The sequence below is a fragment of the Rutidosis leptorrhynchoides genome, chromosome 8 (genome assembly GCF_046630445.1).
Source record: "Rutidosis leptorrhynchoides isolate AG116_Rl617_1_P2 chromosome 8, CSIRO_AGI_Rlap_v1, whole genome shotgun sequence".
Lineage (NCBI taxonomy): Eukaryota > Viridiplantae > Streptophyta > Magnoliopsida > Asterales > Asteraceae > Rutidosis > Rutidosis leptorrhynchoides.
In genome coordinates this window covers 268401173-268473261 of record NC_092340.1, presented here as the reverse complement: position 1 = coordinate 268473261, position 72089 = coordinate 268401173, and the positions used below count along the sequence as shown (strand labels likewise).

Sequence of the window (72089 nt, the reverse complement as noted above, 5' to 3'; positions counted from 1 at the left end):
AATCATTTATAAAACCTGCATGTATTCTCATCCCAAAAATATTAGATTTTAAAAGTGGGACTATAACTCACTTTCACAGATTTTTACTTCGTCGGGGAGTAAGACTTGGCCACTGGTTGATTCACGAACCTATAACAATATATACATATATATCAAAGTATGTTCAAAATATATTACAACACTTTTAATATATTTTGATGTTTTAAGTTTATTAAGTCAGCTGTCCTCGTTAGTAACCTACAACTAGTTGTCCACAGTTAGATGTACAGAAATAAATCGATAAATATTATCTTGAATCAATCCACAACCCAGTGTATACGTATCTCAGTATTGATCACAACTCAAACTATATATATTTTGGAATCAACTTCAACCCTGTATAGCTAACTCCAACATTCACATATAGAGTGTCTATGGTTGTTCCGAAATATATATAGATGTGTCGACATGATAGGTCGAAACATTGTATACGTGTCTATGGTATCTCAAGATTACATAATATACAATACAAGTTGATTAAGTTATGGTTGGAATAGATTTGTTACCAATTTTCACGTAGCTAAAATGAGAAAAATTATCCAATCTTGTTTTACCCATAACTTCTTCATTTTAAATCCGTTTTGAGTGAATCAAATTGCTATGGTTTCATATTGAACTCTATTTTATGAATCTAAACAGAAAAGGTATAGGTTTATAGTCAGAAAAATAAGTTACAAGTCGTTTTTGTAAAGGTAGTCATTTCAGTCGAAAGAACGACGTCTAGATGACCATTTTAGAAAACATACTTCCACTTTGAGTTTAACCATAATTTTTGGATATAGTTTCATGTTCATAATAAAAATCATTTTCTCAGAATAACAACTTTTAAATCAAAGTTTATCATAGTTTTTAATTAATTAACCCAAAACAGCCCGTGGTGTTACTACGACGGCGTAAATCCGGTTTTACAGTATTTTTCGTGTTTCCAGGTTTTAAATCATTAAGTTAGCATATCATATAGATATAGAACATGTGTTTAGTTGATTTTAAAAGTCAAGTTAGAAGGATTAACTTTTGTTTGCGAACAAGTTTAGAATTAACTAAACTATGTTATAGTGATTACAAGTTTAAACCTTCGAATAAGATAGCTTTATATGTATGAATCGAATGATGTTATGAACATCATTACTACCTTAAGTTCCTTGGATAAACCTACTGGAAAAGAGAAAAATGGATCTAGCTTCAACGGATCCTTGGATGGCTCGAAGTTCTTGAAGCAGAATCATGACACGAAAACAAGTTCAAATAAGATCATCACTTGAAATAAGATTGTTATAGTTATAGAAATTGAACCAAAGTTTGAATATGATTATTACCTTGTATTAGAATGATAACCTACTGTAAGAAACAAAGATTTCTTGAGGTTGGATGATCACCTTACAAGATTGGAAGTGAGCTAGCAAACTTGAAAGTATTCTTGATTTTATGTAACTAGAACTTGTAGAATATATGAAGAACACTTAGAACTTGAAGATAGAACTTGAGAGAGATCAATTAGATGAATAAAATTGAAGAATGAAAGTGTTTGTAGGTGTTTTTGGTCGTTGGTGTATGGATTAGATATAAAGGATATGTAATTTTGTTTTCATGTAAATAAGTCATGAATGATTACTCATATTTTTGTAATTTTATGAGATATTTCATGCTAGTTGCCAAATGATGGTTCCCACATGTGTTAGGTGACTCACATGGGCTGCTAAGAGCTGATCATTGGAGTGTATATAACAATAGTACATACATCTAAAAGCTGTGTATTGTACGAGTACGAATACGGGTGCATACGAGTAGAATTGTTGATGAAACTGAACGAGGATGTAATTGTAAGTATTTTTGTTAAGTAGAAGTATTTTGATAAGTGTATTGAAGTCTTTCAAAAGTGTATAAATACATATTAAAATACTACATGTACATACATTTTAACTGAGTCGTTAAGTCATCGTTAGTCGTTACATGTAAGTGTTGTTTTGAAACCTTTAGGTTAACGATCTTGTTAAATGTTGTTAACCCAATGTTTATAATATCAAATGAGATTTTAAATTATTATATTATCATGATATTATCATGTATGAATATCTCTTAATATGATATATATACATTAAATGTCTTTACAACGATAATCGTTACATATTTGTCTCGTTTAAAAATCATTAAGTTAGTAGTCTTGTTTTTACATATGTAGTTCATTGTTAATATACTTAATGATATGTTTACTTATCATAGTATCATGTTAACTATATATATATCCATATATATGTCATCATATAGTTTTTACAAGTTTTAACGTTCGTGAATCACCGGTCAACTTGGGTGGTCAATTGTCTATATGAAACATATTTCAATTAATCAAGTCTTAACAAGTTTGATTGCTTAACATGTTGGAAACATTTAATCATGTAAATATCAATCTCAATTAATATATATAAACATGGAAAAGTTCGGGTCACTACAGTACCTACCCGTTAAATAAATTTCGTCCCGAAATTTTAAGCTGTTGAAGGTGTTGACGAATCTTCTGGAAATAGATGCGGGTATTTCTTCTTCATCTGATCTTCACGTTCCCAGGTGAACTCAGGTCCTCTACGAGCATTCCATCGAACCTTAACAATTGGTATCTTGTTTTGCTTAAGTCTTTTAACCTCGCGATCCATTATTCCGACGGGTTCTTCGATGAATTGAAGTTTTTCGTTGATTTGGATTTCATCTAACGGAATAGTGAGATCGTCTTTAGCAAAAAAATTTTTCAAATTCGAGATATGGAAAGTGTTATGTACAGCCGCGAGTTGTTGAGGTAACTCAAGTCGGTAACCTACTGGTCCGACACGATCAATAATCTTGAATGGTCCAATATACCTTGGATTTAATTTCCCTCGTTTACCAAATCGAACAACGCCTTTCCAAGGTGCAACTTTAAGCATGACCATCTCTCCAATTTCAAATTCTATATCTTTTCTTTTAATGTCAGCGTAGCTCTTTTGTCGACTTTGGGCGGTTTTCAACCGTTGTTGAATTTGGATGATCTTCTCGGTAGTTTCTTGTATAATCTCCGGACCCGTAATCTGTCTATCCCCCACTTCACTCTAACAAATCGGAGACCTGCACTTTCTACCATAAAGTGCTTCAAACGGCGCCATCTCAATGCTTGAATGGTAGCTGTTGTTGTAGGAAAATTCTGCTAACGGTAGATGTCGATCCCAACTGTTTCCGAAATCAATAACACATGCTCGTAGCATGTCTTTAAGCGTTTGTATCGTCCTTTCGCTCTGCCCATCATTTTGTGGATGATAGGCAGTACTCATGTCTAGACGAGTTCCTAATGCTTGCTGTAATGTCTGCCAGAATCTTGAAATAAATCTGCCATCCCTATCAGAGATAATAGAGATTGGTATTCCATGTCTGGAAACGACTTCCTTCAAATACAGTCTTGCTAACTTCTCCATCTTGTCATCTTCTCTTATTGGTAGGAAGTGTGCTGATTTGGTGAGACGATCAACTATTACCCAAATAGTATCAAAACCACTTGCAGTCCTTGGCAATTTAGTGATAAAATCTATGGTAATGTTTTCCCATTTCCATTCCGGGATTTCGGGTTGTTGAAGTAGACCTGATGGTTTCTGATGCTCAGCTTTGACCTTAGAACACGTCAAACATTCTCCTACGTATTTAGCAACATCGGCTTTCATACCCGGCCACCAAAAATGTTTCTTGAGATCCTTGTACATCTTCCCCGTTCCAGGATGTATTGAGTATCTGGTTTTATGAGCTTCTCTAAGTACCATTTCTCTCATATCTCCAAATTTTGGTACCCAAATCCTTTCAGCCCTATACCGGGTTCCGTCTTCCCGAATATTAAGATGCTTCTCCGATCCTTTGGGTATTTCATCCTTTAAATTTCCCTCTTTTAAAACTCCTTGTTGCGCCTCCTTTATTTGAGTAGTAAGGCTATTATGAATCATTATATTCATAGATTTTACTCGAATGGGTTCTCTGTCCTTCCTGCTCAAGACATCGGCTACCACATTTGCCTTCCCTGGGTGGTAACGAATCTCAAAGTCGTAATCATTCAATAATTCAATCCACCTACGCTGCCTCATATTCAGTTGTTTCTGATTAAATATGTATTGAAGACTTTTGTGGTCGGTATATATAAAACTTTTGACCCCATATAAGTAGTGCCTCCAAGTCTTTAATGAAAAAACAACCGCGCCTAATTCCAAATCATGCGTCGTATAATTTTGTTCGTGAATCTTCAATTGTCTAGACGCATAAGCAATCACCTTCGTTCGTTGCATTAATACACAACCGAGACCTTGCTTTGATGCGTCACAATAAATCACAAAATCATCATTCCCTTTAGGCAATGACAATATAGGTGCCGTAGTTAGCTTTTTCTTCAATAACTGAAACACTTTCTCTTGTTCATCATTCCATTCAAATTTCTTCCCTTTATGCGTTAATGCAGTCAAGGGTTTTGCTATTCTGGAAAAGTCTTGGATGAACCTTCTGTAGTAACCAGCTAGTCCTAAAAACTGGCGTATGTGTTTCGGAGTTTTTGGGGTTTCCCACTTTTCAACAGTTTCTATCTTTGCCGGATCCACCTTAATACCTTCTTTGTTCACTATGTGACCGAGGAATTGAACTTCTTCCAACCAAAATGCACACTTTGAAAACTTAGCGTACAATTCTTCCTTCCGCAATACTTCTAACACCGTTCTCAAATGTTCACAGTGTTCTTGGTCATTCTTTGAGTAAATAAGTATGTCATCAATGAAAATAATGACAAACTTGTCAAGGTATGGGTCCACACACTCGGTTCATAAGGTCCATGAACACAGCTGGTGCATTAGTTAAACCAAATGGCATGACCATAAACTCGTAGTGACCGTAACGTGTTCTGAAAGCAGTCTTTGGAATATCATCTTCTTTCACCCGCATTTGATGATACCCGGAACCTAAGTCAATCTTTGAATAAACAGACGAGCCTTGTAGTTGATCAAATAAGTCGTCGATTCTCGGTAGTGGGTAGCGGTTCTTGATGGTAAGTTTGTTCAACTCTTGGTAGTCGATACACAACCTGAATGTACCATCTTTCTTCTTGACAAACAAAACAGGAGCTCCCCACGGTGATGTGCTTGGTCGAATGAAACCACGCTCTAAAAGTTCTTGTAATTGGCTTTGCAGTTCTTTCATCTCGCTGGGTGCGAGTCTGTAAGGAGCACGAGCTATTGGTGCAGCTCCTGGTACAAGATCTATTTGAAATTCAACGGATCGATGTGGGGGTAATCCCGGTAATTCTTTCGGAAATACATCGGGAAATTCTTTTGTAATGGGAACATCATTGATGCTCTTTTCTTCAGTTTGTACTTTCTCGACATGTGCTAGAACAGCATAGCAACCTTTTCTTATTAGTTTTTGTGCCTTCAAATTACTAATAAGATGTAGCTTCGTGTTGCCCTTTTCTCCGTACACCATTAAGGGTTTTCCTTTTTCTCGTATAATGCGAATTGCATTTTTGTAACAAACGATCTCTGCTTTCACTTCTTTCAACCAGTCCATACCGATTATCACATCAAAACTCCCTAACTCTACTGGTATCAAATCAATCTTAAATGTTTCGCTAACCAGTTTAATTTCTCGATTCCGACATATATTATCTGCTGAAATTAATTTACCATTTGCTAATTCGAGTAAAAATTTACTATCCAAAGGCGTCAATGGACAACTTAATTTAGCACAAAAATCTCTACTCATATAGCTTCTATCCGCACCCGAATCAAATAAAACGTAAGCAGATTTATTGTCAATAAGAAACGTACCCGTAACAAGCTCCGGCTCTTCCTGTGCCTCTGCCGCATTAATATTTAAAACTCTTCCGCGGCCTTGTCCATTCGTGTTCTCCTGGTTCGGGCAATTTCTAATAATGTGGCCCGGTTTTCCACATTTATAACAAACTACATTGGCATAACTTGCTCCGACACTACTTGCTCCGCCATTACTCGTTTCGACACCATTTGTTCCTTTCGTTCTATTAACCCCTGGTCCGTAGACCTCACACTTCGCCGCGCTATGACCATTTCTTTTACACTTGTTGCAAAATTTGGTGCAGAACCCCGAGTGATACTTTTCACACCTTTGGCATAGCTGCTTCTGATTGTTGTTGTTGTTGAGGTTATTATTGTTGTTGGGATGATTGTTGTAGTTGTTGTTGTTGTTGTTGGGCCGTTTGTTGTAGTTGCGATTGATGTTGCGATTGTTAGGATAATTGTTGCGATTATTGTTGTAATTGCTGTTGTTGTTGTTTTGGTGATTCTTATCACCGTTTTCCTCCCACTTTCTTTTGACTTGCTTCACATTGGCCTCTTCAGCAGTCTGTTCTTTAATTCTTTCTTCAATCTGGTTCACTAGTTTGTGAGCCATTCTACATGCCTGTTGTATGGAGGCGGGCTCGTATGAACTTATATCTTCTTGGATTCTTTCCGGTAATCCTTTCACAAACGCGTCGATCTTCTCTTCCTCATCTTCGAATGCTCCCGGACACAATAGGCACAATTCTGTGAATCGTCTTTCGTACGTGGTAATATCAAATCCTTGGGTTCGTAACCCTCTAAGTTCTGTCTTGAGCTTATTGACCTCGGTTCTGGGACGGTACTTCTCGTTCATCAAGTGCTTGAATGCTGACCACGGTAGTGCGTACGCATCGTCTTGTCCCACTTGCTCTAGATAGGTATTCCACCATGTTAACGCAGAACCTGTGAAGGTATGCGTAGCGTACTTCACTTTGTCCTCTTCAGTACACTTACTTATGGCAAACACCGATTCGACCTTCTCGGTCCACCGTTTCAATCCGATCGGTCCTTCGGTTCCATCAAATTCCAAAGGTTTGCAGGCAGTGAATTCTTTGTAGGTGCATCCTACACGATTTCCTGTACTGCTAGATCCAAGGTTATTGTTGGTATGTAGCGCAGCCTGTACTGCGGCTATGTTTGAAGCTAGAAAAGTACGAAATTCCTCTTCATTCATATTCACGGTGTGTCGAGTAGTCGGTGCCATTTCCTTCAAAATAGTCAAATGGAACAAGTTAATCATACAGAATATTAAGAGTAGTTAATAGTATTTCGTAGCATAATATGAACTCATTTATAAAAGCTTTTTCTTCATATTAGCGTTTTATAAGTTTAAATTGGGGTAGTACCTACCCATTAAGTTCATACTTAGTAGCTAATATACAATTCAACTACTACAATTCTATATGAAAAACTGATTATAATAATATTTCGCGTTCAAACTTTTACACAATATTTTACAAACTTACAATACCGCTTATTTTACATATAGCATGAAATATAGAACACAATAAATTTGATACAAGATGGTTGTGAAGATAATTCTAGCTAGTACACAAGTCGTTCAGCAAAGGCAATAAAGACACGTAATTCATACGTCCAGAAACAAGTCATGCATTCTGGTTTTACTAGGATTACTTCCCATCCTTGGTCTTGTGGAACATAACCGTTATGGCCATTGATAAGACAGCGTGTTGTAACGTCGTCAAAGGGACGAGGGTTACGTAATGTCCAACAGTCCCGTAACAATCTAAAAACCTCATTTCTTACCCCAATTACCGACTCCGTCACTTGTGGAAACGTTTTGTTTAATAGTTGTAGCCCGATGTTCTTGTTCTCATTTTGGTGAGAAGCGAACATTACTAATCCGTAAGTATAACATGCTTCTTTATGTTGCATGTTAGCCGCTTTTTCTAAATCACGAAGTCCAATATTCGGATATATTGAGTCAAAATAATTTCTTAACCCATTGCGTAAAATAACATTTGGGTTCCCCGCAATATATGCGTTAAAGTAAACACATCGTAACTTATGGATTTCCCAATGTGATATCCCCCATCTTTCGAACGAAAGCCTTTTATAAACCAAGGCATTCTTGGAACGTTCTTCGAATGTCTTACAAACTGATCTTGTGATGACCCGGGAATTTCCGACCAAATTTAAACATAATCTTATATGATTCGACTCGATAAGCAAAGTCTATTAAACCGAATCTCATTATGTTTGAACTATTTCATGATAACATTTGACCTTTAACTATTTCCGACGATTCACGAACCTTTAATTGTAACTAAGAATGTAAATATAAATAATTATATATAAAACTAATTATATTAGTATTAATGAACTATTAAGTAATTTTGTTATTATAAAAGATAACATTTAATAACTAAAGATTTTCATTTTGAATATATATAGTATATTGTATATAAATGATTCAAACATATTTTACCAACGTTATCAAAATATTAAATGTACAATGTTATACTTTGTAGTTAATTGTTTAATATACATAATTAATCATCTACTCAACATTTAAAACATGATTTTATATATATGGTAGTATACATATATACATAAATATAACTATATATATATGATTTTATACATAATTATTATATTATGTATATGTAGAAATTTATAATATATCTATGATGAAATAATGTACTATTTTAATAAATATATATAATACTTACATATATAAAACATTTATATTTTTCATAATTACATACATAAGTATAATATAATTAGTATGTAAATAAATATTATAATATATTTATATTAAAATGCATAAATATATAATATTCAGTATATGTTACAATACATATTACATAATTATTAAATATTACATAATAATAGATGATATTAATAAATTAAATTTAAATACAAATATAGTTGTTGTAGTAATGTTATTTGTATCGTCAAATATCAATATTTGTATTCATAATATCACTTTATATCATATAAAGATGAAATTGGATGTATAAATTAGATTATTATTACTAATATTATTATTATCGATAAAATATTAATATTATCATAATTAGTATGGTATTATTATTATTATTATTATTATTATTATTATTATTATTATTATCATTTTTACAATTATTATTATCATTAATATTATATTTATCATTATTATTAATTTTATTAATATTATTAAATATTAATAGTATTGTTATTATATATTATTATTATTAATTAAAAAAAACAGTAGGGATCTATATTATACGCTTGACCTCTGTATCCTTTATCTCTATTATTATTATTATTATTTTTGTTTCTTTCCTGCTCCAAACTCGTGAACCTGTGTTGACATTTTCTCCATTTTTTATCAACCGATCTCTATTATTACAAAATGATTATGTATAATTGCAAATCAAATAAAAAGGAAATCCAATGGGATTAAAGAGCACAGCGATATTTTTTTTTTCTTCTTCTCTGCACGCTCCAATTTTTTTTTCTCTTAATTCAATTTCGAATAAAGTTTCAAAATCTAAAAATGCAGAAAGGTTAGAAATCTTTCTTTGAATCTATCTGCAAAATCTCAACTCTCAAATCTTTATATCGATCTTGAATTTTGAAGTCAAAGTTTAGTTTAAAAAAAGTCAACAATTGTTCTTGAGACAAATTCGCGTTCGTGTATATGTTTCTGATCAAATTGACGATTCCAGTAGTTTTTATACATGTTTAGAAAACTATTTCGTGTTATAAACATTATCTATAATGTTATCTATTACGAAATCAATTTTTTTTGTTTTGTTCCAAGAACCGACGCTGCAGTAGGCCTTTAGTGTTTTTTTTTTTATTTTAGAACCCAAATTATTTTTTTTCTGTAATGTTTTGAAGCTTTAAAAGGAACCCTGATTTTTTTTTTTTTTTTTTTTTTTTTTTTTTTAAACTCTTTTCATGTGAGGTAGTTTTCTTTTCTAATTTTATTATTGTTATTATATATTAATTATTATTAGTATTATTATTATTATTGTGATTGTTTTGATTGTTATTGTTATTGTTATTATTAGTATCATACTTGTTATCATATTTGAAAGTATTATAGACATTACTATTATTATTATGATAGGTATTAATAATATTATTATTAGTAATAAACTTATCATTTTAGTATTTTATCATCATTAGGATTATGATTATCATTATTATTATTATGAAGGAAATAAAAATATATTATTATCATCAATATTAGAATTTGTACCGGTTTATAAATAATAGTATCATCAGTACATTTACAATTAATAATATCATATTTATCAGTATCATCATTAATATTTACTAGTATTATTATGATTATCATTTATCATTTTATAAATATTAGAACCCTTATTATTAACATAAGTATGGTATTAGTATTAATATTATTTTAGAGTTATTATTATTAGTATCATTAACAGTTATCATTTTCATTTTTTTTGCTATTAGTATTATCATTATTAATAAAATTATTATTATTATTAGTAAATCATTATTATCTAAATTATTATTTTAACAAATAAATCTTTTGTACACTATATATATACTTATGGTATATACTAGGATTGTATTAATAATTCACATAACAAACTAATAAAATTTCATAAATACAATACTAACCACAAATATATGTATATAAATATATTAATGTCACTATTTATATAAACGTAAATCATTATAGATATATATACATAAAATCGATATATATATATAAAATATAACTTAAAATATAATATAAGTATACGTTTTAAAATAAAGGTTAGAATAAATTCTACAAAACTATAATATATAAACAATACATATTAATAAATGAAATTTTGTAACTTACATTATACGTATTAATATATACACAATTGATATAGGTTCGTGAATCCGAGGCCAACCCTGCATTGTTCAATGACGTCATATGTATTTTTACTACAAAATACAGTATCGTGAGTTTCATTTGCCTTTTTACCCTTTATATTTTTGGGCTGAGAATACATGCGCAACTTTTATAACTGTTTTACGAAATTGACACAAGTACGTGAAACTACATTCTATGGTTGGATTATCGAAGTCGAATATGCCCCTTTTTATTAAGTCTGGTAATCTAAGAATTAGGGAACAGACACCCTAATTGACGCGAATCCTAAAGATAGATCTATCGGGCCCAACAAGCCCCATCCAAAGTACCGGATGTTTTAGTACTTCGAAATTTATATCATGTCCGAAGGAGGATCCCGGAATGATGGGGATATTCTTATATATGAATATTGTTAATGTCGGTTACCAGGTGTTCAATCCATATGAATGATATTTTTGTCTCTATGCATGGGACGTATGTTTATGAGAAATGGAAATCTGAAATCTTGTGGTCTATTAAAATGATGGAAACGATTGTTTAAGTTAAACTAATGAACTCACCAACCTTTTGGTTGACACTTTAAAGCATGTTTATTCTCAGGTACGAAAGAAATCTTCCGCTGTGTATTTGCTCATTTTATAGATATTACTTGGAGTCATTCATGGCATATTTCAAAAGACGTTGCATTCGAGTCGTCGAGTTCATCAAGATTATTATCAAGTCAATTATAGTTGGATATATTATGAAATGGTATGCATGCCTGTCAACTTTCGATGTAATGAAAGTTTGTCTTTTCAAAAACGAATGCAATGTTTGTAAAATGTATCATATAGAGGTCAAGTATCTCGCGATGTAATCAACTGTTGTGAATCGTTTATAATCGATATGGACTTCGTCCGGATGGATTAGGACGGGTCTTCACAGTTGGTATCAGAGCGGTGGTCTTAGCGAACCAGGTCTTGCATTAGTGAGTCTAACTGATAGTCGTTAGAATGCATTAATGAGTCTGGACTTCGACCGTGTTTGCATGTCAAAAGTTTTGCTTATCATTTAGTGTCGAAAAATTATTTGCTTACCATCCTTAAAGTCTAAGACACGTCTTACTGCCTTTATTGCATAGACAGTGTATAGTTAAATTCATATCTTAGCGTATCTGTTATTGTTACCTTTGCCTGACAGCTTCCGTAGATTCCTCCGTAGCTTATGGGATTTTAGTATTATATATGCATATGTAAATTATGTATTGCAGGGTATTAATCTACATCCTATAATCTATTTCTTATCGAAAATCCTTCATCTGATCGTACGAGATGAATCCCTCAACCAGTTCGAGTCCATCTGATTTCGATAGCTATTTCGATAGTTATTCCGACAGCTATTTCGATATGGATTTCCACTCGAGCTCCGAAAGCAGAGTAACCGGAATGAATCGATCAATTAGCCATCATCTATTCTGAATGAATTGGAGATGGGTTCGTAGTCGACTTAATCAATGGAAACGCGAAGAAGGCGATCATTTCCACTAACCAAATTCACCTCTTGACAATGGACCTAAAACGTTTACCGGCGAACCTGTTCGAGACACCATTTTCTCTCTCATTTCCAAAGTATCTCATCACGATCATATACTATCTCAGATTCTAAACCTCATTCATCCGCTCGTCCGAACCGACAATCATCCCGGTGTAATAGAAGAAGTTAACGAACTTCGCGCATAAGTTGTAGTCTTGGAAAATATGGTGCAAAACGTACCAGCTTCATCCAAATCACCGGCACCAACGGTACCACCACCAACCCAAATTTCAATATCACATGCCTCAACATCTCAATCTATACCTCGAGTATAATCATCATTCTACATGACATTCTACATCAGTTATCTTCGTTCGACATGGTGATTATGTAATCTCTAATGTTTTAGAGATTATTTATTCTAGTTCCAACTGAAAACTAAATGAGTTTAATATCATGTTAACTCATTAAATTCATGATTACATCTGAAGAAAATATATATGTATATATGTTTTTATAAAGATTGTAATTAAAAATTCTTTTGTACAAACTGTTAATAATAAAAATATTTTAACGGGTAGGTAATACCCGAGGAATATTTAAATTTCACATTAATAAGTTACACTGTATATTCTTCGAATCTGATTCAACAGTTATTCACTATCCTATTTACAACCACCGGGATACTTATCCGTTCACCAAAGAATAACTATTTTCATTCAAATTCAATTTCATATTTGAATTTTGACCTATCAGAATCCAACAAGTGGCATAATGAAGAAATAATGGACACAATAAAAATTGATTAGAAACAGACTAATTAACAATATTAAATTTTATTAAGAAACCACGCTAACAAAATCCTAGCTAACTGTTCCTAGCTAACTGTTAATTCCGTATTACATTTTATTTATCGCAATTTATTTATCGCAATTTATTTTATCGCAATTTATATTCTCGCAATTTTATTTATTGTCATTTAATTTCTGTTATTTACTTTACGCACTTTATTTATCGTCATTTAATTTCTGTTATTTATTTTACGCACTTTAAATATCGGGACACGTATACAAGGTTTTGACATATCATATCGACACATCTATATATATTATTTGGAATCACCATAGACACTCTATATGCAGTAATGATCGAGTTCTCTATACAGGGTTGAGGTTGATTCTATAATAATATATATACTTTGAGTTGTGATCGAGTCTGAGACATGTACACGGGTCACGATACGTATTAATTAATTCAAATATTATATATTAAACTATATATGAATGATTGCACTGTCAACTGTGGACTATCGACTGTGGACTAATAACATTGGACAATTAAAATGAATTAAAATATTGAATATAACATATGAAACTAAAAAATTCTTCAAGTTTGCCACTTGATTTCGTCTTAAACCTCATTTGTATCTTCACGATTACATTCTGCGTTCAAACCTTTCATGATTCTTGAAAACACCTCAATCGATAGGATGAATCAACCGCACTTCATCTACGGAAGGAAAGATTTATGCATATAGTTATGCACCTGAGAAACTCTCGGCAATTGAGTAAAAGTTCAACACGTAGCCGCGTCAGATCCTTTGGCATTTATTAACAAAAACAACTTTGCGATCCCTTTTCAAAATTAGCCAATTTTGTCACAACTCCAACAAGTCAACTTCGACTTTTCGTACGAAACAACCTTATTATAACGTTTATATATACGCGTGCTCTTTTATTGTTACCAGGTAACCTTTCATATTCCATCATATTACCATCAGCGTTTAATCATCTAAAAACACAATTCTCCTGAAACCACCTCGGATTAATAACCGATGATTCAGATATCATAGCATTAAATGCAGAGGAAACAGAAAAATGGTAGATGGTCTAAACGGACAAAAGTTTGATGATAAAGAAAGGAGTGTTAGGAACGCTCGATAGAAAATTGGGTATTGAAAAACAGATTGAGTTACCCATGAAGGAGACCAAGGACAAATACAAGGACCAAATCCTATATTCAAAGGATTCAGGTAATTCTGGATCCGTTGAAATCTTTAGAGAATATCTTGCTCCGAAGTCATGTTAAAATCTTGCGGAAAATCTTTCTCCATCAACCGTCGAACTTAGAAATTCCAAAATATCATCATCAATATCTTTGATATTTCTGAGGATATTTTCATAAATATTCTCGTCCGAAATTATATACCTCTTCGTGCTTCCTGTGTATCAATATATTGGAAACATTCAATAGAAAATATAGTACCGAAAAGCAGATTATGCGAAACTATGAAGAAAGCCGTGGATAAATCACAAAGAATAAGTTTGACTTCAAAGAATCCAAATAATTCAATGTCTGCTAAAGTCTATAGTGAATAACTTGCTCCTTACTCTAAACCCTTGCAGACAATAGTTTCTATCATCCTCTGATCTTAGATATTCTGAGATATTATCGTACCTTTCATTATAAATATCCTCCATATTTCTGGAGATATTTTTATAACTATTCTTATCTGAAATCATTAATCTTTTCGTGCTATCAGTATTACATCATATAGAAACTGTTAATTTCTATATTCTGTAAATTTTCAAGCTTAAAATATGAATGTTATTGTAGTAATGATGGGAACTGATGCATGAGTTAGTATAATATAATGACACTTGATCAACGTGATTATATTACAGTAAGTCATGCTGAGTTTCTAAATGAAACGTGATGATTCACAGATCATAACGTCATCATGTGCCATGTTACATAACTCTTTCATCCTACTTAACTCCGTAACAAATCAAGAAAATGTATTCTTGATGGTTCTATCTTCCGTGATGTTGATAAATTTGAAAATCAAATCGTGCTATCACGTTCCTTCATGCTTAGAACATTATAATCATTCGAAACTCTATATCTATAAATTCTGGACCATTATTCGCTTGACTTGAAGTCGGGAAGAGAAAACAAAAGCATAGAGCTTTGAAATATAAGGGAGAATATAAAGTCCGATAACAACACATAAATTACAAACCGTGTATATCAATGTTTATCGCAACATAAAGACACGGGAGAATTAAAAACATTATAATCCCGAGGGCGAAGTAGAAGAAAGCAGATTCCTCTGGTGGAAGTTGGAAAAGGAGAATGATTGTTGCGATAGTAAGGATGAGGACAAGGATCAGAACTGGATTAATCATTTTCAGAATCTTTTGGATGTATGAACTAAGAAAGAAAGTATAAGAATGGTGAGAATAATGGAAAGGAAGAGCTTAATTTATACTGGAAATATCAGACGTAGTAATCGGGGCAGATCACCGTATTTAATTAAAGAGATCTTAATTTCCATAAATCCCGAAGAATCAGATTTTATAGATCTTCAAGATTTTCTTTAAATCCCTTAAATTCCGGAATTCAACCAAGGCAATGTCAAAAGTTAAGACGCGCCTTATTTTCTAAATTCAAACCTGACTACGTCAAAAGTTAAAAACAAATCTTTGTTTCTCATTTCATCCTTTTGTGAATAGCTTCATTCGCACTCTTCGAATAATTGAATTATTTTTATCCATATTACTCAATGATGATAAAACTCAAGTTATCAACTCATATTCGTCAGGAAAACATATTTATTGTTAGCTATGACGACCTCACTCAAATTTCGGGACGAAATTTCTTTAACGGGTAGGTACTGTGATGACCCGGGAATTTCCGACCAAATTTAAACATAATCTTATATGATTCGACTCGATAAGCAAAGTCTATTAAACCGAATCTCATTATGTTTGAACTATTTCATGATAACATTTGACCTTTAACTATTTCCGACGATTCACGAACCTTTAATTGTAACTAAGAATGTAAATATAAATAATTATATATAAAACTAATTATATTAGTATTAATGAACTATTAAGTAATTTTGTTATTATAAAAGATAACATTTAATAACTAAAGATTTTCATTTTGAATATATATAGTATATTGTATATAAATGATTCAAACATATTTTACCAACGTTATCAAAATATTAAATGTACAATGTTATACTTTGTAGTTAATTGTTTAATATACATAATTAATCATCTACTCAACATTTAAAACATGATTTTATATATATGGTAGTATACATATATACATAAATATAACTATATATATATGATTTTATACATAATTATTATATTATGTATATGTAGAAATTTATAATATATCTATGATGAAATAATGTACTATTTTAATAAATATATATAATACTTACATATATAAAACATTTATATTTTTCATAATTACATACATAAGTATAATATAATTAGTATGTAAATAAATATTATAATATATTTATATTAAAATGCATAAATATATAATATTCAGTATATGTTACAATACATATTACATAATTATTAAATATTACATAATAATAGATGATATTAATAAATTAAATTTAAATACAAATATAGTTGTTGTAGTAATGTTATTTGTATCGTCAAATATCAATATTTGTATTCATAATATCACTTTATATCATATAAAGATGAAATTGGATGTATAAATTAGATTATTATTACTAATATTATTATTATCGATAAAATATTAATATTATCATAATTAGTATGGTATTATTATTATTATTATTATTATTATTATTATTATTATTATTATTATTATTATCATTTTTACAATTATTATTATCATTAATATTATATTTATCATTATTATTAATTTTATTAATATTATTAAATATTAATAGTATTGTTATTATATATTATTATTATTAATTAAAAAAAACAGTAGGGATCTATATTATACGCTTGACCTCTGTATCCTTTATCTCTATTATTATTATTATTATTTTTGTTTCTTTCCTGCTCCAAACTCGTGAACCTGTGTTGACATTTTCTCCATTTTTTATCAACCGATCTCTATTATTACAAAATGATTATGTATAATTGCAAATCAAATAAAAAGGAAATCCAATGGGATTAAAGAGCACAGCGATATTTTTTTTTTCTTCTTCTCTGCACGCTCCAATTTTTTTTTCTCTTAATTCAATTTCGAATAAAGTTTCAAAATCTAAAAATGCAGAAAGGTTAGAAATCTTTCTTTGAATCTATCTGCAAAATCTCAACTCTCAAATCTTTATATCGATCTTGAATTTTGAAGTCAAAGTTTAGTTTAAAAAAAGTCAACAATTGTTCTTGAGACAAATTCGCGTTCGTGTATATGTTTCTGATCAAATTGACGATTCCAGTAGTTTTTATACATGTTTAGAAAACTATTTCGTGTTATAAACATTATCTATAATGTTATCTATTACGAAATCAATTTTTTTTGTTTTGTTCCAAGAACCGACGCTGCAGTAGGCCTTTAGTGTTTTTTTTTTATTTTAGAACCCAAATTATTTTTTTTCTGTAATGTTTTGAAGCTTTAAAAGGAACCCTGATTTTTTTTTTTTTTTTTTTTTTTTTTTTTTTTTTTTTTTTTTTTTAAACTCTTTTCATGTGAGGTAGTTTTCTTTTCTAATTTTATTATTGTTATTATATATTAATTATTATTAGTATTATTATTATTATTGTGATTGTTTTGATTGTTATTGTTATTGTTATTATTAGTATCATACTTGTTATCATATTTGAAAGTATTATAGACATTACTATTATTATTATGATAGGTATTAATAATATTATTATTAGTAATAAACTTATCATTTTAGTATTTTATCATCATTAGGATTATGATTATCATTATTATTATTATGAAGGAAATAAAAATATATTATTATCATCAATATTAGAATTTGTACCGGTTTATAAATAATAGTATCATCAGTACATTTACAATTAATAATATCATATTTATCAGTATCATCATTAATATTTACTAGTATTATTATGATTATCATTTATCATTTTATAAATATTATAACCCTTATTATTAACATAAGTATGGTATTAGTATTAATATTATTTTAGAGTTATTATTATTAGTATCATTAACAGTTATCATTTTCATTTTTTTTGCTATTAGTATTATCATTATTAATAAAATTATTATTATTATTAGTAAATCATTATTATCTAAATTATTATTTTAACAAATAAATCTTTTGTACACTATATATATACTTATGGTATATACTAGGATTGTATTAATAATTCACATAACAAACTAATAAAATTTCATAAATACAATACTAACCACAAATATATGTATATAAATATATTAATGTCACTATTTATATAAACGTAAATCATTATAGATATATATACATAAAATCGATATATATATATAAAATATAACTTAAAATATAATATAAGTATACGTTTTAAAATAAAGGTTAGAATAAATTCTACAAAACTATAATATATAAACAATACATATTAATAAATGAAATTTTGTAACTTACATTATACGTATTAATATATACACAATTGATATAGGTTCGTGAATCCGAGGCCAACCCTGCATTGTTCAATGACGTCATATGTATTTTTACTACAAAATACAGTATCGTGAGTTTCATTTGCCTTTTTACCCTTTATATTTTTGGGCTGAGAATACATGCGCAACTTTTATAACTGTTTTACGAAATTGACACAAGTACGTGAAACTACATTCTATGGTTGGATTATCGAAGTCGAATATGCCCCTTTTTATTAAGTCTGGTAATCTAAGAATTAGGGAACAGACACCCTAATTGACGCGAATCCTAAAGATAGATCTATCGGGCCCAACAAGCCCCATCCAAAGTACCGGATGTTTTAGTACTTCGAAATTTATATCATGTCCGAAGGAGGATCCCGGAATGATGGGGATATTCTTATATATGAATATTGTTAATGTCGGTTACCAGGTGTTCAATCCATATGAATGATATTTTTGTCTCTATGCATGGGACGTATGTTTATGAGAAATGGAAATCTGAAATCTTGTGGTCTATTAAAATGATGGAAACGATTGTTTAAGTTAAACTAATGAACTCACCAACCTTTTGGTTGACACTTTAAAGCATGTTTATTCTCAGGTACGAAAGAAATCTTCCGCTGTGTATTTGCTCATTTTATAGATATTACTTGGAGTCATTCATGGCATATTTCAAAAGACGTTGCATTCGAGTCGTCGAGTTCATCAAGATTATTATCAAGTCAATTATAGTTGGATATATTATGAAATGGTATGCATGCCTGTCAACTTTCGATGTAATGAAAGTTTGTCTTTTCAAAAACGAATGCAATGTTTGTAAAATGTATCATATAGAGGTCAAGTATCTCGCGATGTAATCAACTGTTGTGAATCGTTTATAATCGATATGGACTTCGTCCGGATGGATTAGGACGGGTCTTCACAGATCTCGCCTTAAATAGTTGTGCCGAAGAATTCTGACCGACTCTAGACAAGATTTCATCAATCATGTCTCCGGGTAGGTCTCTTAAAATATTGGGTTGTCTATCCATTTTGTGTTTTTATACTGTAAAATAGACAAGAGTTAGATTCATAAAAAAAATATTATTAATACAAGCAATTTTTACATATATCATAAAGCATAAGCACACTATATTACATATATTACACCACACGAATACAACTATCTTATTCCGACTCGCTTGTTTCTTCTTCTTCGGTTTTGGTTCGTTTTGCCAAGTTTCTAGGGATATATGATGTTCCCCTAATACGAGCCATCGTTTTCCACATTGGTTTAGAAAAACCTGGTGGTTTAGAGGTTCCCGGGTCATTGTTACAACTTAAGGACTTCGGGGGTGTACGATACATATAAAGTTCATCGGGGTTGGAATTAGATTTCTCTATTTTTATGCCCTTTCCCTTATTATTTTCTTTTGCCTTTTTAAATTCAGTTGGGGTAATTTCTATAACATCATCGAAATTCTCATCGGAATCCGATTCATCGGAGAATTGGTAATCCTCCCAATATTTTGCTTCCTTGGTGGAAACATCATTGACCATAATTAACCTTGGTCGGTTGGTTGAGGATTTTATTTTACTTAACCGTTTTATTATTTCCCCCACCGGTTCTATTTCTTCATCCGGTTCCGATTCTTCTTCCGGTTCTGATTCTTCTTCCGGTTCCGACTCTTCTTCCGGTTCCTCTTCGGGAACTTGTGAATCAGTCCACGAATCATTCCAATTTACATTTGACTCTTCATTATTATTAGGTGAGTCAATGGGACTTGTTCTAGAGGTAGACATCTATCACATAATATCAAACGCGTTAAGAGATTAATATATCACATAATATTCACATGTTAAAAATATATAGTTTCCAACAAAATTTGTTAAGCAATCATTTTTCAAGTAAACACGGTCGAAGTCCAGACTCACTAATGCATCCTAACAAACTCGGTAAGACACACTAATGCAAAATTCTGGTTCTCTAAGACCAACGCTCTGATACCAACTGAAATGTCCCGTTCTTATTGATTAAAAACGTTCCATATTAATTGATTTCGTTGCGAGGTTTTGACCTCTATATGAGACGTTTTTCAAAGACTGCATTCATTTTTAAAACAAACCATAACCTTTATTTCATCAATAAAGGTTTAAAAAACTTTAAGTAGATTATCAAATAATGATAATCTAAAATATCCTGTTTACACACGACCATTACATAATGGTTTACAATACAAATATGTTACAACAAAATAAGTTTCTTGAATGCAGTTTTTACACAATATCATACAAGCATGGACTCCAAATCTCGTCCTTATTTAAGTATGCGACAACGGAAGCTCTTAATAATCACCTGAGAATAAACATGCTTAAACGTCAACAAAAATGTTGGTGAGTTATAGGTTTAACCTATATATATCAAATCATAATAATAGACCACAAGATTTCATATTTCAATACACATCCCATACATAGAGATAAAAATCATTCATATGGTGAACACCTGGTAACCGACTTTAACAAGATGCATATATAAGAATATCCCCATCATTCCGGGACACCCTTCGGATATGATATAAATTTCGAAGTACTAAAGCATCCGGTACTTTGGATGGGGTTTGTTAGGCCCAATAGATCTATCTTTAGGATTCGCGTCAATTAGGGTGTCTGTTCCCTAATTCTTAGATTACCAGACTTAATAAAAAGGGGCATATTCGATTTCGATAATTCAACCATAGAATGTAGTTTCACATACTTGTGTCTATTTTGTAAATCATTTATAAAACCTGCATGTATTCTCATCCCAAAAATATTAGATTTTAAAAGTGGGACTATAACTCACTTTCACAGATTTTTACTTCGTCGGGAAGTAAGACTTGGCCACTGGTTGATTCACGAACCTATAACAATATATACATATATATCAAAGTATGTTCAAAATATATTTACAACACTTTTAATATATTTTGATGTTTTAAGTTTATTAAGTCAGCTGTCCTCGTTAGTAACCTACAACTATTTGTCCACAGTTAGATGTACAGAAATAAATCGATAAATATTATCTTGAATCAATCCACGACCCAGTGTATACGTATCTCAGTATTGATCACAACTCAAACTATATATATTTTGGAATCAATCTCAACCCTGTATAGCTAACTCCAACATTCACATATAGAGTGTCTATGGTTGTTCCGAAATATATATAGATGTGTCGACATGATAGGTCAAAACATTGTATACGTGTCTATGGTATCTCAAGATTACATAATATACAATACAAGTTGATTAAGTTATGGTTGGAATAGATTTGTTACCAATTTTCACGTAGCTAAAATGAGAAAAATTATCCAATCTTGTTTTACCCATAACTTCTTCATTTTAAATCCGTTTTGAGTGAATCAAATTGCTATGGTTTCATATTGAACTCTATTTTATGAATCTAAACAGAAAAACTATAGGTTTATAGTCGGAAAAATAAGTTACAAGTCGTTTTTGTAAAGGTAGTGATTTCAGTCGAAAGAACGACGTCTAGATGACCATTTTAGAAAACATACTTCCACTTTGAGTTTAACCATAATTTTTGGATATAGTTTCATGTTCATAATAAAAATCATTTTCTCAGAATAACAACTTTTAAATCAAAGTTTATCATAGTTTTTAATTAATTAACCCAAAACAGCCCGCGGTGTTACTACGACGGCGTAAATCCGGTTTTATGGTGTTTTTCGTGTTTCCGGGTTTTAAATCATTAAGTTAGCATATCATATAGATATAGAACATGTGTTTAGTTGATTTTAAAAGTCAAGTTAGAAGGATTAACTTTTGTTTGCGAACAAGTTTAGAATTAACTAAACTATGTTCTAGTGATTACAAGTTTAAACCTTCGAATAAGATAGCTTTATATGTATGAATCGAATGATGTTATGAACATCATTACTACCTTAAGTTCCTTGGATAAACCTACTGGAAAAGAGAAAAATGGATCTAACTTCAACGGATCCTTGGATGGCTCGAAGTTCTTGAAGCAGAATCATGAAACGAAAACAAGTTCAAGTAAGATCATCACTTGAAATAAGATTGTTATAGTTATAGAAATTGAACCAAAGTTTGAATATGATTATTACCTTGTATTAGAATGATAACCTACTGTAAGAAACAAAGATTTCTTGAGGTTGGATGATCACCTTACAAGATTGGAAGTGAGCTAGCAAACTTGAAAGTATTCTTGATTTTATGTAACTAGAACTTGTAGAATATATGAAGAACACTTAGAACTTGAAGATAGAACTTGAGAGAGATCAATTAGATGAAGAAAATTGAAGAATGAAAGTGTTTATAGGTGTTTTTGGTCGTTGGTGTATGGATTAGATATAAAGGATATGTAATTTTGTTTTCATGTAAATAAGTCATGAATGATTACTCATATTTTTGTAATTTTATGAGATATTTCATGCTAGTTGCCAAATGATGGTTCCCACATGTGTTAGGTGACTCACATGGGCTGCTAAGAGCTGATCATTGGAGTGTATATAACAATAGTACATACATCTAAAAGCTGTGTATTGTACGAGTACGAATACGGGTGCATACGAGTAGAATTGTTGATGAAACTGAACGAGGATGTAATTGTAAGCATTTTTGTTAAGTAGAAGTATTTTGATAAGTGTATTGAAGTCTTTCAAAAGTGTATAAATACATATTAAAATACTACATGTATATACATTTTAACTGAGTCGTTAAGTCATCGTTAGTCGTTACATGTAAGTGTTGTTTTGAAACCTTTAGGTTAACGATCTTGTTAAATGTTGTTAACCCAATGTTTATAATATCAAATGAGATTTTAAATTATTATATTATCATGATATTATCATGTATGAATATCTCTTAATATGATATATATACATTAAATGTCTTTACAACGATAATCGTTACATATATGTCTCGTTTAAAAATCATTAAGTTAGTAGTCTTGTTTTTACATATGTAGTTCATTGTTAATATACTTAATGATATGTTTACTTATCATAGTATCATGTTAACTATATATATATCCATATATATGTCATCATATAGTTTTTACAAGTTTTAACGTTCGTGAATCACCGGTCAACTTGGGTGGTCAATTGTCTATATGAAACATATTTCAATTAATCAAGTCTTAACAAGTTTGATTGCTTAACATGTTGAAAACATTTAATCATGTAAATATCAATCTCAATTAATATATATAAACATGGAAAAGTTCGGGTCACTACAATACGAGCCATCTTGCAGGAACTGAACAACCTTCGAATGTTCACACGTCGTACATGGCTATTTAGAGTGAGCTCAGGGTGCGGTTACTCCGACAAATCCTCCAATATCTCCTCCTCCGAGGATCGACTTTAGTGGGCGTGTAATCCGAGGGGTACTCCTCCTAGATTGCGTGAAGAATCGTTTCGATCTCTGGAATGGTGGAACAGTAGTAACAGGTGGATTACAATACTATCCTTAGGGTTAGACGTGTGGGAAATGGGTTCAGAAGAACATCTGAACTAGGAAAGGTAAGTTTTTCCAAGTTAGTGCAGCGAATAGCAGGCATGAAGCAAGCACGTAATCAGGCACTACAGCAACCTAGCTCGTTTACAGCAGTATATAGCATGGCAATATTAACAGTACTAAACAGAAGTAACATGCAATCGAAAGCAGATAGTAGCATGCAGTAGCTAGAATAAGCAAAAGCATGCAGCGAGTTTACATAGCAGTAAAAGGAAATGGTAGCATGCAGCAAGTTCATACGGTAGTAAAAGTAAGCAGTGGCATGTAGTAGTAGTAAGCAGTAACATGTAGTAATATAACACAGTAGCATGCAGCAGGTTTCGCAGAAACAAGTAAACTAGCAAGTTGTAGATTAGTCCTATTAGTGAATCCTACTCGGGTAGGTCCTAGACTCACTAATGCAACCTAATTCTCTACAACCAATGCTCTGATACCAACTGTGACGCCCCGTACAAAATCCTCGTGTACGGTACATCAACAACAGGATCATTACAAGGTCAAACACTATATGCTGTTTGAAAACCAGTTTTGAATTCATGAACAGATAATGTTTTACAAAAGATGAATAGGAAACATTAACATGAGTACATGATACTAAGGTCATTACAAAGCTATTGTTTTGAAAATAACATAAGTTGGGAATGCAAAGTAAAAGTTTCATGTTTGAGATATCTCTAAGTAATGCAGCGGAAGTCTAACACAGCAAGTCTGTAACAGCAAGTCTATACACCGAGACTAGAACAGCAAGGCTAACAGCAGAAGCAACAACGTCTAAACACCTGAGAAATACATGCTTAAAAAGTCAACACGAATGTTGGTGAGCTATAGTTTGTTTGTATTCAGTAATGTAATGTAGGCCACGAGATTTCAGTGCTTCAAACAAGCGTTTCAAATCAGTAATTCAAATCATTATGATTAAGTATATGCTCAACCGTGGGCACTCGGTAACTAACTTAACGTTTATACCCCCTGAAAGTACACTTGGAAAGTGCGTATGTTTATGAAGTATTAAACACTCGTTAAATGATAGCGCTACTAGCCCGAGTGGGGATGTCAAACCCTATGGATCCATATCTAAGATTCGCGTTCACGGTTCAAAAACCGATGATTAAACATTACCGAGCTAAAGGGAATGTTTATGTCGTTGTATAACCCACACATATATAAGTTTAAGTACTCGTGCCTAGTATGTAAAACATAAAATCCGCATGTATTCTCAGTTCCCAAAATAAGTTAAAGTAAAAAGGGAATGCTATAACTCACAGTGATAAAAGCGGTAAAGTCGGTAATGAAAGTACGCAAGTAGTAAGTCGGTCCGAAAGGTCGTCAACCTAAATCAAGGGTTACTAGGTCAGTAGGTTGTTTTTATAAATTCTAATAGTGCATAAAATAAGTTTAAGTGTCATCATCATCATCATTCATCATCATAAAAGCTAAGTAAGTTCGACAAGAATAGAGATCGAAACAATAGGCTGACTTCGGTCAGCTGCTGTGACCTCTACGTAAATAGAAAAGATGCATAGTCAGTGGCTATGGCTCCGTATGTGAGTCCCCTAACCGCTGAATAATTTTCAGAACCTAACTCGTCTTCGTTTGACCGTGGCGACGGTTTAAGTGCGAGTAGGTCAGAAATTTCAGCACAACGTTAATAGGGTGTAGTGACTCTCGGAGGGCCATAAATCCTAAACCGTAACTCGGATTAAGACGAGGCCTAAACAGAAAATCATCTACTCGAAACGAAATAACTAAAAATCAACTTTCCAGTAGCCCAGGTGGTCTGATCAGATAAGAAAATCAGTGGACAAGTGCTCCGGTGAGGTTCTTGGTGCTTGATGCTCATCACGGTTCTCATCCTTGATGCTTGTAGCTTCAAGTGTACAACTCGTTGATGGTTTAGCATCAATTTTGACCAAGATTCTACCATCAATACACAATATGTTAAGACCAAGTGGTAACACAACTCATTTAAGAGTCTTAGATGGATGATGAACCAAGGTTACATCATATCCTTAGTCTTAACACAATTACAAGTCCTATTTACAAACAAAGTTACAAACTTTACATCAATCAAACAAGTATGAACATGATCCAAGTCAAAAGAGGTGATGGAACCCTAAGCTAGAGAGCTTGGATCCCTTTCACACAATTTATAAGGTCACAAAGCTAGAAAGCTTGAACCTTTAGTGTTCTTGAAGATCTTGAAGCATAAAGCTTGGATCTTTAAGATATATGAAGATAACAAACAAAAGTTTGAATCTTTATCACAAAATAACAAGATTAAAGTAAAAGAAAGATGAATCTACAAAGTTGGTGAAGATTCAAAGCTAGAAAGCTTGAATCTTCCATGTTCTTGAAAGATTCATGCTTGAATCAACAAGATATAAGCAAGATCAAAGCTAAAAGGAACTTTGATCTCCATAATATGATGATGATGGCCAAGAAAATGAAAGGAAAAGAAGAAGAAAAAGAAGACTTACAAGCAATACTAGAAAGGAAAGAAAGAAAGAACAAGTGTGTGTGAAAACCAAATGAGCAAGTGATTTGAATGAGAGGTAAATGGCTAGTATTTATAATCAAGGAATTTGACAAGGATTGATGACATGGACAAGGGCTAGTATTTATAAGCAAGGAATTTGACAAGGATTGATGACATGGACAAGGGCTAATTAATTGGGTCACTAGCTAGAGTAGGGTGGGCTTGAGCCCAACAAGGTAGAAAGTCCAACAAGACTAACTATTGTGCATAATTAAATTACTACGAGTAATTAAGCATCCAAAAACCCAGGTAATTATTATTATAAAATAATAATTAATATTTCGCAGCCATAATATTTCGATTATGACAAAAGTTAAACGTGCGCGCAAGTTCGCGGTTTATTCGAAACGTCAAATAACACTAACGGTTATAAAGTCTTCCAATGATCAAGTTATGTATCCTACGTACTCTAAGGCACGTTTTAACATATAAATGGAAGTAAACCACGTAAATCAAGTTTCCAGAGTATAAAGTAACACAGTACGTACAAATACGCAGTTTCGCAAAAACACAAGGCACAAAAGCAAGTCGAAAAAGTCGGGTCGTTACAAAACACTTTCTGGACTTCGGATCCAACTTTGTCGTTTCTTGAGAATTGTACATTGCGTACACAGGACTTCCAAATACATGAAGGTCAGAATAATCAACTGGTTTTTCAGTCCACATTTCCATCGGCGATTTCAACTCAATTGCAGTTGATGGTGACCGATTTATCACGTAACAGGCAGTACTTACTGCTTCTGCCCAGAATGATTTTCCCAAGCTTGCAGTTGCCAACATCGCCCTTGTTCTATCTAACAAGGTTCTATTCATCCGCTCTGCCACTCCATTTTGTTGAGGAGTGTATGCTGTCGTGAACTGCCTTTTGATATCTTCTTGTTTGCAGAACTTATCAAATTTATCACCAGTGTATTCTCCTCTATTATCAGTCCTTAAACACCTGATCTTTTTACCAGATTCAAGTTCAACCCGCGCTTTGTAAACTTTGAAAACTTCAAACACATCTGCCTTTTTCTTGATTGGGTACACCCAACATCTCCTAGTGTAATCATCAATAAATGATACAAAATACTTTGCTCCTCCTAGGGATTGAACTGGTGCTTGCCACACATCAGAGTGAACCAATTCTAGAATCAATTTACTTCTAGAATTTGATGTGTTAAACTTCAGGCGATGCTGCTTGCTGATTACACAATGTTCACAGAAAGGTAGCGATACATTTGTAAGACCAGGAATAAGATTTCTTTCAACAAGAATCTTCATACCTTGCTCAGACATGTGTCCAAGCTTTTGATGCCATGTCATAGCAACTTTATCACTTGAACTATTCGAAGCAACAGATGCTTTCGATTCCTGTACCGTCTCGCCTTTCAGAATGTATAAATTAGCACCCACCTTTTCTCCTTTCATAAGTACAACCGCGCCTTTCTTGATTATCATGATCTTCTCATGTATCACCATCTTACAACCAAGATCATCCAATTGTCCTAAAGACAATAAGTTCTTCTTCAAACCCTCCACGTGTCGTACACCTTGAATAGTACGAACTGTACCATCGTGCATCTTCAGAATGATATCTCCAATTCCAATGATCTTTAGTTCATGATCATTGCAACTGTATACAGATCCTCCTGAAATACGTTCATATTGTTTGAACCATTCTCTTCTAGGGGTCATGTGAAAAGTAGCTCCCGAGTCAAATAACCAGACATCAACAAATGTATTTCTGCCTTCATTTGCTACCACTGCTTCACTAACCAAAGCAGTCCCATCATCTGAAGTGCTTGCAATATTTCCTTGAGGATTTGAGTTATTTAAACTCCGACAATCCTTCTTCAGGTGACCTTTCTTGCCACAATTGTAGCATGTATAGGTCTTCTTCTTTTTAGACTTCGGTTTACCATGATTGTGACTCCCACTTGGGCCACGTTCCGTTGATCTCCCTCTTGACACCACCAAAGCCTCCATTTGTCGTGAACCGGCCTGTTTGTCCTCCTTGTTATTGCACCGATTTTCTTCTTATAGAATAGCAGCCGCAACTTCATCATAGACTAGATATTCCGAGAGAACATTATTGGTTAAGTTAATAATGAGTTGATCATACGAATCAGGTAGACTCTGAAGTAAAAGTTCAGCACGTTCTTTTGGCTCTATATTGCAACTTAATGAAGCGAGTTGAGAAAATAGAGTATTCAAAGAATTAATGTGCTCATTAACTGAAGTAGATTCATTCATGCGTAGCGCATAAAGTTTCCTCTTAAGGAATATCTTGTTGTGGAGTGATTTGGTCTCGTACAATTTTACGAGGTGATCCCAAATCTCTTTCGCCGTCTTCTTTTCTTCAATGCTAGACAAAACGCCATCTGCTAGTGCCAGATGAAGATTTGCGGTAGCCTGGCCGTCCATCTCTTCCCATTTTTCATCAGTGACTTCGGCGGAACGTCCACTGATGGCCGCCAAACACTTATCCTTTCTCAGGATAGCTTTCATCTTTAGTTTCCATAACGAGAAGTTACTCCCGTTGAACTTTTCAATTTCGAATTTCGTAGACATTGCTATAATCACAATCTTCTTTTCGACAATGCTATTTTTCTGAGAAATAGTACCCGGGAACTTTTATCGAGTGAAATTAATCTTACTTATTTTCTGATGTGGACGATCCACTCCCGTGACAACCACAGAGCATACGATAAGTAGATTAATACACACAAGATATTAGTTCTTAGCTCTGATACCACTTGTTGATCAAAAGCGACACCGAATTATAGCAAACCGCTAGTAATAATTGAAATAACAACAAAATAGGACACCGAGATTTAACTTGGAAAACTCCAAAAGGGTAAAAAACCACGGGCAAGGAAAGAAACGTTTCACTAATAAGAATAATAGGAATTACACTTCTCTCTAATTACAAGGATAAACATTAATCTTTATATATCTTGTAATTAGGAGATTACTCACAAACTCTCTATTTAATCTATTAGAACAAGAATGGAGAATGAATTATGGGATGAGAAATGAGCATAGTTAAGGCTCATATTTATACTACTAGAAATGTGGTAGGTGAATTTGTAAGGAAGTTTACCTAGTCAAATTTGTCTACACAAATTGTAGGCACCAACTTATTACCACAATATACATGTGGTGTTTGACCAAATGTATCAACCACCCACCTTTCACCATTAATATTTCAACAAAACTATACAAGAATGCTCAAATGTAACATTTTGTTTTCGAGAGCAAATGAAAAGAATGAAGGTAAAAATTAAAGCCTCACCGGTGGGGATAAATAATCCGAATTCTATTATAGTTATAAAATTATATTCTGGTAATAATCTTATCAACTAAACTTTGAGTTCGGAAGCTGACTGTGGGGGTTCTCGAATTGGCCAGGTAGGAGTCGAATCCGGAAGCTGACCCGATTCATTGTTGAAGATTTAACTTGTTGAGCAATTGAAGGTTTGTATATTAACGCATGAAAGCAAAATTGTTAGTTAAAACTAGTTATGGGAATGTTTAGAAGACACAAAATCCACAGTAAAAGCCACTATTGACAACTATGAATTCAATGCAATCCACTTCTTTTGACTAAACAATTTATAGGGGTAAAGAATGTTCTAATTCTTTTGATACATGTGTTCATTCGTTAGGTTTTTAAAAATGACACATCTTCATATCTCATACACTATCATATGGTAACAGATCAATTTTAAACATATCATTAACCAGTGGCGGACTCAGAAATTTTTTTTCACCGGGAGCAAAAAAATTTTCTTTAAATATAGGGATTTTTTTTAAACAAAACATGGAGGTTTTGGGCAAAATATAGAGTTTTTTGAGCAAATTTGAAGATTTTTGGGCAAAATGCGAAGATTTTGAGACAATATATGAATGTTTTGGGACAAAATATGAAGGGTTTGGGGCAAAAAAAATAAAAATTCCACCAGGGGTAAAATCGAAAATCCAAAAAAAATTGTACTAAAAATTGCAAATCCACTGAGCGCAAACGCCCCCCCTCTGCCCCTACATAGGTCCGCCCCTGTCATTAACCGTGTCTATTATTTTCCATAAATTAAAGATCAGCCATAATTGGTAGACAAACTGCAGCTTTCAAATAAATTAAAATAAATGATGTAGTATGTATGTATGTATGTATGTATGTATGTATTATTATTATTATTATTGTTATTGCTGCTGTTATTGTTATTATTATTATTATACCAACCTTAATCTCGTCTATAGATGCACAAACCGGATAAAAAACCGGATTCGGACAAAAAAAAACCGGATTTTTTTGTCCGGATTTTTCGGAACCGGTTCCGGTTCCGGTTCTCGGCGTCGGATTTTTTTCGGATTTTTTTCCGGAACCGGTTCTTTTTCGGATCTCGATCGGATTTTTTCGGATTTTTCTTGGACTAGGATTCGATTTTGCGAATTATATTTTTACCGGTATAAAGAAAAGTTATAATGCTCAACTGCTTAACACAATAGATAATATAAATAACAATATTCGAACAATACAATTATATAAATAACACTTTTATTCGAACGATACAATAATAAAAATAAAAACACTTTTATTCGAACAATACAATTATAATTAATACATTTCGAGCTTCGGCATGGCCATCACCCAATAATGTATTAAGACTAAAGTATATCGAGCTTCGGCATGGCCATCACCCGTTATACTTTAGTCGTCAAATGACCCAAATGTGTTATCTTGTTGAGCGCGTTGAGGATGGTGCCTTCGATCGTAGTCTTCAAAAGCGGGGTCATCAACTAGAGAAAGGTAAGCTTGTTGGTAACCCGATACATTCATTTCGGTTTGGTCCATATCAAACGGTTCATAGTCACCTTCATCCACTTCGTTTAGTTCATTGTCGGAATTCTCTTCGGTTGTTGTAGGTGATAATCCCGCTAAATTTTCTTCAAACTCTATACATTCTTCAATGTCGTTATATAACGGACCTTCTAATGAAGTTTGATCTTGTATCCTATCTACCCCATCCAAATAATCTTTCAAACATACACATACTTTCACAGCTTGGGGGGTAAGTCTTGACCTTCTTTCCGATATAATTCGACCACTCAAAGAAAAGGCCGATTCGGAAGCTACGGTTGAAGCTTGAACGGTAAATAAGTCACGAGCCATAATGCTTAATATTGGATATGTGTCTTGTTTTGTTTCCCACCAAGTTTATAATATGAGCAACACAACGTGTATGAATAAATGCACCATTTAAAATCGGTCTAAGTGCAATTTTTAACTCACTCATGGCCGCATCATTATTAGATGCATTATCTAGCGAAATTGTAAAAACTTTATCGATTAAATTATATTCTTCTAAAGTGTCTTGTAACGCTTTTTTTATATTATTACCGTTATGTGGATAACCAAATATTTTAAAATCGATAACACGTTTCATTAAAAGCCACGAATCGGGATTAAACCAATGAGCGGTAACGGCTAAATAAGAATTTGCCGTTCCATGTGGTGCGCCCCGAACATCACAAGTTATAGAAACCCTATGTTTATATGTTCGAAAACCTTCAATTATTTCAGTTTTAGCTTTTTTTCATAATTTAAAGGCGTCACGTCTTAAGGTAGAACGACTTACATTGCTATATCGCGGTTGTTGAATGACAAACCTTGACAAATCTTGCCGAAGAGCTTCGGCATCGTATTCAAAAATCGAACCATCGGCCCGCATTGTTTGTTGTCTCGGGTCTTGCCTTGCACTACAACTTTTGTCAAGATGTTTTCTTAACGTTGTATTACCCGAAACACCCATGAACTTCATACATTGTGTACAACGAGCTTTTTCCGCACCATCCTTCATTACACACAACTCGAATTTGGACCAAACGTCCCCTTTTCGCTTTGTTTCTTTTTTGTAATCAATATCGGCCGTAGTGTAGCCTTGTGAAGATGTTCCAACGGAAGCGGAACCGGAAGCGGAAGCTTGTGAATTATCCATTATGGGATAATTAGACTAGAGATTAGAGAATATTTAGTGATTTAGAAATAAATATGAGAATGTTTGTTGGTGCATTTTCAACCAAGGCATTACCATGTATTTATAATGGACTTTGTGGGGTTAAAATGGTAAAAAAAAAAAAAAAACTCAAAAAACTGCAAAAAAAGGCTGAAACTGCAAAAAAAAAAAAAAAAAAAAAAAAAAACGTCTAGTTTTTTGAAAAACCGGATCGGATAAAATCCGGTTTATATCCGGAAAAAATCCGGTTTTCTTGAAAAACTGGATCCGGGTGGAACCGGATCGGATCTCGGATCCGGATCCGATTTTTGCTGTGTCCGGTTTTGCTTGGATCCGGTTCCGGATCGGGTCACCGGATCGGATCTGGATCCGGTTTTTTTGCCCATCTATAATCTCGTCAAATGACATGTAAAAAAGGAAAATTACTTTCTTATTGATCACATGATCATTTGAATGTAATGAAACAAATAGTACTAGGAGGCAAATGTAATTAGATTGTTAGTAGAAGCAAATGTAATTTTAGTTGAAACTTGTGACTTGTCAAGCCAGTGTAATCGTTTTTTTGCCCCTTCCTAGTGCCTTACTAGGAGGGTGTGGTGGTGTTTGTTAATAATATTTCGCACTTCCAAAAAAAAAAAAAAAAACAAAAAAAAAAAAACAAATAGTACTTACAAAAACAGAACAAGTAAATACCAAACTTAATTATACAACATACTAACCACACTTAATTATACAACATACTAGTGTACACCCATAATAATTATAATCTTCTTATTTAAAAAAAAAATTCCTAAATCTGTCATCTTTTGTCAAAAGATTGAATATTGACTTTAGATGAGTTCACAACTTTTATTTTCAATAATTATGATGCCTTATTTGTGAAAATATGGAAACGTAAAGCAAGACTAGCGTGAAATGAATCGTCTTTAAACTGAAGACCATGCATTAGCTTCGACCCAGTTGAACGCAATTGGCGCTAAGAAAGCATCAGGTATTCCAAAAGAGCTGACTAAAGAGAGCGCATGCGGTCGTAATTCACTGCACAGTTTTGGAACCTCTTTCCTAACGACTGCGGCATTGTCTGTTGATAAGTAGCCATATCGAAGAAACGATGCATCTTCTTCCATCACAATTGTGGTGTACATTGATCTCATTAGACTTAATACATTCTGCAACAATATGCATAACCATGTTAACCTTTTTTATATTTATATTTATTCTTCATATGAAATCGAGGCCAATCAGATTCATTCTGACCTAGATTTTCACGTGGTTCGTTTAGATTAAAAGAAACTTTGCATAGCCATATATTATATATTACACATGTAATAATACCTCATATATCTTGTTTTCTAGAGGTGGCAATATAGGTGAATAAGGCTGAACTAAACGAATAAATGGACGAGGTTCTCCTTGTTCAGTTACCCTCGGGAGGCAAATATTTTTACTTATATGTATGTAGTCTAACCAGGTTATCCGGCGACCGTTTCTAACCTTTTCCCTGCCCACTTCAAGATGTGTTGCTAGTGATGTGTTGCTAGTGAGGTTTTAAACCTGAGGCTAAACAACAACCACCACCAGTATACTTGGCCTTGGCCTAGTTCCCGGTCCATTTGTAACCCAACCCGTATACGCTACATTCGAAAGCGCTTCATATGACTTCGAACTCATTTGACTCGATTGAGTTTTTAGTCAAACCAATTAGCTTAACCATAAGCGACCCATTTGTGAATTGTAGGTAAACAAGTTTACATTGCCACTATAGTACTTTCTAACAAAAACATTGTATATCACGCACAATTACATGAATTTTAGCATTCACTTTTCAACATTACCATCTTTCTAGAAAACAAGTACAAGTAATTAAAACGAAGCAGAGAGCTTACCTTTAAGGAGCCTGCTGGTACGGTTGCTTCAACATCAAGATACGTTTGTAAAATCAAACGATCCGAGAAGGCTCTGCCCAAATCCTCAGCTATTTGATATGTCTGCCCACAGATTCATTCGTACATTTAATAATCTAAAAAGTATAAATAAAATAAAATATAAAAACAAGCTCGATATTTAAGGAAGTTGGCTCACCACTGTGAATATATGTTCCTTGCTTTCTCCCTGAGCTTGGTGTTGCGAGACTTCTGATACAAAATGTTGCAATAAATCTCTCTCCCGTAGGCAGAATATGTCAGTCTGTCATAAGAACAAATTTCTCATGTGTTTCGATACACTTTTAACAATAAAAGATTATTAAAATGTTTTTTTGTGATAATTACCTGAAACTGTGTGCTCCTGAGGGTAGAGCTTGTGAGTTCTGACGGAATAACGGGAGCTGGTTTGTTCAAGTGTTCTAGTCCCAAACCTTTAATCGGTTTATTCCTTTTCTTGGCGGCCAAAAACTCCGCAAGAAGCGCCTTACTAATCTGAGTTGTCATACACAAATCATGATTTAAAATTAATGCTTAAAGGTACAAATATAGACTAACTAACGGGAAAAAACCCAACATAAAAAAAAGGATTTTTTCTATCGACAACCCTTAGAGCTGTCATTAAGAACTTAAGATGCATTGATGTGTTGTACAAAGTGGTTAATGTTGACTTTTACATGGCGGTTATTATAAAGTTAGTCTTTTTTGTCCTTAATGACAACCCTCGTTAGAAAAATCCTAAAAAAATAAAAATTATTACTTGTTGCATCAAAACATTGTTGTCACCCTCAAATGTGAGCTGAACGTCGTATTCGCTTTTTAAATGACCAACATGATTTTCAGTCTTCAAACCTTGCCCGCCGCATGCTTCACGGCATTCCTGACACGGCACAAACAAAGCATAAGTTTTCACAACAATGTTAAAATAATAATGATTTTAATTAGTTAATTTTTATTATATTCATGAGAAATTGCAACCTGAAGAGTTCGCATGCAATGCCATGTTAAAACAGCTTTGAGTGCACTAGATACAACATGAACGGTTTTAATTGATTCGGGTGTTCTTTTGACGTATATCGTCTTCAGATAGTTAGACGCAAAGCTCAGCGCATATCTGCCAAACAAGAACAAAATAAACAGAGTCGAAAGATACACGAAACCAAGGTTTAAAAAGACACGAGACGAAGACGAGTCTGTCGGGACCATGAAAGGTCGGGTCGGTCGAGACGGACGTTGACCATCTTTGACTTTTAAATATAAATATACTAAATATAAATTTTTTAAACATGAATTTTTTAAAAATAAATGATTTATAAATAATATTTTTTTTAATTTTTATAATGTTTATTATAATTATAGTGTATTTATTAATTCATCTAAGATACTTTGTTTGTAGTCAGTGTTTTTCCAGCTAATTTTTATAGGGGCTTGAGATTTTCGTTTACACTAGAATAACGCCAAACAAAAAGTCGACTTTTGACTGTTGCCCGACTTTTAAATGTTTTTCTTCGATTCTGGACGGGCTAGTAAACAAACCGCCGCATCAGCCGCCACAACCACCGTTTGCAACCATGCATGAGACAACCATAACAAATGTTCAAGTGGGACAACTTATATTAGTCACTTACGTCTTTGCTAAAAGAGGTAACAGCCGCCTTTGATGACTGGGATAATCAAGTAGAAGAACTTCAGGTTCATTTGGTCTAATTGAAAACGCTCTTCTTGACAAAGAGTACCTTACCGCAATTGCTAAACCAATCTATAAAGCAGCACGTTTAATTTTTGTTAATAATAAATTAATATAAGCAATCTTAAAAATACCATACGCATAAATATAACGAAAAGCTAGTACCTTTGTTGTGTTCATGGCACTGGCGGCAATTGTTACACGACCAGATGTTAGAGGGGCCAAAAAGGCTGCAAATCTCTGAAATCAAGTATCATATATTAACAACTCAAAATCTTTTTTTTTTCTTAATCTTCATGAAAAAAAATACTAAGACGCCACTCGAAGAAATAACCTGATCTGGGTCTTTAATATCAGTCAGATATTGCCCATCTGGTGACACATCAGCAACTGAATTCAATAAGTTCTCTCTAGGAATCCGTAGATTGTCAAACCTGAAACATATCGAAACTTAACGTTACCACATTTATCCTATAATATTAAATTAAACATATACTCTACATATTTCAATCCATACCAGATTCTACCATTGTCAACACCATTCAGCCCAATTTTGTGACCACAATCAGCAATACGAACATTTGGGCACACATTTCCATCTTCATCTCTGATCTGGGCTATAAAAGCATGCACTCCTTGATTCACACCATTAATTTCAAGTTGTGAGAAAACAACTGTGTGTGAAGCATGCTGAAAACACAAAACATATATCATATTTCAATTCATAAGCACCGTACTAGCAAAAATTATACACAAATCAGCAAATCGAGGGATAAAAAATTGAAATAACTTCTTACATTAGCTGCACCTCCAATCCAATATTTCTGAGCAGATTCACAAGGAGTACTAATGATAAATTCTTGAGTGCTTGCATCATATCTAGTGATTGTTTCGATGCCTCGGACCTAAAAATTAACTCAAGAACTAAATATTCACTATGTGACATCATACAAATAATTTTTTATAGATAGAAAAATTGATAGCCTTTACATACATTACTTCCATGTCCTAATTCGGTCATTGCAAAACAACCCTTCACTTCATAAGTCTCAGTTGGCTTGTACCATTTATCATGATGGCGTTGTGTGCCCATAAAACGAATCGCACCACCCCTGAAATTATTATACCATAAATATGATTATTTTCACATATAAGTGAGAAGTTAAAGATATTAGCTTTTATAAGTAAACATCATATCTAATCTAATGTCTATCCTACCAAGACTTATGAACCATATTTTTTTTCGCAGTTAAACTTTAATGATAAAGATTCGTTTGTTACTTCAATTTACATAACATTATATTTTATAAATATGAATATTCTTGAAGCATTCTAAACCTTTGTGAACATTATATCAATTTACTTTATAATCCCATATTAATTTATAAAAAAAACATTAAACAATCATCTAAAGTTAGATTTTTTATTCTACCAACATAAACCCAAAAATTCAACAATACACGCTACTGAAAATTTTAAACGTTTTAATAATGCCCAGTTATTTTCACCATAAAATACAGAAACATTAAAGGGTTGTAGTTTACTAGACCCCTATCTTACCACCTATCAAGTAAAGAGCATAACATAAGAAGAAATGAACACCAAGGATAGTCCCAAATTAATGAATAATAAGACTAAGCTAGACAATTTTATAATTATATAAACCTAGAAAAGTAACAATGATAAATCTTAAATATTGACCCGTTTTCGTATTCTACCAACTCAAATACAACGTACTAATAACACAAAATCTTGATAAAGCTCAATATTTTTTCACAAATTTACTTAAGTTCTCACTATACATAGAAAATTACACCAAATGCACATATAAGGGGTTTAAACGTACTATATAAATAAAAGAAAATCAAGTTAAGAACTCATCTTAAATTAGCTTTCTAAGGTTGATCTTAACAATATAGAATCTTGAATATTACCCTTTTATCATATTCTGCCAACATATACCCAACCAACCAGCAATGTAGAATCTTATAATTGAATCTTTTTTCACAAAACTAATTTATATCCTACAGAAATTAAAGAACTTTAATGTGTTTTAGACATAACATCAAATAATATGAACACCAAACTTGATCCCAAGAATGATCAGTAACACTAACATAAACATAATTAAGTTAAATTCAACCTAAATTAAAGAACTTTACAAAGGTTTTATAAATCCCATCAAAATAAACCTTGCAAAATTCAATCTTTTTCACAAAATTGAATTAAATTGAACATAAAGTAAACAAATTCACAAGGGTTTTAGATGTACCATAGAAAGAAATGAACACCAAGTTTAATTCCAAGTGAATGATCAAAAACACTAACAGTTTCAGCAAGTGCAAATCTCCACAAATCACCTTCAAACCCTTTTTTAAAAAACCAACCATCAAAAGCACCTTTTTCTCTTAAATAATCAATTCTTTTCATTGTCATCTCTCTTTGTTGTTCTTTTGACTGATTAAAATCAGGTGCAATAAACACTTTCCCTCCCCTGTTTTTAGGGCAAAACAGGGGAGACTGCATCATCAAATTAAACACATAATCAATATCATCTATACTGTCACCATCTAATAGTTTACGAAGTGATTTTGTATCGAATTCAGATGGTGGTTCGGTGAGTTCAGGTGGGGTGTAATTGACACATGGGGCGGTGAAAAGAAGATCGGTTGTAGGTGTTTGGTGGTTGTAAAGATGCCGGATTAATATTTGGGTCCGGAAATTGACCCGATCCATTGATGAAAGTGATGATGAGTAGTTCATGGGTGATCTGATTGAAGATGAATTTGGTGTGAAATAGTTGTTCTTGCGTACATAAGATAAAGACTAATCTCTGGTAGTTGGAGAAATTTGGGGGGAACAGGGTATGGGTAATGTGTATAACAATATAATACTCAGCCATCCTTCCCACAATAATTTAACCAGAAAAGTTTAGATTTATTATTATTATTATATCGATATCGATGAATTGTAACAGTTGTCTTTATATTAAGTTTCATCAAAATTTATGTAATTATTAAATGATGAAACGTAGAGTAGATGGATACGAACACCATACTATAATCAAGCTGAGTTGATGGTGACAAGGTGTCGTGATCGACGGTTACAAGAGGAAAAAAGATGTCAACAATTTTTAAGCTATTAAATGAAATACTTAGGCCCTGAATTTGATTAAAACTAGTTTATAAACGCTCGCTTCGCGCCGGGGGTTCGGTTTTCAATGTATTTTAGTGCGTTTAGTTTGTAAAATTATTTCGTGGCTAACGATGATGTCGTTGAAGCGCAACTCGAGTCGAACTAAAATGTATAATCCGTGAAAGATTTAAATATTATTTTAAATTAACAATATATGTGCATCTCCGCGTTTCGCTATGGAATTGTCGACTTTTAAAAATTTAACGCAAAATCAACGTATATGAAAAGTACCTCAAATATTTAGCGTTTTTTAAAAAGAGTCCATTTTGCATATAGTTAGTGACATTGTGTTCCTAAAATTATTTCGAGTTTAACGATGGTGTCGGAAAAATTTAACTCGTTGCGAGCGAGAAGATATGACCCGTTGAATATTTGGGTGGAGTTTAGTTAAGATTTTTTATGAAAATGGTTATTTGACACTTTACCCTCCTGTTTGGAGGACCGGTTTTAATTTTTGAACAAAGTTTGGGGGTTTTTTTGGAAAAAGGAAAAAAGGTGAAAACAAAAAAAAAAATAAAAAAAAGGTGAAAGAACGAAATATATTATATAATAGTATTATAGTTATAATAACGGGGAGGCGACTCGGGTCGGGTCGGGGTAAGGGGGTAGAGTTTGAGGATGTTTTGTATTTTCTCGAGGGTGTGGGGTTTTTAGTAAAATTAGGGAGGAGGCCGATTCGTACGTTGGATAAAGTTTGAGGTCCTTGGTGTGAGATTGAGATAGTCTAAATAGGATAATTCATTTGAACTATGTCAATGTCAATTAGATATATAGGATAATCATAAACTAAAATGGGGCCTTGGAGATGGCAATGGGCCAATCGGTTGTGGGTGGGAGTTTAGGCCTTCCAATTTGCTAGCTAATTACCATGGAGCACAACTTCAATTTTGTCGACCGAGATGCAAACCAAAATGTTTAATTAAATTTCTCGGACCTTAAAATTGAGAAACTTCTAAATAATTAAAGGAATATTAAAACTTATAAGAATAATTATTATGAATAATAGGTGGACGTTTCGAAGTCATAAACTATTACGAAACAATAAAAGCCTAGCGTTTAACGGATAAAAAACAATAAATCTCTGATGGTCTCTTACGACCATCGGATTTTAAACCAGAAATAAATAATAAAATTTTTTATCGTAGTATTAGTCTATAAATACATATTATAGTAATATTTAGAAATAAATTATAACATCAAAGCGTTATCTCATCAATATAAAACATAAATAACATCTAACAGTCGTCAAGTTTAATTTAATTATCAAAATGAAGAATAAAATTTTTTAATATTTAAATAGTCATCAATTAAGTACTACTATTTAATGCAAATTATAACATCATAATGTTATCTTTTACACGTAAAACATCAAAGTAAAACTAACGGTCGTTAAAAAATAATGGAAAACTTAACGGAAAAAGTAGGGTCATTACATTGGTCCAGTATCGATCTGGTTGTTTTCCCCCCTCGACGGCGCTGGTTTTATACTTGTTCCCACCATGATGAGGTCCCCTCTTTCAATCTATACGCTACCAATTTGACTTGTTTAGTTTCTGGAATTTCGGAAAACTCAAAGAAACGTTCTACTTTGGCCATCTAATCTAAAAATTCTTCAATATTAAAGTTTCCATTGAACGGAGGAAGATCCACTTTAGGATCAAAAGCTAATTGTTTGGTAGAGACACCCCGAATATGTGTTTTCTTTGGAAACCCACTAGACCCACCTCGGAAGAGTTGGATGCCTGAAAATACCTCCGCTAGTAGCAACCATCATCCCACATCCACAAGAGTTGTAAATTCTTACCGCGATTGGGCGATGAAATCTACTCCACTTTTAGGATCAAATTCCACATGACGGGTCTAAGCTTCAAAGGTATCAGGTACCATTGAGCTACTACTACATTATTAGAAAGATCCACTTTCAAACGATAATCATCATGTCGGTTTTGTCGCCTCATGTGAATTTCTCGTTCTTCATAAAATTCCGGTAACTCCTCGTTGGATGACGATATGCCCTTAAAAATGACCGGATTCATTGGTTTTTATACATGTCAGTAATTTGTGGTGGTAGTGGTATTGGTGGTGGTTGTTGCGGGTGTGGTGGTCTTCGCGGGTATTGATAGTGATCGGTACGTTGGTAGTGTTGGGGTGGTGTCTTTTTGACCGTATGTGGGTAGAGCTCGTGAATGGGCCCTAAGAAGAACCCTCTCAGATCATATCCATCCTTAGGTCCTTCCCGATCCCACTGCAACTCATAGACATTAAGTTCCGTCCGAGCAAGACGTTCTTTGACGTTTTCGAGGGTAACATTGATCGAGTCTATCCTTTGAGCACGTTGGAGAGATCGTTATCTCTAACCAATCATTGTCGGTCATTGTAACAAGTGAACCTTGCTCCGATATCAACTTATAAGGACGAGAATATTAACAACATAGACATGTAACAAAACAAAAACTCTTATTAAATGAATATGAATGCTAAACTATAGCAATAGAAAATCAATGGAATTAATATTAATCAAAAGAAATGTGGTACCTTGACTTACACGTCTTCGGAGTATATATATATATATTAGAAGAAATAGAAGCCAATTAGGATTAATACTCTAAGTAGACTGTAGACTAGGACTCCTAAACTTATGGAAACTTTAAACATATATTTCATACCTCGTGTAATCACGAGTTTGTTTAAACGAAACAGTTTAATGATATGTTTTAGGTATTAAGTGAACGTAAATGTTAAAGTTATTTAGTTTAATGACTAGTGAAACCACATAGTCTGACTAAGAAACTCGTCAGCTGAACATTTCATCAAACACCTAAAATGCATATTAAACAATCCACACCCAATCATAAGAGATAATATTGGTTGTCATTTTATTTTAAAAGTGTAAATTAAAATATAAATTTAGAATTGGTTTTTTTCTACCTAGCTTTTATATTTTCCGTACTCAATTCAAAATAGTTAATTAAAATAATTCAAAGTTATTTAATTTTAATAATTAAAATAATTATTAATAAGATTTAATAATAATAATTAATCAATAATATTTAATTTTAATTAAAAATTATTTAGATCAATGACATCACCTTCCATGCTTAGATTTTTTTTCTTTTTCTTATTGATTTTTTCTTAATAAAGGAATTAGTCTAATAATGATATCATCATTATGAGATTTTAATATTAATTATAGACTAAGAAATCTATATCTATTTATTTATATATCTATATTAGTACTATTTATTTATATATCTATATTTGTATATTATAATATATTATATTATATTATTATACTATATGCTAAAGACCCAAGTGAATGGTGTTCCCTGATTGCTCGGGCGTACGATTCACAACTTTTTTTTATTATTCACAATTTTGTTTTCAAACAACAAAGCGCATGCACTGCTCACGAGTTTTTTTTTACACTTCACATTTTTTTTAATTTTATTTTTTGTGTCCTTTTATCACTTGTGTGAGATGATATACATGAATACATAGTATGTCTTTTATTATTTGGGAAAAGTGAGTGAGATAGCATATGTAAACACACATAACAACTATTACTCATGGATTTTTTTTTTTTTTTTGTTCACAATTTTTTTTAATTAAAATCATTTCACGAAGCGTGACTCCACAACTCTTGTTGTATACAATTAGAAAACTAATATTATGTAACCAGTTATTAAAAATACTTAGTTGTAAAACCACAACCCTTAAATGAATCAAACACTTTTAATCTTAAGCGTTGAATCTCTTGATTACCTGTCATTATAAGAAGTTCCACAATCAAAAGAATAAAATTACGTTAAATGCACTTGAGATAAATAATAATACTTTTACGATTTTATATTGTTTCGGTACTATCTCAAATAGCCTTTGATTTACAAATCATATACTAGTAATAAATACTTGTAGCGTAATTTCAAACCAACATTGATTATAGTTAAAAAATAAATTGACTCTAACGACATATACCTGCCCGACAAAAACAAAAAATGGATCCCAATTCTCTCTTACAAAAAAACCCGAACTTCAAACCTTCTTATCCAAACTCCATACCTTTAACAAAAATACCCAATTCTTTCATCAACATTCACCAAAATTACAATCTTCAAACCAATCATTCCCAAAAAAAACAACTCTTTTCTTGGGTAATTTAGCTTCTGCCGTTGACGCTAACCTCATTCATAATGCTTTCTTCAATTTCGGCACAATATTAGGTGTATCTTGGAAACAGGGTAGATCTTTCGCGTTTATCAAGCTTCAAAACTTGGATCAAGCAACTCATGCAGTTGAATCCATGAATGGTAAATTACTCCAGGGACGTCCTCTAATAGTGGGATATGCTAAAAAAGATCTGAATATCAACATAGTGCTCAGGTATGATTTTCATAATACTGTCAATCCAGCCGCAACCATGTTTAACCCTCCTCCCCCAAAAATTTCGAAACCCGGAATTAATCTTGCCATTAACCTTGAAACCACCAAACGTCTCAATCTCTCAGCCCTTATCGTTGATAGAACACCAATCAAGGCCTTAAAGCTTTTCAAATGGCTAAAACAGAGATCTATTGTTATCGAATCTGTCTCCACATGGGGTCACTATGGATACATTGTTTGTTGCAAAGACGAATTCAGTTACAAAAGAATGACTAGAGGCCCTTCTTCTAACGAGTTGGAATTTCTAGACATTATTTCAATGTCTGGTAATGCTAATAAGTTCTCAAGAATTACCAAAATCGCTATTAGAGGTGTCCCATTTAACTGCTGTTCTTCCGATTGTACCATCGAAGTAGCCAATTTTTTTGGTAGATTGATTCATGTAGACACCTTATCCCAGAACCTTCAGAGACCCGATGTCTTACGGGCCTTAATAGAAACTGATGATCCTGGGATTATTAGGCAATATGTTGATGCCAAAATCGAAAATAAGTTTTTTGGTAAACTATGGATCGAAGAAGTGTTTGAAGATGACATAATGGAAACAATTGACAATGTCATTATTGAAGAATACAACGAAAAAACTATGGCTGATCTTGAGGCATATAACAACGAAAATTCTTCACCGGAAGTCACTGTTCCGGCCGCCAAGCCACCTGTCAACATCTTAGAGGATGGAGAGATTAACGTTGAGGAATCCAATTTGAATTTTGAATCTCCCAAAAAACCTTTTAGTCCTTTTTCAGCTAAGGGTCATAGAGTTATCCACAACTCTATGGAAAAGGTTTCTATTGCGGTTAAAAAACATAAGGAAAAAGGTGAAGAGTGTAGGAAAGCTGAAAAAGAGATCAAAACAAATCTTTTCAAAGTACAAAGTGTTGCTTTTGATGCAGATAACATGATTCCCAATGAAAAGTCTCCTTCATCCCCCACTCATCCTATGACACATGTCCCCTTCAACCTCAACCTAAATGACTATCCTACCCTTGTCCCCAATCCCCCAAAAAACTATCCCTCTTCCAAAGCAATCGAATTATCTCCCAATACTGATAAGCTTCCATCCTTTGTTGACATTACTAATTCATCCAGTCCAGTAAAAAATCCCCAATCCAATCAGTGCATCGATAAAGGTTGTAAAAATTCTTGTGAAAAAATAAAAGCCAGATGTGGTGTTTCCTCCAAAGTCGAGCCAATTTTTCATAACAAACCCACCAAAGTATCGACCAAAAACAAATCCAAAGATCAAGAGTGGAGTGATCAAATACCAAACTTATCGGGTATGTTTGACACTTCAAACGAAATCAATCACGTTACTAGAAACGAACATGTTTTGAAACATAACAACACCTCATCCTCTCAATTTGGAGGCAAGAAACTCACATTTAAGGAAGAGATGGCCGATTTTGGGATTATGATGCAAAATTTGGTCGAACAAGAGTCTTCGAATCCAAAACCATGAGGCTCGCCTCGTGGAACACCCGCGGCCTCGGTAACGGTTCAAGAGGTATGTGTGGCGGGTACATTGGTTAACCGATTCCAATTGCAATTTTTAGCAATACAAGAAACAATGGTAAAACGTGTCACTCAACCAACCCTCAACGAGATATGGAAACACTTTGCTTTCGACTCAATCCAAAAAGAAGCAAGTGGGAGGTCAGGAGGTTTACTCTCAATTTGGAGGCTCGACTTCTTCTCTTTAATCCATAGTTGGTCTTGTAAACATTGGATTGCTACCATTTTAAGGTATCTTCCTAATAATCAAATCGTCTTTATCGTTAACATTTACGCTCCTCACCTTGAACATAAGAAGCATTTTGTTTGGTCTCAATTAACGATTATGGCAAATCAGTGGCCTGGCCCGTTGTGTTTTCTAGGCTACTTTAATTCAGTACGTTCTCCCGAGGAAAGATTACGCGAAGTTATTGATCAAAATAGCATCGATTCATTTAATGATTTCATTCTCCAAGCTAATCTCATTGACCAAGTGCTTTCCAATGATGAATTTACATGGGAGGGTCCTTTAGGAAAATTTTCTCGTATTGATCGCGTCCTGATTAATGATAAATGGGCTCTTTTATGGCCCGAAGCTATTCTTCAAACCGATCCCCAAGAACGTTCCGATCACAAGCCTCTGATATGGGCAAAAGTCTTAGCAAATTGGGGCCCTAAACCCTTTCGATTTAATAACACTTGGATTTCAAAACCGGGGTTTCTTAGATTCTGTGACAATTTGTTGAACGAGTACAATGTGGAAGGTTGGGAAGCCTTTAAAGTTGCAAAGAAATTGCGTGTACTAAAGGCAGACCTCAAAATTTAGAGCTCATCACATCAAGATAACGATGAGGTCAATCTTAAGAATATCGAGGCTAAAATCAAATTGTTAAAAACGTCATTTCAATCGCGTGATCTTTCGGAGGCTGAACTACACGAATTGGTCGATCTCAAGAAAAGTAAAAAAACGTTCTCGGTTAGAATTGAATCAAAAAGGCGCCTGCATTCTCGGTTCCACTGGTTACGATTAGGCGACAAAAATACACGCTTTTTTCATATCGTTTCACGCATTCGCCAACAATCTTCCTACATCGCAGGTATGTCAATCGATAACGTTTGGAATGATGATCCTGATGTTGTTAAGGAGCATACAGTGTCTTTTTTCGAATCATTGTTTGCAACCAGACCCTCACTGACCGATTTGATTGATTTGGATTGGGCTTCTTTAAATTTAGCCCAAGTACCGGCCCATGTAAACGTTACTCTTGAAGCCCAATTCTCTAGCAATGAAGTCTTTAATGTTATTAAAAGCTTCGACGGGTATAAAACTCCGGGACCGGAAAGGATGGTCTTTCGTTACAATTTTTTAAGAAAGGATGGTCTTTTCTTGAAAACGACATTATGGAGATGTTTTATCAATTTCATGCACATCCTTCTTTTCCGAAGGGATTCAATTCGTCGTTTATTGTATTAATCCCTAAAACCAATTGTGCTAGAGTGATTGAACAAATGCGCCCAATTAGTTTGATCAATGCTCCGTACAAAATTTTGGCAAAAACCATCGCTAATAGATTGAAATTTGCAATCCCATTAATTATTAGCGAAAACCAAAATGGTTTTGTACCGTCAAGGTTACTTTTAGATGGTGTCATGGTTGTTAATGAAGTTGTTCACATGGCTAAGTTAAAGAAGAAGCCCCTCATTTTGATCAAAATCGATTTTTCAAAGGCTTACGATTGTGTCTCTCATGATTTTCTACTTATGGTGCTTCAAAGAATGGGGTTCGGTTCCAAATTTATTTCTTGGATCGAGTCTTGTATCTCGAATATCAAGTTCTCGGTTTTGTTAAATGGTTCTCCTTCACGTGAAGCATCCTTACATCGCGGTTTACGACAAGGTGATCTGTTGTCTTCTTTTTTGTTTATCATTGTTGCCGAGATGTTAAATAAGCTCCTTTCAAGGGATTTGAATAAGGGCTTCTTGAAGGGTTGTAGGTTTGCTAATAATCTTGTCATTAATCATTCACAATTCGCGGATGATACGATTATTTTTGCACATCATAATGTAAGTGAACTTAATCGCATCAAATTCATTATGGGTGTGTTCTAGCTTCAAATGAATTCCATAAAAACGACTCTCTATGGCATTCATGTATCTAAGGAGGACATGATTTCTTATTCGGCTATTTTCAATTGCAAAGTTGGTGTCTTTCCTATGGAATATTTAGGTATTCCTATATGTCTAAATTCCAACAAGAGTGCAATGTGGGAACCCATCTTCAAAAAATTCAAAAAGAGGTTAGCCGGTTGGAAAGGTAGATGCCTTTCTTTTGGAGGTCGTCTTGTTATGGTCAATTCGGTCTTATCTAGCCTTCCCCTTCATTTTATGGCCATTTACAAAGCTCCGGTGGCCACCATCTTGCAACTTGAACGCTATCGAAGGAACTTTCTTTGGGGTGGCGATTGTTTAAAAAAGAAAACGTGCTTGGTAAAATGGGACACGGTTTGTTTACCCAAAGAGTTGGGTGGATTGGGTGTCACCCCTCTCCGTATCAAAAATCTTACATTGCTTTGCAAATGGTGGGCGCGTTTTAATTGTAACAAACCTTGCCTTTGGAAGTCCATTGTTTCTTCATCTTTTAGATCTTCCTTCCAAGGTAAATTAGTTAACAATGTTTCCTCTTTATTATCGTCCCAACTTTCACCAATTTGGAGGGATTTAATTAATTTGCAAAATGATAATTCTCTTCTTAATATCATTGGGTCCAATGTTTGGAAATGGAAGTTAGGTAATGGGGCTTCTATTTTATTTTGGCATGATAGATGGGTTAATAATTGTTCCCTTAAAGATGTATACCCTTCTCTATATGCTTCTTGTGTTGATAAATTCGCTACTGTGAACAAGTTTAGATGTTTTGATCCTTTATTCCCCAACAATAGCAAGTGGAATCTTCATTTAATACACCCTCTGTCCCTTTATTGCTCAATATGCCACGACAACTTGCTGCACTTGGTGTCCCAGGTTATTTTCGACGACTTAGTGGAGGACCAAATTGTGTGGTCAGTTTCAAATAATGGGTCTTTTTCGGTCTCCGACGCTATTCGTACCTTAGTGCAAGCCAACGTGGTTTCTACTCCAATATGGCCAAAAGTTATTTGGGGTAATAAAGTTCCGTCAAAAGTCATGTTGTTTCATTGGCTTGCAATTCGTGAGTGTATTCCTGTCAAAGATGTGCTCATTAAAAGACATATCATACCGGCATCTCAATCCAATTTGTGTATTTGGTGTTTGGAGGACACGGAAACTACCAATCATCTTTTGTTACACTGCAAATGGTAAATTAAAATATGGGCGGATTTATTTTCTTGGTGGAATGTGTCTTGGGTTCTTCCGGTTTCAATTGAAGAATTCTCGTTTGATTGGTTCTTTGGCATGGGCATCAAAGCTTCAAAATTTTGGAAGTTAATCGGACCCGTCACAATTTGGACAATTTGGTTAGCTCGAAACGACTTCATTTTCAATGGTAGATTCACATGTAGGCCGGCTTTAATTCGTAGCATCAAGTTAAAGACGTTTCTTTGGGCCGCCAACCTCAACTTTTGCAATAGCGTTCATTCATATGTTTGGGAGCATAACCCATATTTATTATGTTTTTAGCTTTTTCAATGTTTTTTCTCATTTTTCGTCAATTTAGACCGAGCTCGTCTCCGTCTTTGTAATTTGTATCGCATCTTCATTGTTTTGATGAAGATCTTTCCATTTAATACAAATCAATTTTTCGCCGTAAAAAAAAAATATACCTGCCCGACATTTTCCAAAACAAATTCTATAATCTCATTATTTATTGGTATTCATTATGAAACTCAACTCTATAATCTCATCACATAATAATGTAATTATTCTGAATCATGTCGATTTACTCTAATGGTCTACGGATGTGTTTGCTAACTGTTATTTAATCTTAAAGTATTTTGTTAGCTAAAATTTTCTTAAAACTAAAATTTCATATAATTTTTATTTGGATTCGATATGGTTTATGACTTTTAAGAGCTCTTATCGACAGAGTCGTTTAGCACCTCGAAGTCAACTCACCACGTCCCATGTCTGAAGGTCCTAAGGATCCGATTGTTCGCTGATTCAAGTTGTACTTATAGTTGTACTTATAGTGAGATAGTTCAATCATGGTTTAGTGAGTATTTGCTATGTACTTTTAGCCATATAAATTTTATATAATGATTTATGTAATATAATACTCCGTAATTAACTATTGTTCGCTGATTCAAGTTGTACTTAAAGTTGTACTTATAGTGAGAGTTCAATCATGGTTGAGTATTTGCTATGTACTTTTAGTCATATAAATTATAATGATTTATGCAATATAATAATTAACTATGTTGTAGTCAATCTTTCAATTTTATAGTAGTATATTGTTAATTAAGTTACACGACTAGCTAATATTACTCAATTACAATTATGTATGTACTTTAGACATATGCGTTGGTTTAAACTATCTCTCTAATAGTAATAAAAGAATTTTTTTCGACATCTTTTGGTAACATTGAAGGGTTGGTTCTTTTATGAGAGTTGCTTCTTTTATCGTTGGAGACAAAAAAAAGTGAAATGACGAAAATACCCCTGATTACTATTGATGAATAGTGCTACAGGGTTTTGTCTATTATATATAAAGATAATTATACTGAGTACTACAGTCCTGCAAAACCGCCGATCATAGAACCCAGACCTGATCCAAGTAACGCGTCACTCAACCCGGTTGCACATCAACAATCAATAGTTCGAACCTAACCTTTATCGTTCAAACTCAGGTTCTACGAGGAATGTGTTCGAACTTTGGTCGAACTTATTGTACGAGATTTCGAACTTATTGTACGAGATCGTAGTTTATTTGTTCGGCGAGAGATCAGTGAACTAGGTTCGAACAAGGACTCCCATGGTGTATTTTTGCAATTTTTTTTGAATAAAATGTATTTTGTATCAAAATTTTGAAAAAGTGTATTTTGGTGAAATTTAATTGAATTAGTGGGTTATAACTAAATATTCAACACAACTACCATTGTATCTTTTAATTCAATTATGGACGGGGAATATCATTCAATCACGATAAATTACAGTGGGCCATAAACCCTGATAGCACTAGTGGCCATTCAAAATTAAGAAATTTGGGCACCAAAACACAAGTTATAATCTATCTATCTGTTTATATATAATAATAAAGTCACTTTCACCTAATCAACTTTTAAAAAATCTTAGTTGTCAAAAAAAGAACCATTGGATTCAATCTCTACTTTCAATAACAACCATTGATTATCTTGGTCACTCATCAATTGTCTTTCTCATCCTTTGTAATTGTCAACTTACAAAATTACCCTCTTAACATCCGTCCCTAATGATAAGATACGGGGTTGTTGGTTGAATGTGGGTTAATGCACTAAACGATAAACTTAAGTATGATTAACCAAAGAATATGTTTTGATGATGACACATACATATGCATAAGCGATGACTGACATCTTAACATAAAACACGCAAGGTTTGCAAACGACCAAGTCAAACATAGGTTAAAGAATGAAATCAAAAGTTCAGCTAAACACACGGTCGAGGTACGGTCGACCGCATAGTCAATCGTGAAACCCCAAACTGAATTGCAACGCAGTTTTGTGAAAACAAGTTGCACGGTCGCCACCACGGTCAATCGCAGTGCGACCGCATTTTTCTCTGTTACCATTTTCGACCACATAAAGTTTGACTAGTTTTCGACATCTATAATTCATGAAACCTTTCTCAACATGCTTAGAATAGATGCCTTCTCCATACTCAATTGAGTTTTGGTCATAAAAACACTAATTTTGATTAATTACGCATAATGACATCTTAATGACAAATTAATCAAGATTAGGCATAACACATAAGTGTTAATCAACAATTTGTGATCTTAATTCTTATCTATATATCTTTAGTATGATCATCAAGTACCAACACACTTAAGCCAATGTCACTAGAACAATGATTGCTATTAGAAATGACTTAGTGATTAATTAAGGCTAAATGAGGAACAATGCTCTCAAGATTAACTAGTAATGACTTGTAATCCTAAAACACACTTAGATACATTTAGGATGGTCACCAAGTCCCAACTAGAGATTGCTCTTCCCTTGTGCATGTGTTGGACATTAATGTGTACTTACACATTAATCATGCAATATGTTATATTGCAAATTAAACTTATTAAGTGCTTGAATTATAAGTTGTGCAAGTATCTATATGATTGATCCTAGAATAACTATCTCTTGCTATGTGAGTATTACTTGCTACTTGTCAATATGGTTAATACTTATAAACTTGTCAACTTGATTAATATGTTTGCTATGTGCTCATTAGTTAGGATTCAAGTGACTAACCTACTCCAATAGATTAAGTGTAAAATGGTTCACAATGAAAGTATAGTCAATTGTCTATTTGGTCTAGTCTAAGTAACTAAGGGTGATTGCTTATGACTTAACTTTGATGTCTCTACATACTTCATGATTATCTTATAGAGACATTATTCAATTAATCTCTAACTAAACTTAAAAAGAACATGACTTGTGATTAATTAAAACTAGGAAGTTAATAACATAGTGACTAGTCTTTAGAATTGAACCAAGAGCATTAAAGTGACTAACTAAGTCTTTACCAAACCGAGATTTCCCAAAATATCAATCAAGACACTTCTCCAAGAATGTTGGGTTTGCCACTTTTGGAATGATTAGTCACTTTCATGCATTAAGACCAAATCTCACACACTTAATGCATATAGTACTTGCATAGGATGTTTGGTTTCTTTTGCAGGCGCTAGAAGGAGTAAAGGTGCCAAAATGTGGTGTTCAAATTTGAGTCAAACGGCTATACAACGGATACCAAATTTGGACTGGAGCACGCACGGTCGCACCACGGTCGACCATGATGTCAACCGTGTGTCAACGGCTACTTTTTGAATCTCACTATAAAAGGCAAACATTTAAGAGCATTTGAAGCTGACCCTATTGCATATTTCAAAGGCTTATTTCCAGTGATCACAAGTGCATCAATTACTACTCAAAATGTGATCAAGTAAGAGAAGATTCTATGATCTTATAGATATAGAATTGGGTTGTTGTAAACTTACTAATCAAAATCATTTATCTTGTGAGTTTACTTAATGTAATGTATGTCCTAGCATTGTGTTAGGATCATTATTGCAAAGTGTATAAGTCTTGTAACTTCAATTAGTAGAAGCATAGGCTAGCTTAGTGATCTACTTCCTTAAAGGAACTTAGGAAGTTGATTAATCTTATTTGGAGATTAATACTTGTCCAAGGTGAAGACAAGTTGATATAGGTTAGAGTTGATCTTTCAAAGGGATAGAAAGATTAGGTTTGTTGTCTATCAAAGAAGGTGAAGACTTGTAAATCAGATCTCCACCGGGTTCGGAGAAAAGTGCTTAGTGAAGCAACAAATCCCGATTAGTGTAATCGGGGAGTGAATTAAGGTGGATTAGTTAACATCCACCCGAACCACTATAAATCCTTGTGTCTATGTTATTTACATTACTTCATTTATTATTTTGAACATATACACTACACACATCAAGTTTGAGTTGAGTAGGTTGATCAAAGTTGAATCGAATTTGGTGATCAATCGAAAAAGTGTTAAAGACGTATTAAGTAACTATTCACCCCCTAGTTACTTACAATTGGTATCAGAGCGGTTGCTCAAATCATTGAACTATAAACAATCGCGAAAGCGTCAAAATTCGTTTTGTGCAAAAACTTGAGTCAACGATTCTCGGATCAACTCAAACTATGGGATACTTGGAAGAATTGGTGAAAGAAGCACCAATCTTTGATAAGATGAATATTTATGTGTGGAAATTAAGATTTGAGTCTTATCTCAAATCCAAGGATTATTACTTGTAGAGAATAATCAAAGTAGGAGACTTTGTACCACAAGCTAGTTCAAAGCTAGTGAAGTCAACATTTCAAAACAATGATGTTTTGAAACAATTCTATGCAATTTCACTACTTCATGGAATTCTTCCTAGTGAAGAAAGGCTAAAGATAATTTCATGTGAAAGTGCTAAAGAATTTTGGGATTCACTATGTTCTCAAGAAGATTTAAACTCTAGGAGTTTAAAGGGTAAAGGAATTGGGAAGGATTTGGAAAAGGTTGGTGTTTCTCAAGTAAAAGGGTTGAATGTAAATGAAGACTTTTGCCTCATGAGTTCTTTGAATGATTTGGATCAAGATGGTCAAAGTGAAGAAGAGGTTGAATCTCCATTCAAAGAAGATGATGTCTCAAGCATGGATTGCAATGAGATACATGTATTCTATCCTTCTAATTATGAAGAATTGTTAGATGATTACAAGACTATTAAATTTGTGTATGATAGTAGTCGTGACAAAGTAAAACTTTTGGAAAAAGAATTACACAAAGTTAGACAACTTAACAAAGTTTTAATTGATGAAAATAACACCTTGAAAAGAAAACTTGAAAGGATAACCATTTATGATTCATCAAGAGATAAACATAAAATGAATATATGTCATGACTCTAGCAAACACAAATCTTGTAATCAAAGTCCATTGTCTATTATTAGGAAAATTGAGAATATGGGAAAAATGGACCAAGCTAGCAATTCCATAGTAGGGATAAGTCAAGGATTGGGTAATCTTAAAATCAATCAAAATCAATGACCAAAATGCTAATGAGAATAACCTTCTTAAAAAGACTTTGCATTAATGAAAGGTTTTTCTTACAAATGCAAAATTATTTTTGAAAAGTGATTTTAAAAGATTAGTGTAGGAAGCTTACTTGCCTTAGAATTATGTGTTTATGAGAAAATATGTATTGCATGCTAAATACTAGATTGATGTGTTTTGTGTATACTATGTGAATGATTAAATATAAATATATATATATATATATATATATATATATATATATATATATATATATATATATATATATATATATATATATATATATATATATATATAGAATATTACGTGTCATTGACGATTAAACATCGGGAGGATGTAATCATTCAATGTTAGGAAAAGAAAACTTGTCCTCAAGTATTCTATAGAACCTAAGAATCGTCAAAACACATTCGAAGAAAGAAGAAGTGAAGAAATAAGTGATCAGAAGGATCTATGGCAGCTCCACGGCTGACCGTATACAGGACTGCAGACTCCTGTCCTGAACGTGTAAAAATATCTGCACGGCTAACACCACGGTCGACCGTGCTTCGACCGTGCGTGGTCTGATTCTGTTTTAAATTAAACTAAACCCTCACTTTTATTTCTTTTCAACCCACTTCAAAACACACACACGTACACACGGCTGAGGAGATCGACCGCACGGAGAAGAATGCTCATTCCATCAATTTCAATTCCTACTTTCGGTATGATTAATCCTTGCTTTCCTAACATTCAATTGTGTTTGTATGATGAATTAGGGTTATGAAGAAATCCTAACTAGAATGAATCAAAACTTAAATTGATGCAAACAATTGAAATTGTTCTTGAAGAACAATTTAGAAACGATTGCAGTAATGATTATTGTATATCTATGCATTGATTTAACTTTGGATAATTCTAGGGTTCATTATACATCCAGGTTAGATTTTCATAGAAGCATTGTTCATATGATATGAATGACATTGTTGCAAATTGAGTGTAATAATGTTGAATGTCAAAACATGTGTTGATGATTATTTCAAAAGTCTAGAACACATATGAACTTTGTGAAAATCTTAATCTAGTTGCAAACTCATTGACACTAATGAAGAGTGAAAATGTGAAGAACATTAACATCAAAACGTCTAAGTATTGATGATAATTAAAGTTTGCAAAACTTGTTGCTTACAATTGAATTATGCACTTTGAATTAATTAAAAGTGTCCATGTGCAGAAAATGGCAAATCGAGGAGAAAGCTCATCCAACTTTCGCCACACCAATCAACACTTAACAGAGAAAGAGTGAAAAATCGAACAATAGCAGAAGGAAGGAGAATTGAAGCAGAAGATTTTCCTAAAATGGTGGCAGCTTTCTCAGATTTAAAATGGGATGTATTTCTTGATCTAAATGGACCAATTTATCCATCACTCGTTCGAGACTTTTACTCTAGCTTCGTCTATACCAACGGTTCAGTTACCTTTAGGCTGAAAGCTTCAAGAACTACAGTAACACTTCAAGATTTTGGAAAACTTCTAGAAGTTCCAGCAAGTGGAGAAAGGTTCTTCCACACAGGACACAGTCTGACATATCTTCCTGATTTCATCAATAAAGATGATGCTATTCGAACACTGTGTGAAGACAATGCTTCGAGAGGAGAAATTCTCAATCAAGGAGTGTTGAGCAAACACCTGCGAAAGAAGTTCCGAATATGGAACACAGTGATCGACTACAATGTGTACTGTAGAATGGGAAATCGCTCACATATCCATGATGTTCAGATGGCTCTTCTTTGGTGCCTAGAAATGAAAATCTGAGTAAACATGGCATACTTTATGGCCATACGAATGAGCAATGTGCCAAAGGACTCAACAAGAGCTCTTCCTTATGGAATGCATCTTACGAATTTATTTGACAAATTAAGGGCAACAGATGACATTCGCATAAATCCAACCTATCAAATATTTAATTGTCATACATTAACATTGATGGGGTGGGATGATGAAGATGACTCTGATGAGGTTGAAAGGGTTTATGAAGCCATGACCAACTCTTAAATCAACTTGGAAGATATATCCGACAATGATGAAGAACAGTTTCCGGATGAAGCTAATGATCCTTTTTTATGGCTTGGTGAAATGTCCCGTTCATATTGATTATAAACATTTCATATTAATTGATTTCGTTGCGAGGTTTTGACCTCTATATGAGACGTTTTTCAAAGACTGCATTCGTTTTTTTTTTAAACAAACCATAACCTTTATTCTATAGATAAAGGTTTAATAGACATAACATAGATTATCAAGTAATGATAATCTAAAATTCAGCTTTTACACAAGACCATTTCATAATGGTTTACAATAATATTTTACAACAATTTATTTTCCGAATGCAGTTTTTAAACAATATCATACAAGCATGCTGACTCCAATTCTTGTCTTTAATTAGCATGCAACAGCGGAAACTCTTAATAATCACCTGAGAATAAACATGCTTTAAACGTCAACAAAAATGTCGGTGAGTTATAGGTTTAATCTATATATATATATATATATCAAATTGTAATAAAAGACCACACGATTTCATTTTCCATAAACATCCATCTCATATCAGGCATTTCGCAAACTGCATAGAGATAAAAATCATTCATATGATGAACACCTGGTAACCGACATTAACAAGATGCATATAGAATATCCCCAAAACAGAATCCTCTACTCTGTATAACAGAATCCTCTCGTCTGTATAAAAATCGAAGTACTAAAGCATCCGTATCTCAAATGGGGTTTGTTAGGCCCATAGATCTATCATTAGGATTCGCGTCAATTAGGGGTACTGTTCCCTAATTCTTAGGTTACCAAGCTAAAAAGGGAGATATTCGATTTCGATAATCCAACATAGAATGTAGTTTCAAGTACTTGTGTCTATTTTGTAAAATATTTATAAAATTGCATGTATTCTCATCCCAAAAATATTAGATAGTAAAAATGAGACTATAACTCACTTTCACAGATTTTCAAATTGTCGGAAATAAGACTTGGCCACGGGTCAATTTACGAACCTATAACAAATATATACATATATATCAAAGTATGATCGAAATATATTCACAATATTTTTTATTATGTTTTAATGATTTAAGTTTGTTAAGTTAATAGTCCAACGTTAGTAGTCCACAATTAGTTGTCCACAGTTAGTAGTACAGAAATAAATCAATATATATTATCTCGAAATCAATCCACGACCCAGTGTATACAAGTCTCAGACTCGATCACAACTCAAAGTATATATATTATTTTGGAATCAACCTCAACCCTGTATAGCTAACTCTAACATTACCGCATATAGAGTGTCTATGGTTGTTCCAAATAATATATATAGATGACGTCGATATGATATGTCAAAACATTGTATACGTGTGTATGGTCTATCAAGGTTACATAATATATGTTAGACTACATGTATAATACAATATAAGTAAGTTAAGTTATGGATAGTATGGGTTTTTGTAAATTCATTCTGTAGTCAAATTAATCATTTTAACCAATTTTGTTTTACCCATACCTTCTTCGTTTTAAATCCGTTTTGAGTGAATCAAGTTGCTATGGTTTCATAATGAATTGAAATTTATAAAACTATACAGAAAAAGTATAAGTTTATAGTCAGAAATACAAGTTACAAGTCATTTTTATAAGAGGTAGTCATTTCAGTCGAAAGAACGACGTCTTGATGACCATTTTGAAAAACATACTTCCACTTTGAGTTTAACCATGATTTTTGGATATAGTTTCATTTTCATAAGAAAAATCATTTTCCCAGAAGAACAACTTTTAAATCAAAGGTTATCATAGTTTTTAATTATCTAACCCAAAACAGCCCCCGGTTTCACTATGACGGCGTATGTCCGATTTTACGGTGTTCTTCGTGTTTCCAAGTTTTAAATCATTAAGTTAGTGTATCATATAGATATAGAACATGTGTTTAGTTGATTTTAAAAGTTAAGTTAGAAGGATTAACTTTGTTTGCGAACAAGTTTAGAATTCACTAAACTATGTTCTAGTGATTACAAGTTATAATCTTCGAATAAGATAGTTATATATATGAACTGAATGATGTTATGAACATCATCACTACCTCAAGTATAGTAGGTAAACCTATTGGAAATGAAAAGAAATAATCTTGAGCTTGAATGGATCTTTGATGGCTTGGAAGTTCTTGAATTAGAATCATGACACGAAAATAATTTCAAGTAAGATTACTACTCGAATTAAGATAGTTATAGTTATAGAAATCAAATCAAAGTTTGAATATGAATATTACCTTGAATAAGAAAGATAACCTACTGTAAATAACAAAGGTTTCTTGATCTTAGATGATTGATTGGAATGGATTAGAAAGCTTGGAAGTAGACTTGCAAATTTGAAAGTGTTCTTGAAGTTTTCTTGAGTAGTTGTTTTGTAAGTTGATTTATGTATGGATTTATGAGCTAGATTGATGTAGATTTAGATGAAGATGATGAAGAACACTTAGAACATCAAGAGAGAACTTGAGAGAGATGAGTTTGATGTATGGAAGTTGATTGAAAATGTGTGTGTGTGTTCATCCTTTCCTCGATCTCGTTCATCAAGTGTTTGAATGCTGACGACGGTTGTGCGTAAGCAGCATCTTGTCCCACTTGTTCGAGATAGGTGTTCCACCATGTTAACGCAGTACCTGTGAAGGTATGCGTGGTGTACTTTACCTTGTCTTCTTTAGCACATTTGCTTATAGCAAACACATATTCGACCTTCTCGGTCCATCGTTTTAGTCCGACTGGTCCTTCAGTTCCATTGAATTCCAGAGGTTTACAGGCAGTGAAAGCCTTGTAGGAGCATCCTACATGGTTTCCTGTGGAGTTAACTCCACTGCTAGACCCTGAGTTATTGTTGTTGTTTTGCATTGTAGCCTGTACTGCGGCTATATTTGCTGCAAGGAAAGCACGGAAGTCTTCCTCGCTCATGTTCAAGTTCTGCCTAGTATTCGGTGCCATTTCCTTCAAAAATAGCCAAAAGAGTTCGATAAATCATATAGAATATTTTAGAGTAGTCAATAGTATTTTATAGCATAATATGAACTTATTTATAAAAGCTTTTTCTTCATATTAGCGTTTTATAATTTTTAATTCGGGTAGTACCTACCCGTTAAGTTCATACTTAGTAGTAATATACAATTCAACTACTACAATTCTATATGAAAAAACTGATTACAATAATATTACGTTCAAACTTTTATACAATTTTTACAAATTTAAAATACTGCTATTTTACATATAGCATGAAGTATAGCACACAATAACTTTGATACAAGGCAGTTGCGAAGACAATTTTAGTTAATACGCAAGTCGTTCGGTAAAGGCAATAAAGACACGTAATTCATAAGTCCAGAAACAAGTCATGCATTCGGGTTTTACTAGTATTATTTCCCATCCTTGGTCTTGTGAAAAATAACCGTTGTGACCGTTGGCTAAGCAGCATATTGTAACGTCGTCAAAAGGACGAGGGTTACGTAATGCCCAACAGCCCCGTAACAATCTAAAAACCTTGTTTCTCACCCCAACTACTGAATCCGTCACTTGTGGGAACGTTTTATTTAGCAGTTGTAATCCGATGTTCTTTTTCTCAATTTGGTGAGAAGCAAACATCACTAACCCGTAAACATAACATGCTTCTCTAAGTTGCATGTCGGAAGCTCTTTCTAAAGAACGAAGTCCTATGTTGGGATATGTGGAGTCAAAATAGGCTCTCAACCCGTAGCGTAAAATTGCATTTGGGTTCCCCGCATTTAATGCTTTAAAGTAAACACGGCGTAACTTAAAGTCTCCCCAATGTGATATACCCCATCTTTCAAAGGAAAGCCTTTTATAAACTAAGGCATGTCTGGAACGTCTTTCAAATGTTTGACAAACTAATTTCGCCATAAATAATTATGCCGATGAATTCTGACCGACTCTAGACAAGATTTCATCAATCATGTCCCCTGGTAGGTCTTCTAAAATATTCGGTTGTCTATCCTTAACGTCCATTGTGTGTTTTTATACTGTAAAATAGACGAGGATTAGATTCGTAAAAGATAATTAACAAATAAAACAAGAATTTTTACGTATAACATAAAAGTACAAGCACACTTCAATATATATATTACACATCATGGTTACTACTCTTCACACTTGTTTCTTCCTCTTCGGACTTGGTTCGTTTCGCTAATTTTCTAGGGATATATGGTGCTCCCTTAATACGAGCCGTTGTTTTCAAAAATGGTTTAGGAAAACTTGGTGGCTTAGATGTCCCCGGGTTATAGTTAAAACTTAAGAAATAACGTGTTGACGGTATTTCCCATCAGGATATTTCATGTTAACATAAAGTTCATCGGGGTTGGAATTAGGTTTCTCTATTTTGATGCCTTTTCCCTTATTGTTTTCTTTTGCTTTTTCAAATTGGGTCGGGGTAATTTCTATAACATCATCGGAATCCTCGTCGGGATCTGATTCATCAGAAAATTGGTAATTTTCCCAATATTTTGCTTCCCCGGCGGAAACACCATTGACCATTTTTAATTTTAGTCCATTGGTTGAGGATTTTCTTTTATTTATCTGTTTTTCTGTGGTTCCTAATATTTCCTCCTACGGAACCTCTTCTTTCGGTTCCTCTTCTTCCGATTCCTCTTCTTCCGGTTCCTCTTCTTCCGGTTCTTCTTCTTCTTCTTCTTCTTCTTCTTCCGGAATTTGTGAATCTTCCCAAAATACATTCGACTCTTCATTATTATTGGGTGAGTCGATGGGATTTGTACTAGAGGTAGACATCTATCACACAATAGCAAGCACGTTAAGAGATTAATATATCACATAATATTTACATGTAAAAATATATAGTTTCCAACAAACGTGTTAAGCAATCGTTTTTAAAGAAAAGCACGATTGAAGTCCAGACACACAAATACATCCTAACATACTCGATAAGACACACTAATGCAAATTTCCGGTTCTCACTAATGCAGTTTTTAAACAATATCATACAAGCATGCTGACTCCAATTCTTGTCTTTAATTAGCATGCAACAGCGGAAGCTCTTAATAACCACCTGAGAATAAACATGCTTTAAACGTCAACAAAAATGTTGGTGAGTTATAGGTTTAATATATATATATCAAATTGTTATAATAGACCACAAGATTTCATTTTCCATAAACATCCATCTCATATCAGGCATTTCGCAAGCTGTATAGAGATAAAAATCATTCATATGATGAACACCTTGTAACCGACATTAATAAGATGGATATAGAATATCCCCAAAACAGAATCCTCTCGTCTGTATAACAGAATCCTCTCATTTGTATAAAAATCGAAGTACTAAAGCATCCGTACCTCGGATGGGGTTTGTTAGGCCCATAGATCTATCTTTAGGATTCGCGTCAATTAGGGGTACTGTTCCCTAATTCTTAGGTTACCAAGCTAAAAAGGGCAATATTCGATTTGGATAATCCAACATAGAATGTAGTTTCAAGTACTTGTGTCTATTTTGTAAAATTTTTATAAAACTGCATGTATTCTCATTCCAAAAATATTAGATAGTAAAAATGGGACTATAACTCATTTCACAGATTTTCAAATCGTCGAAAATAAGACTTAGCCACGGGTCGATTCACGAACCTATAACAAATATATACATATATATCAAAGTATGATAGAAATATATTCACAACATTTTTTATTATGTTTTATTAATTTAAGTTTGTTAAGTTAATAGTCCAACGTTAGTAGTCCACGATTAGTTGTCCACAGTTAGTAGTACAGAAATAAATCAATATATATTATCTCGAATCAATCCACGACCCAGTGTATACAAGTCTCAGACTCGATCACAACTCAAAGTATATATATTATTTTGGAATCAACCTCAACCCTGTATAGCTAACTCGAACATTACCTCATATAGAGTGTCTATGGTTGTTCCAAATAATATATATAGATGACGTCGATATGATATGTCAAAACATTGTATACGTGTATATGGTCTATCATGGTTACATAATATATGTTAGACTACATGTATAATACAATATAAGTTAGTTAAGTTATGGTTAGTATGGGTTTTTGTAAATTCATCCCGTAGTCAAATTAATCATTTTTAACCAATTTTGTTTTACCCATAACTTCTTCGTTTTAAATCCATTTTGAGTGAATCAAGTTGCTATGGTTTCATAATGAACTAAAATTTATGAAACTAAACAGAAAAGGTATAAGTTTATAGTCGGAAATACAAGTTACAAGTCGTTTTTGTAAGAGGTAGTCATTGCAGTCGAAAGAACGACGTCTTGATGACTATTTTGAAAAACATACTTCCACTTTGAGTTTAACCATGATTTTTGGATATAGTTTCATTTTCATAAGAAAAATAATTTTCCCAGAAGAACAACTTTTAAATCAAAGGTTATCATAGTTTTTAATTATCTAACCCAAAACAGCCCCAGTTTCACTATGATGGCGTATGTCCGGTTTTACGGTATTCTTCGTGTTTCCAGGTTTTAAATCATTAAGTTAGTATATCATATAGATATATAACATGTGTTTAGTTGATTTTAAAAGTTAAGTTAGAAGGCTTAACTTTGTTTGCGAACAAGTTTAGAATTCACTAAACTATGTTCTAGTGATTACAAGTTATAATCTTCGAATAAGATAGTTATATATATGAACTGAATGATGTTATGAACATCATCACTACCTCAAGTATAGTAGGTAAACCTACTGGATATGAAAATAAATAATCTTGAGCTTGAATAGATCTTTGATGGCTTGGAAGTTCTTGATGTAGAATCATGACACGAAAATAATTTCAAGTAAGATTACTACTCGAATTAAGATAGTTATAGTTATAAAAATTGAATCAAAGTTTGAATATGAATATTACCTTGAATAAGAAAGATAACCTACTGTAAATAACAAAGGTTTCTTGATCTTAGATGATTGATTGGAATGGATTAGAAAGCTTGGAAGTAGAGTTGCAAACTTGAAAGTGTTCTTGAAGTTTTCTTGAGTAGTTATTTTGTAAGTTGATTTATGTATGGATTTATGAGCTAGATTGATGTAGATTTTGATGAAGATGATGAAGAACACTTAGAACATCAAGATAAAACTTGAGAGATATGAGTTTGATGTATGGAAGTTGAATGAAAATGTGCGTGTGTTCATCATTCACGTGAATGTTTGCATGTGTATATTGTAAAGACGCGTCCTAATCCATAAGAACGAATACAATAACATATGATTACATCGCGAGGTATTTGACCTCTATATGATACATTTTACAAACATTGCATTCGTTTTATAAGACAAACTTTCATTACATCGAAAATTGACAGGCATGCATACCATTTCATAATATCTATCTATAAATGACCTAATCTGTCATTTACTTAAACATAATCTTTACTGAACTCAACGACTTGAATGCAACGTCTTTTGAAATATGCCATGAATGACTCCAAGTAATATCTTTAAAATGAGCTAATGCACAGCGGAAGATTTCTTTAATACCTGAGAATAAACATGCTTTAAAGTGTCAACCAAAAGGTTGGTGAGTTCGTTAGTTTATCATAATCATTCATTTCCATCATTTTAATAGACCACAAGATTTTCATTTTCAGTTCTCATAAATATACGTCCCATGCATAGAGACAAAAATATCATTCATATGAATTGAACACCTGGTAACCGACATTAACTAGATGCATATAAGAATATCCCCTATCATTCCGGGACATCCGTCGGACATGATATAAAACAACATCGAAGTACTAAAGCATCCGCTACAATGGATGGGGTTCGTTAGGCCCAATAGATCTATCTTTAGGATTCGCGTCAATTAGTAGACTGGTTTACTAATTCTTAGGTTACCAAGTAAAAGGGGCATATTCGGCTTCAATCATTCAACCATATAATGTAGTTTCGATTACTTGTGTCTATTTCGTAAAACATTTATAAAAGTAGCGCATGTATTCTCAGTCCCAAAAATATATATTGCAAAAGCATTTAAAAAGGGAGCAAATGAAACTCACCTAATGTATTTTGTAGTAAAAATACATATAACTCTATTGAACAATGCAAGGTTTGGCCTTGGATTCCCAAACCTAAATCATTTGTATATATATTAATACACATAATCGCACTCGAACAAAATTTATATATTATATCCTAAATTATATATTATATATATATATATATATATATATATATATATATATATATATATTGAATTTATATATATATATATACATATATATATATATATATACATACATATATATATATATATACATATATATATATATATATATATATATATATATATATATATATTAGAAATGATTAATATTTATATAGTTGTGTTAATATATATATATATCTGATTTGTAAAAAAAATATATCTAATTTGTTATTTAATAATATTTATATAAAAATTATTAACGTGATTAACACATACTTATAACCTTAATAATATCTTTGAAACTTTTATTTTTCATAATAATAATAACTTTTAATAATAATAATATTGATAATACTAATAATAATAATAATGATACTAAAGATGTTACTTTTAATAATAATACTAGTTTTAACAAAACAACAGTTTTAAGAAAAATGTTACTTTTAGTAATAATGGTAATAATAATAATACTAATGCTTTTAATAATAATAATGATAATAATGATTTTTTAACATGATGATAATAGTAATTTTAATGACAATCATAATACCAATAATGTTAATATTAATAATGTGTATACTAACAATATTAACTATGATAAAAATCTTGATAAATATGTTATTAATGCTTATAGTGATAATAATTAGTAATAATACAATACTAATAATAATAATTTTAAAAATGATAATGCTAAAAGTTTTTATATGATAATATTAGTAATAATAATGTTATAAGTTATATTAATGATAACAATAATCATATAACTAATAATGATAACTACATAATAACAATAATTAATAATAATTTGAATAACACTAAAAACAATAAATAATAAATAATAATAATAATAATAATAATAATAATAATAATAATAATAATAATAATAATAATAATATTAATAATTAAAAAGAAAACTACCTTAAAAAAGATTTGTTAAAAAGAAATGCCTAGGGCGGGACTCGAACCCGCGACCTATCGATAACCGACCCGTCACCCAAACCATTCCTCCAATCCAGTTTTTCTGATTTATAACCCCAATTAAGTTTCTTAAACCTATTCCCTCTTTTCACCCATGTTCTTCTTCTTCTCAAAACACAGCTCGACTGAACAACCCGTTAATCATATCAATTGAATAACCAAACTAGTTTTTAGAATTTATTATCAACATGAATGATTTAGTTGTATCTTTAAATCTTCTGAAACAAAAAAATAAAGAAAACACCACTGGTATCGTTCGTTTATACCTTCAAGAACTCAAACAACAATCTTGATTTTTAAAATGTTTTAGATAAAGGTTATAACATGAAAGAGTCTCTAAATCACCTTTATAATCTTTCTGAACACTCAATTGAAACAATAATCTCAAATTGACTTCGGATTTTTGTTAAGAACTACTCGTTTGACTTTTCTCGAAAACTTTGACTTGAAAAATTCTCATTCGATAATGGGAATTGAAATTGGAAATTTTGCAGATAGAATCACGATCTGAATTAGATTCTTTCTACATTTTTAGTTTTTGTAAATTGATTAGAAAATGATATGATGATAAAAATAGTCAAGAACAGAGGTCGTGACCAGGTTTACTTCTGTTCTTGATTTAATTCATTTAAATTGAAGTGAATGGATTCAATGTATGAGTTATAGTTGATGTTAGATAGACGTAGGAATTAACTAACACTGAGATTAATCAATAATATAAAGGACATGGTATAAGTTTCTCAATCAGATAAAATCAGAACAGATAATTTAAATAAAATCAATTAAAAATTGAATCTGGTTAAATCTCTTGATTTGTACGAATTAATCAATCATGAACAGATGGAAAACGACCCTAAACTGAATTTGCAAATTGTCTGCTTAAATGGAATTGCTCAGATAGTGATAGAGATTAATTTACACGCGTTATAAATCAGTTTTTTTTATATACATATGTATTAATGTTTACATATATATATATCACTTATTTATTTATCTATTATATTAAATTCTGTAATATTAGTTAATATTATAAATTTATTAATATAATCTGTTATATTTTTTAATTTTTAATAGCAATACTAATAATACTAATAATAATATTTATAAAAATAATAATATTAATACTAATATCAAAATAATGTTAGTAATGATAATAATAAAAATTTTATATAAAAAAATGATAATTATATTATTATTAATGGTGATAAAAATAATGATTTCTAATGATAGAGGTAATCATAATATCTAATAATAATTCAAGTGATAATTAAGATACAACAAGTTATTTGTATCAAATTTTATGTTAAAAACAATAATGTTAATAATACTGATATTACTGCAAATATGAATACATACTAATAATGATGAATGTAATAATAACATGATAACTATATTGTAACTTGTATTTAGTTTCATTATTTTAATATTACATATTATTAATTATGTCTAATTTATTAAATATATATGTAATAGTGAAACTTTATATATATATATATATATATATATATATATATATATATATATATATATATATATATATACATATATACATTTATCTACAATCAATTGTTCGTGAATCATCGGGAATAGTCAAAGGTCAAATGAATCCATCTAAACCGTTCAAAACTTTCTGAGACTCAATAGTACGGACTTTGCTTATCGTGTCGGAATCATATAAGATTAAGTTTAAATTTGGTCGAAAATTCCCGGGTCATCACAGTACCTACCCGTTAAAGAAATTTCGTCCTGAAATTTGAGTGAGGTGGTCATGGCTAATAATAAAAATGTTTTCATGACGAATATGAGTTGATAAATTGAGTTTTATCATCGTTGAGTAATATGGATAATAATAATTCGATTATTCGAAGAGTACGAATGAAGCTATCACCAAAGAGTGAAATAGGAAAGTAAAGATTCATCTTAACTTTTGACAGAGTCGGGGTTGAATTCAGAAATTAAGATGCGTCTTAACTTTTGATGTTGTCTTTTTTAAATTCCGGAATTCAAGGGATTTAAAGAAAATTTTCGAAATCTAAAAGATTTGATTCTTCGGCGAATAAAGAAATTAAGATCTCTATAATTAAATACGGGGATCTGCCTTGATTACTCTGTCTGATATTTCCAATATAAATTAAACTCTTCCGTTCCATTATTCTCACCATTCCTTATACTTTCTTTCTTAGTTCATACATCCAAAAGATTGTAAAAATGCTTAATCCCGTTCTAATCCTTGATATTTTTTTTAATTATCATTTCTGTCATCCTTCTTTTCAATCTTTCACCAGAAAAATCTGTTTACTTTTAATATAACCTTGGAGTGATACTATTCTCAATTATACCGTGTCTTTATATTGCTATTCCTATTAATATCCACGGTTTGTAACTTCCGTGTTGTTATTGAGCTTTATATTTTCTCTTATACTTTAGAGCTCTTTGCCTTTTTATTATCCTCCCGACCTCTAGTAAAGCGAGTAACGGTCCAGAATTCGTAAGTATGGAATTTTGAATTATCATAATATACAAGGTAGAAAGGAAAGGTAGTAGCACGATTTGATTTTGTCAAATTATCAGAATCATTGGGAATAGAACTATCAAGAATATACTTTCTAGATATGTTCAGAAGTTAACCAGAATGAAAGAGTCATGTAACATGGCACATGATGACGTTATGGTCTGTGAATCATCATGTTTCATTTAGAAGCTCAGCATGACTTACTGTAATATAATCACGTTGATCAAGTGTCATTATATTATACTAACTCATGCATCAGTTCCTAACACTACTTCAATAACATTCATATTTTAAGCTCGAAAGTTTACAGAATATAGAAACTAACAGTTTCTATATGATGTAACACTGATAGCGTGAAAAGATTAATGATTTCAGATAAGAATAGTTATGAAAATATCTTCAGAAATATGGAGGTTATTTATAATGAAAGATACGATAATATCTTAGAATTTTTGAATCAAATTGTGATGAAGAAATTCATTCACGATGATTTAGAGCGATTAATGAGCAAGTTATTCGTTAAAGATTTCATCAGAAACAGAATCATCAGGATTCTTTTATGTACAAGTTTAGTCCTTGTTCAGAGTCTCTTTCATGATTTGTTCAATTCATTTTTCAGTATCAAAATCTTTGAGCTTTTCCAACACTCCATTCTTTATCATCAAACTTTTGACTGTTAAGGCAGTCTTCGGTTTTCACTGCTTCATCAGCTTTTTCAAAACTCAGGAAACTGATTCATAAGCTAAACGCTTTTCAGAAATTCAGAATTGAAATTCGTAAATCTAGGAGATAGAAGTTATATTTATATATATATATGTATATATATATATATATATATATATATATATATATATATATATATATATATATATATATATATATATAAATTGTTGTCATAGAATCGCTGAGAATTTCGAGATTATCGATTGATGCCTTCCGGTACTTGGTTTGGTAATTATCGTTACGAGATACCGATGAGTACATGATAAGACTTCAATAGATAAATATATTGATTTGTCGTAGAGATTTAAGCCAAGGAGTAACAAGCTTGCTGGTACGTCTGCTGGTAATTTAGTGGAATATAAAAGATTTCCCGGTAACAATAAAAGAGCACGCATATATATCAAGATTATAATAAGGCTAATCCGAATGAAAATCGAAGTTGACTTGCTAGAACTGTGACAAAATTGGTTAATCTTGAAAGGGATTGCAAAGTTATTTTTGGTAATAACAACGCCAAAAGAGCTAGCACAGACACGTGTTAAACGTTTACTTAGGTTCCAAGGGTTTTTCAGGTGCATAACTATATGCATAAATCTTTCCTTCCGTAGCTGAAGTGCGGTTGGTTCATCCTCTCGATTGAGGTGTTTTCAAGAATCATGAAAGGTTTGAACGCAGATTGTAATCGTCGAGATACAAACGAGGTTTAAGATGAAATCAAGTGGCAAACTTGAAGAATTGTTTAGTTTTATATGTTATAATCAATATTTTGATTCATTTTAATTGTTCAATGTTGGTAGTCCTCAGTTGATATCCACAGTTAGCAATTCAATAATTCATATATAGTTTAATATATAATATTCGAATTAATTAATACGTATCGTGACCCGTGTACATGTCTCAGACTCGATCACAACTCAAAGTATATATATTATTGTAGAATCAACCTCAACCCTGTATATGGTTATTCCAAATAATATATATAGAGTGTCTATGGTTATTCCAAATAATATATATAGATGCGTCGATATGATATGTCAAACCTTGTATACGTGTCCCGATATTTAAAGTGCGTAAAATAAATAGCAGGAATTAAATGACGATAAATAAAGTGCGTAAAGTAAATAACAGAAATTAAATGACAATAAATAAAATTGCGAGAATTTAAATTGCGATAAATAAATTACGATAATTAAATTGCGATAAATAAAATGTAATATGGAATTAACAGTTAGCTAGGAACAGTTAGCTAGGAATAGTTAGCGTGGATTCTTAACAAAATTTCTCATAGTTAATTTGTTTGTTTCTAACAAATTTTATTTTTATTCAATGTTTTCTTCATTATGCCATTTGTTGGATTCTGGTAAGTTAAAATCCAAATATGAAATTGAATGAAAATGGTTATTCTGTGGTGAACGGATACGTATATCTTGTAGATGTAAGTAGGATAGTAAATGACTGTTGAATCAGATTCGAAGAATGTACAGTGTAACTTTTTAATGTGAAATCTAAATATTTCTCGATTATTACCTACCCGTTAAAATATTTTCACCATTAACAGTTTGTACAAAAGAATTCTCAATTTCAATCTTTGTGAAAACATATATACATATATATTTTCTTCAGATGTAACCATGAATTTAATGAGTCAATATGATATTAAACTCATTTGATTTACCGTTAGAACAAGAATATATAATCTCTAAAATATTAGAGATTACATAATCGCCATGTCGAACGAAGATAAATGATGTAGAACGATGATTATGCTCGAGATACAGAATGAGATGTTGAGGCATGGATTGTTGATGGTACTGGTGCTGTTATTGATGGTACTGTTGGTGCCGGTGATGTTGCTGAAGCTGGTAAATTTTTCACCATAATCTCCAAATTGATTACTCGAGCGCGAAGTTCGTTGACTTCTTCTATTATTCAGGGATGATTGTCGGTCGGAACGAGCGGATGAATAAGGTTTAGAATTTTAGATAGAATATACTCGTGGTGAGGTATTCGGGAAATGAGGGTGAAAATGGTATTTCGGACTGGTTTGCCGGTAAGTACTTCAGGTTCTTCGTCAAGAGGTGAATTCGGTTGGTGGATGGAAGGGATCACCTTCTTCTTGTCTCCAATGATTGAGGAGGCTACGAACTCATCAGATGAATTGGGGATAGCTGATTGGTTGATCCATTCCGGTTGCACTGCTTTCGGAGTTTAGGTGAGCATCTGAAAGGACCCGTCCTAATCCATCCGGACGAAGTCCATATCGATTATAAATGATTCACAACAGCTGATTACATCGCGAGGTACTTGACCTCTATATGATACATTTTACAAACATTGCATTCATTTTGAAAAGACAATCTTTCATTACATCTGAAGTTGACAGACATGCATACCATTTCATAATATATCCAACTATAATTGACTTAATAATGATCTTGATAAACTCAACGACTCGAATGCAACATCTTTTGAAATATGTCATGAATGACTCCAAGTAATATCTTTAAAATGATCAAATGCACAGTGGAAGATTTCTTTCGTACCTGAGAATAAACATGCTTTCAAGTGTCAACCAAAAGGTTGGTGAGTTCATTAGTTTACATAAATAATCATTTCCATCATTTTAATAGACCACAAGATTTTCATTTCTCATCAATATACGTCCTATACATAGAGACAAAATAATCATTCATATGGATTGAACACCTGGTAACCGACATTCACAATATGCATATAAGAATATCCCCATCATTCCGGGATCCTCCTTCGGACATGATATAAATTTCGAAGTACTAAAGCATCCGGTACTTTGGATGGGGCTTGTTGGGCCCGATAGATCTATCTTTAGAGTTCGCGTCAATTAGGGTGTCTGTTCCCTAATTCTTAGATTACCAGACTTAATAAAAAGGGGCATATTCGATTTCGATCATTCAACCATATAATGTAGTTTCAATTACTTGTGTCTATTTCGTAAAACAGTTATAAAAACAGCGCATGTATTCTCAGTCCCAAAAATATATATTGCAAAAGCATTTAAAAAGGGATTAATGAAACTCACACTCATGTATTTTGTAGTAAAAATACATATGACGATATTGAACAACTGAACAATGCAGGGTTGGCCTCGGATTCACGAACCTATATCATTTGTATCTTTATTAATACACATATTCGTAAACGAACAAATTTATTTATTATAACTTAATTTATGTATTATATATTTAATTTGTGTATATTTTCATAATGTTTAAATATCTATATAATTACATTAATATATTCATATTTATTTATACACATTTTTGTTTAGTGTTTTATTTAAAAATCAATAGTTTGTTATATGTACGTTTTTAATAAATAATATTAGTAAGTTTTATTTATATAGTTATGTGAAATATTAATATATGTAATAAGTGTATTTTATGCACAAAATATTTATTTGTTTAAAATATAGTTTTGATACAATAATGATTTACTAATAATAATAATAATAATAATAA

The 72089-nt window shown here is 32.5% G+C and overlaps 2 protein-coding genes across 2 annotated transcripts; one reads left to right on the top strand and one right to left on the bottom strand.

The window, feature by feature from the left end:
• Nucleotides 1-33414: 33414 nt before the first annotated feature.
• LOC139865006 (acyl-coenzyme A oxidase 3, peroxisomal-like) lies at nucleotides 33415-39300 on the bottom strand. Its single transcript, XM_071853557.1, has 13 exons — nucleotides 38573-39300; nucleotides 37295-37412; nucleotides 37098-37205; nucleotides 36818-36990; nucleotides 36635-36734; nucleotides 36466-36540; nucleotides 36242-36372; nucleotides 35592-35727; nucleotides 35374-35493; nucleotides 34962-35108; nucleotides 34774-34878; nucleotides 34578-34679; nucleotides 33415-33860 (listed from the first exon to the last, which is right to left on the bottom strand). The coding sequence occupies exons 1-13, from the start codon at nucleotides 39061-39063 to the stop codon at nucleotides 33618-33620; spliced, it is 2049 nt and encodes a 682-aa protein (XP_071709658.1). The 5' UTR covers nucleotides 39064-39300; the 3' UTR covers nucleotides 33415-33617.
• Nucleotides 39301-45502: 6202 nt separating this feature from the next.
• Nucleotides 45503-46252, top strand: LOC139864205 (uncharacterized). The gene has a single exon (XM_071852789.1). It carries the CDS (start codon nucleotides 45503-45505, stop codon nucleotides 46250-46252), a length of 750 nt encoding a protein of 249 aa, XP_071708890.1.
• The last annotated feature ends 25837 nt before the right edge of the window (nucleotides 46253-72089 follow it).

Coding starts and splice junctions, on each gene's coding strand:
- LOC139865006 (XM_071853557.1), bottom strand. CDS start 39,063: ATGAACTACTCATCATCACTTTCATCAATGGATCGGGTCAATTTCCGG. Junction 37,206..37,294: donor AATTAGGACATGGAAGTAAT/GTATGTAAAGGC, acceptor GTTAATTTTTAG/GTCCGAGGCATCGAAACAAT. Junction 33,861..34,577: donor TACCAGCAGGCTCCTTAAAG/GTAAGCTCTCTG, acceptor ATATTGTTGCAG/AATGTATTAAGTCTAATGAG.
- LOC139864205 (XM_071852789.1), top strand. CDS start 45,503: ATGGTAAAACGTGTCACTCAACCAACCCTCAACGAGATATGGAAACAC.